Consider the following 72,089-nt stretch of genomic DNA (forward strand, 5'->3'; position numbering starts at 1 on the left):
CACTGCCCCTCTGTGGGCCTCGGTCTCCTCATCTGGGAAATGGAGGGAGATGATCTGTGGTGCAGGCCTCACAAGGGTGATGAGGTACAAGGGGGAGAGGAATGTGCAGGAGATTTGCGCTCCTCCTCCTTGAGGGGGGAGGGGAGAGTACTGGTGACAGTCAGATGACACTGAGTCCTCAGGGGACCCTGAGAGGCCTGGGAGTCCTCCTCACACTTTCCTGATAAGGAGAGAGGCTTAGGGGCCTGGGCAGGCCTGAGGGAGCAGAGGAGGGAGTGTTGGAAATGCGAGTGATCTAGAATCAGAGCACTCTGGAATGGGAGCAGCCATAGACACCAGATGTCCGAGGTCCAGGATCAGGGGCCTGGGAGACACGGGGAAGGGAGCATGGCCTCCCTGAGCCTGTCCTTGACCCTGCAGGACGTGACCTCTGTGTGGGCCACCATAGAGATGGATCCCCAGGGAGCCCAGGAGAGACAGCAGCAGCAGGTGAGGGGGCCTGAGGGGGAGGGTGTCAGAGGAGGAGGTCTCTCTCCTCACGGCTTGAGGCCTCCCTAAGAGAGGGGTCCCTCCTCCTCCAGCCCAGCTCCTGGAGCCCCAGAGCCTGCTATGCCTGCCCTGGAAGTGACCAGGAGGAGGCCTGGGAGGGCTGGGCCCAGGATGAAATAGAGAGGGGAGGGGCAGGGAGCACATACTCTGGGATTTGACAAAAGCCGCCCCTAGGAGGTGACTGGGGAATTTGGGTGGTCCTGGAGGGGGCAACTGAGGGGAGGCCGCTGAGGGTCCTAGGCTGCTCTCTGTGGGAGTCTGTGGTGGGCAGGAGGCTGGGGTGAAGGGATTTGGGGGAGGGTCAATGGGGACACCTGAGATGTGGGACTCATCTCACCACTCCCACCCTGATTTCACAGGGTGTCGTCCCCTTCCTGGGCACGTTCCTCTATCACCTGAAGCTGCTGGACATTGGGATGGAGGATGATCTGGAAGTGAGTGAGCCTGGAGGTGGGGCCAGGGAGAAGTATCCTGAGGTTTGGGAGGCGATAGCCCTGCACTGGGCCCTGAGCTCTCAGTACCTGGCAAACCTTCTCTCATGAGAGCCCCATGGCCACCCCTGGGAGCTGGAGAGTCAGGCCCATCTTAGCAATGCATGAATAGACGGCCCACGTAAGCCCCCCACCAGGCTCCCTGGGCTGGTGAAGCTCAGAGCTGCCTGTCTGCAGAGCTGCAGGAGGCTGTGTCTGAGCTGCACTCAGCCTCCCCCTCAGGTCCTGCCCCTGGGGGAGTGCCATCAGCCCCTGCAAGTGAGGAAGAACTTCTGTGGTCCAGCTGTCCCTTCCTCCCTGAGGCCCCAGTCTCCCCATCTGTCATCAGAGAGGGTGTGCTACATAAGGTCTCTGGCCTCAGCTCCCCTGTCCCTCCTGCTCTGGAGCCCAGAGCCTGGCCCAGTGTCAAGTTCTCTTTGTGGAAGGTCTGCCCTCTCCTGGGCCCTGACGTTCCTGCAGCCTGAGAAGGGGTGGGATGGGGGTTAGTTATGGGCTTAGGGGGCTGTTTCTGATGGACATTGGCTGTCTCCCTTCCAGGGAAATCAGGCCAACTTCCAGAAAGGATGTGAGGTGAGCAGGGGTGGGGAGGGTGGGGAAGTGGATATCACAGAGCTCCCCTAGCAAGACATTCTCTGGCCTCATCCCTTGGGTCAGATCCACAAAGCTGGGAATCCCATCACGTTGGTGAGTGTAGGGGGGGCTGGCATCAAGGACATCTTCCTGGATGAGGAACTAATTCAAGCCAACTGTGAGAACAGGCAAGTCCTGAATGGAGTGGGAAGGAAAGAGGGTTCCCGAGTGAGCACAGACCCCAGACCAGATCCTCACTCCCCACAAGTCCCTGGCAGGGTTCCCCACCCAAGCCCTGTCTGAATCCTGTCCTTCCTCCCAGAAATTCAAAGTCATCAGTAGGATCCAGCTGCTCCAGCAGGCTGCAAATGCGTATGACCTGGAGCGAGAAGAACGATTTGGGGCCTGGTTCCAGGCCATGGAGCCCATCAGTGTCCATGAGAGGTGGGGGGGACAGGAGGTGGGTGAGGGCAGGGTAGACTCTCTCTGATGGCCAGCTCCAGAGCCTGTGGCCTGGCTCGCTAATCAGCCTCAGAACTCGTAGCGTGGTGACCCATGGGGCACTGGGACTCAGCTGCTGGCAGGCTCTGGGAGGGGCACCTGAGGTGTGGCTCCTGGTAGCTCACAGGTCCACTCTGTCCTGTAGCTACTGGGTCTCCTGCCAGCTGGAGCCTGCACACCAGAAGGCGAGTAAAATGCGGCTCTTCAAGAGAAAGAGGAACCGGACATCATCCAGCTTAGGGCCGAGTGAGTGTTGGGACCAGCAGCGACTGAATCCAGGGGCTCAGTACAGCTTCAGGCTAAGCATGGGCCTGGATCCCAGCTCCACTGCTGACCAGGCCTGGGACGGGCCGCTCCCCTCTCCTCTCTGGGATTCAGTTGCATCCTCTGAAATGGGTGATGCTAAATGATGCCTCCTGCATCAGGGACAAACGGGATGCTGTTGATGGCCTCAGCACACGGCACAGGGTTTGGATCAGAGTGCAGGGGGGCAGGGAGGTGTGCCATGAATCTCGGGGAGGTACCCCAAAATAGTCTGTTTCTTCTCTTCAGCCGCCATGCATTTGGCGATGAGCCGTCACACTCTGGAGACCTCAAGTGCAGCTCCTCCTGACCAGCAGGGACACTGGCGCCCTCGGGGTGTACTGGGTCAGCTCTTCCCACCCTGAGTGAACGAGGACATCCTAAGACTTTCCCTGGTTTCCCCTAAAGCCCCAGAGGGAGGGCACCACCCCCTCCAACTCCCTGAAATCTGCACCCCAGCGACTGTTAACCCATTGGGGAGGAGTGATATTATTTCTTTACTAGTAAATGGTAGATTTGACTCTTACATTATATCCTGTTTCTGTCACAGCCTGGGTGTTGTGGTGTGGTTCTTTCACTTCTTATGCTCATGTAAATGAGACACAGAATCTCACTTTCCTCCTTGAATTAAGAACTTGTGTTTGGTCACAGCTTATTGTATGTGGCAGAAGGGATGAGGGCCAACCTCCTCCCTGGCTACTGAATGAAACCCTCAAGTCTCCCTTCCTCAGAGGACAGGTGCATTTCTGTGTGGGTCACCTGGGCCAGGAGCAGAGACAGCCCCTCAGATCTCCCTGGATTTAGAGGTTGGAGGGACTTTCCCAAGCAGAGCAATAACCACTGAAATGTGGGTGTCTTTCAAATAGCACCTACCAGGACCATGTCCTTCCCCAGGACAGTGGCTGTCTTTCTACAGCTTTCCAGGAAGAAGGAATGTTTTTTGCTTCTCTTGTTGAGGTTTCTTTGATCAGATATTGGAACTTGCCATTTTCTTACCAGTCTCTGGATTTGCATCAACACTAAATGAGAAAAAAAATGTAAAAAGATAAAAGTTTGCATGTGTAACGGACAAGGACAGAGGAAGACCATGTGCAGATGGACTAAGGCCCCACAGGACATCCCCATCAGGCCGTCTCTAGGGCTCCCTATTCACCCTTCGCCTAGATTGGAATCCTCCTGGGATCCTGGCCCATGCTCTTGGAAGTCCTTTTCCCACTTGTTTCATATCCAGAGGGAAAGATTCATGATGCACCTTTTAAATCTACAACAGGACTTTGTTCCATAAACCTAACTGCTCCCAGTGAACTAGGATTTCCAACATCCCTGCACTTCCTTGTATGAGTCTTTTTGGGCAGAAATTCCCTAGATGGCCCCCAGCCTCTCTGTCAGAAACATCATGGCCATTCCTCCCCGGCTGGGCCTGATAGATCAGGGGTAAGCTCTGGTTTGCCAGTACAGTAGACCTTAATCCTGTCCACTGAATGACCCACACTATCCCTTGCTGCCCTGGGTGACATCTGGGCGCATGTGGTTCTGAGGTCCCTGGTCTCAGACAATCACTAGTTTACACACTCACTCGTGTTGTTACTGACTTGTCCCAAAGGGGCTGCTGGGCCTGAGGGCATAGAGCACATAGCCCCTGGGACGGCTGTGTTCTTTTCCCCAGTCTGTGCTGTGGTTATGTGGATTTGTGTTACAGGGCTGTGAAACTTTCCTGTTGGGAGTTTTGAAAGATGAGGCAGGAGAGGGGCAGGTATAGAAGTTGGTCCAGCAGGGGAATGCCACCAATCTTAGACACAACCTTACCAATTAAAATTCTGAAATGCTTCCCAAGTGGGTGGTTAACAGACACTGCTCAGAGCTCATGCCGAGAACCCACCCGACGACCTGGAGCTAAAGGGTTACCACCCGGCATTTTGAACATCATGCCCTGGAAACACCCTGTAAGACAAGGGCCATTGTCTTGAATTCCTTAGTACTTCTTCTCCCTCCTTTCTGAAGGCTGCAAGTGTCACCCAGGGAGGCCTTTTCAGTTCAGCCAGAAGCAGAGTAGAAATCCTGGTTCCCACAATCCAGGTCCTTCCTTTCAGGGCACTGCTATCCAGGAAAGAAAGAATTCACACATCCGTGTATACAACACAAACACACACACTCATATCCCACCCAAATCCCAAGATGCATGAACTACTAGGAGATTAAAAGTGACTTCAGAAACAGATCAACCAATTGCAAAAGAAGGGTTTCATTAAGATCCTGACTCAAATAAAATGTAAAACCAAGAAATAACCTTGACAAAACTGGGAGACTTTGGATATTGACTAGATAGTTGATTATAAGAATGATATTTTTATTTTTGTATGTGATAACGTTATTGTGTTTGTGTTCCAAAAATTCCTCATCTGTAAGAGAAACTGAAATATTTACAGCTGAAATGATGTGCTCTCAACCATCTCCTCTGGTTAATTCTTGGGGTCTTGGTGTGAGGATAAACAAAGTCAGATGGTATAAGAGTTGACAATGTTCGAAGCAAGTAACAGGTTCACAGAGATTTATTTTTCTGTACTCTGAGTTTTAGAGATTTTTGAAAACCTTCAGAACACAAATTTGATAAAAACAGTATACTTGGTGTCCACATTACGCTGTTACAAATTAAAACATCACAAACATAAAGGAATGCGTCTCCTTCCTGACCTAAGGAAGCTCTCTCTCAGTCTGGCTTCTGTGAATGACCTGATGATGCCACCAATTATTCACTTATCACATGTTTGTTGAGTAATTCCTATGTGCTCTGTGCTGTGTGCAAGGCAAACACATTTCCACGACTCTGGATCTAGTGTGGGAAGGAAGGCAATGAGCCTGCTGCCAAGGTTCTCTAAGTGGAAAATAATGTCCACAGGGGGTATGCTCATTCTGGAGATTCCAAAATCAAAGCTACACAAGTTTGCCACGTAACAGATAAGAGATACTTAATTCATGATATAGAAATCACATATGTCTGAATTACCATGTGACCATGAAGAGAAAGACTGATGGATTTTATGTTATAATTAGATGCAAAATCATCGTGCTGGCCCCTGGCTGAATGGGTAAGTTTGGCATGTTCTGCTTTGGTGGCCCAGGTTCAGTTACTAGGCATGGACCTACAATACTCATTAGCAGCCATGTCGTGATGGTGACCCACACAAAAAGTAGAGGAAGATTGGCAACAAATGTTAGCTCAGGGTGAATCTTTCTCTGCAAAAAAAAAAAATTAGATGTAAAATCATAATAAAAATTTATGGAATCGGCTTTAATATACATTCAAAGACAAATCTCATTCTAGTAGGTATCATCACTTCATTGAGTGTAAGTTCTAGAAAAACCAAGTGTAAGTTCAAAACACTAATTCCTCAGCTTCAATTATCCTATCAATTTTAATATAAAAAGGAGAAAACTCATGGTAAAGAAAAATTGAGGTTTACCATGAAAGGTCAAGATCATGATGGACGTTACAAAGAGATGCTGTGAGAGTCAAGCCTGTCTCATGGGGAATTTCTCAACGGCACCACTCTCCTTTTCTTCAGCACTGATGTTGCTTTCCTCACTGTGCTTTCAGGATGCCTTTCTTGGCTCCTTGCTCTCTCTGCCTCCCCGGCAATCTCGTCTGTCCTCGAGACCACAGTCAGTCTCTCCCATGCTTTTCTTCACTTTCTGTGTCTGTCTCCTGATATCTCTAGATGATACCTGTTGCCTGCAGAGGGTCTGTGAGCGACCCAGACCCATTCCTGGACTCATCTCTGCCCAATATGGACAGTGAGCCAGGGTGGGCTCAGGGCTGGTGTGCAGATCCATCGGCCCCTGCATGGTCCACGGATTCACATGGACCAGCCTGTGTGACTATTTCGAAGGTATTTGCGACTCGAATGAACTTAAGAGTTCTCCTTTACTGCTGCAGGCCTGGAGTCCCTGCAGTCTACTGTATCCACAGACTTGCTGCGGCTTCTCCAGGGTCTGCTCCCACTGACTGCACCTGACCTCACCACCAGGATGGGAAGTTATTCCAGCAACTGGCCTCTGGAATATGCAGCTGCTTAGGCTTCAGGGTGCATAGATCTTCAGTTTTCTGAATGGGTTTAGTTTCATGATCTTACTGTTTCCACTATAAAGTCGGGGAATATTGTTGGAGCTTTCTCTTTCAAAACAAAATAAAATGTGAAATTTCAACAAAATGGAGGATGAAGACTACCATCCATGGAGAACGTTCTCTGTTCACATGGATATTCCACCCTCCTTCTCTCCCTGGACACATGTGTCTCAAATCACACTGTACATCACAATCATTGGAGGGTTTTTAAAACTCAGATTGCTGGAACTCAACCCAAGTAGGTCTGGGGAAGGAATAGAGAATTTTCATTTCTAAGAGGTGATGTTGAGCTGCTGGTACAGGGACCACACATGGAGAACAGGATTCAGTGACATCATCAAGCTGATGTGAGACAAGGACAGAAAGCTCAAGGTCATTATCCAGTGTCAAATCCAGACCAACTTCCCTCCGCCATCTTGCTTCAGGACGTTCCTCTCCGCCTCTCTCTGTCATGGTCAAGTACACACATGCTGGTGCCCCACAGCCCACTGTTATTGGGACACAGAGTTCCAAGCACTCCAGAGCTCCTTTCACTGCCTCATCTCTAATGACATTATTCACTACTTCATCCTTAGTCATTCACTTCCACACACCGATCCTATCTTCACCCAAAGTTCTCCTGCTCCCCAGTCAGTAATTCACAAACACCATATTCCCACCACAAATTTCCACATTTCCAGTTTTTACACAAAGAAATCCACTCGAAATAACCGTTCTTCAATAAACTAGATTATTCCAGTAGGAATATCTTAGCAAACTTCTTTCTTTTCTTCTCCTAATCTTTTCTAGTAATCTCAGATTCACAGTCCATCATTTCAATCATCCACTGACCATACTCCCAGATACTTTATTGCCATCATATCCACCCTGCACACTTCAGATGATTTCAAATATCTGCCATGTCATGTTGACACTTGCCCTGAACAGAGAATGCACCAGGAGCCTGTGGATCAGAGAATCAACAGCAACCAATGGACCTATATGCATTTCTCTAATGCTTCCTGAATGCTCTGCTCATTTTTTCCATTTCTTGAGTTCCATAAATCTCTACATTCCGACCTCCTCCATATTTCACAGATAAATTGTTAACCACCAGACAAGAACTATTTCACTCTCTAGTCATCAGATCTACATATATTTCTCATAAGGAATACATTTATCACACCTTTTCTGTTGTTATATCCAAAGAAATTGATTTTTTGGCTGAAACCACTCTGATTTTTATCTTATTCTTCCATTTTAATGACATTATGCCCTCAATATTTGTTGTGCTTTCCATAACTTCCCTACTGGAATCATCCCTCAAGTTTCAAATATGCACAAATCTCTACCATCTACAAACTAATCTCTCAGCCAGCGTTCCTAATAGTCCTCACCCTCCACGCCCCTCCTCTCCTCCTCCTGCCAGGGATCCATTGTGAAAAGTTCACATATATCCCAATGCCTCTGTTTCCAGGGTGCCCACCCAATCCCATCCCCATTCTGTGGATGCTTCTCTTGCTAACCTCACAAGCCATGTCTCTTACTAATCCACTGGGGACTTTTCATGATTTTTCTGACATGCTCTGCAGTAGCACGTGACATTGTGGACTCCAATGTCATTTTAAGAGACCATTTGTCCTTGGGATCCACTACCCTACACTGTCCTGCTCTTGCCTGTCTAAACTTCCTGAGTAAGTTCCAGGCTTCTCTTTTTACCACCCCACAATGACTGATGCTTCCAGAAGTCAGCCATGCTCTGACACCTCTTTCCCAATCTGCACCCTCCTTCTGGGACAACCCCATCCATTTCCCTGGTTTCAAATACCACTAATGAGCCAAACATGTCCAAAGAATCAGCAGAGACCTAATTCTGAACCCCAGACCCATTTATCTACCTGCACATTCACCACATAAGTGATAACTCACAATGATCATGTCCCAAGTCGAACAAGTCACTTACCCAAATAATTGGCTTATCTCTCAGTGTCCCCAAACTCACTTATTTTTGGTAATAAACTGTCTACCCCTGGGTGTCACTCTGGACACCTTGCCACCCCACACTCACATATTAATGAACCATCCATCCACCCTTCTGAATCTACCTACAGATTATCCACTTCTGATTTATTTCTAATCACCTTTCAGACCTCATACAAAATATCACTTCCACACAGTGAACACTCCTGCTCCAGTAACCTAAATTACAAAACTCCATTTTTCCTCTTTGTTAATTTTTTTTTATTTTAGTCATATGTGCATTATTATCTATTTCTTTCAAGATTTAGTTCTTTCTCACTAAATTAGATATCCCATGAAGACAAGACTAATGTGGATTTTCCAAATTTTCCCACAATAGTGTTCACATATGGCTTTGCACACAAAGAGAGCTCACATATATTATGTGTACAATATACAATTTATATTCATATACATATAAAATTCAAACACTAAATCATTGCTTCATGAAATATTTTAAATCCATCCACTTAACTATTCTCTTTTTTTTCCCCGAGGAAGATCATCCCTGAGCTAACATCCATGCTAATTCTCCTGTTTTTGCTGAGAAAGACTGGCTCTGAGCTAACATCTATTGCCAGACCTCCTCCTTTTTTTCCCCAAAGCCCCAGCAGATAGTTGTATGTCATAGTTGCACATCCTTCTAGTTCTTCTATGTGGGACTCGGCCTCAGCATGGCTGGAGAAGCCCACCTGGGGTTCCGAACGACAGTCGCCAGCAGCGGAGCACACACACTTAACCACTAAGCCACGGGACCGGCCACTCCACTTAACTACTCTTGTGCAAATATACCACCTTTAGGTGGTACACTGCAATAAATTAGCAGGAGTAGCTTAAGATTCTAAATCCTTTCTCCTGGTAATGCAATCATGAGATTCTAGTCACAATGATCTGTTTAAAATGCAAAAGTGATCAGTCCATCTTAACTTTTAAATCCTCCATTTCTGTCTTCAGCACATATTTCTCCTGTTGTCTTATCATAATTATTAATATTACCCTTTTCATTCCCTGATATGTTCCAGTTTGGAGGGAAAACTATTTGGTCATTCTATTTTTAGAGCACTTACTACATGCAAAGCTCTGGTGTAAAACCTGTGATCTACAAAATAACTAAACAGACTTACTGCCCCTGTTTGATTTAGTCTTAGTGGGAGGAAAAAGATCATAAATGGCAAAGGACGTATAACATGCCATGTAGAAATCACTGCTGTGATGAACAATAAGGCAGAGAGTGAGAGTTTGAGCTTGAGCGCATTTTCAAATTACTTGTGTGTGTGTGTGTGTGTGTGTGTGTGTGTGTGTGTGTGTGTGTTTGCACGTGCTCATGCCTGCTTCCTGGATGGGATGAGTTGCTTCCTCCTTGGGATTGGGGGAGCCTCCTATGCCTCGGGAATGTTCCTCCATGTGCACTTAGTACGCACTTTGTTTTCCATGTGTATTAGTCAGGATTCTCTAGAGAAATACAACCATAGAATATATATAAACATATAGAAGTGGAAATTTATTTTAAGAATTGGCTCACAAGGTTATGGAGGTTGAGAAGTCCCACAATATGCCATCTGCAAGCTGGAGAACCAGAAAAACCAGTGATATAATTCAGTCAAGTTCTGAAGGCCTGAGAACCAAGACCTCTGAGTTCCAAGTGGAGGAAAAGGTCGACATCCCAGCTCAGGAAGAGACAATGGATTCAGCCTTTCTTTGTTTTTTGTTCTATTGAGCCCTCAACAGATTAGATGATGCCCATCCACACCACTGTGGGTGGGTTTGTTTATGTAGACCATGGAATCAAATGACAATATCTTCCAGAAACATTCTCACAGACACATCCAGCAATAATGCATCACAGTCTATCTGGGCACCCGTGTGTCTAGTCAAGTTGACAGCTAAAATTAACCATCACATCATGGCTCTATCCAAACAAGATTAACAGAGATATCACAACGTGACCTATGTCATTTAAATTTTCCAGAACACATGTTAAAGTAAGTAAATACAAACAGATGAAAACGGATTTTATAACATTTTCTTTAACTCAAGAAATATAAATATTATCATTTCAAAATGCAGTCCACATCAGTACAAAGAAGAAGACACTCAGGTTTTCTGCCCCCTCTGTCTTGCTGGTGAATTTTAATGAATACTGGCTCCTCATATATCTTAATATAATCCAATGTATAATTTTCTCCCATCTATTTGAGCTTTATTGGATCAAAAGGAAATCATTTTCTCATTGTCAAAGTGCTCTGCTATCTCTTTTTTTATAAATTAAAACGATATATTGTGTTTATGTTAGAAGTGAAATTAAGAATTTAAGTTATTAAGAAGGAATTGATTCCAGCAAAGGCTGGTTTACTAAAATGGAAGACAGTTCAAGAGCAAATCTCCCAAGAAAATCATAGGGCCAATGGCATTGGAAATTTCAGGGTAGAATTAAAAGACACATGGGGTGTGATTAAAAGGAGAGTAGAGAGAATGTGGGGAGAAATTGATATCAGAAGTGAAAATACACAAGCACGTTCCAAGTTGATGAGAGACATCAATCCACAGATTCAATTAATTCAACATTCCCTAAGCAGAGTGACTACACAGGAAATATTAATGAACTAAACTATGATCTAAAAACCAAAGTTAATGTAAAGGATTTTAGGGACAAGAGAGGCCAAATAAGCAAGAAAAAGGCCAATTGGTGATTTCTAACCATAAAGAAAATAAGATAGACATCCACAGAGCAGCATTTTTAAAATGCTAAAAGAAATCTCATGTCAAACCAGAATTCTACACCCAGCAACAATAGTGTCCCAAATAAAGATGTCCTAGAAAAAGTTAAAGTGAAACTTTTCATTGTTAGCAGCCTGGAATTAGACAAAATACTGCAGTGAGTTATCACATTCAAAGGAAAATTAACCCAGCTTGAAAACCAGGAATGCAGGAAGGACTGAAGAGGAAAGGAAAGGATAATTTATAAATAAATATAAATGAATTTTATTTCGGGATATAATTCTAGAAATCTCTCATGCAGATTAAAATATATGTAGAATGAAATGCATGAAAACAGTAATACAAATGTCAGGAAGGTTAAAAATATAATTGAAAGTGTTGAAGGTATTAGTATTTGGGGGAGATGGTAAAAGTAATTATTCATATTAGACTGTATTAAGGATTCAGAATTTAACCATTAGTGCAATTAAAGATTTCTATATGATTCCAAGTAATAAGTTTATAGAGGAAATAACAGAATAACAAAAGAGTTAAATCAACCTCAGTGAAGTAAAGAAAGTAAAGGAATATTAATTATTCAGGTCAAAGGGAAGGAAAAGAGTAAGACGGTTGAAATAATTACAAGTTTACTGGTAATTACATGAGATGTAAATGCACAAAATACTAATTTCTTGTTAACGGCTGTGTGATATATTCTAGAGTATTGTTAATAAATATTTTGGACATTCTTTCATTGATAAACGTTTACACAGTCTCTATTTTTTCCTATGAAAACATAAGTGGTATGGACATTTTTGTACATATAAACTTCCATTCTTATTTTTAGTTAAGGTATCATTAGTGGAAGAAAAAGGAAACATTAAAATGTTGATAGAAACTGCAAATACCACCTCCCCACACAATTCTATCAAATGTTTTCATACCAACAGTATCTGACAGTATCAATAACCCAACTTTTTTTTTTTAGGTATAAATCTTTAGGAATCTCTCAAATCCCATTGATAAGAGACAGATGTCTCCCCTGGATTATCCACAGATTGGATTATCCACTCCCTTCCTCAATAAAAGGGGAATCAGAGGCAGAAGTCCTTGCATTTTCCAGCATTCCACGGGCTGTCTGCACATCAGGAGTTGTGTGAGCAGGACAACTCTGAAGCCATGGAGGAACCTGCATGGGCCTGTTTTCCAAGCCAGCCTATTCTGGTGAGCGTGGAATCCATATGGACAGCAAGAGTGTCCATTTGTACACTTTGTCCTTCTGTGAAACTTCTTTAAGTGAGTAGGCAGTAGCTCTTAAAACAAGAAGATGCCTTATTCAAAGTTTTTTCTTATGTGTTAATATTTGTTAAGTAATGATCAAGGTGTTGTACTTTTCTGTATAGGGAGCTTCCTTGGGATAATAAGCCAGACATTTGTTTAGTTTTGTTTTTAACCAAAAACATCACTAGGAAGTGGAAGTAGTATTCATCTCTACACTGTTGACATTGTTCTCATCTCTGGAAAATCTTTTACCCACAATGTGATTGGTCTTTTTAAAAAAAATTCAGTTCTCTGCTCAAATATCACCTCATCAGCTAGTCCTTCCCTAATCTCTGCATCATCTAATTATAGGTGGGCCGGCCCCCCTGGCGTAGCAGTTAAGTGCTCACGCTCTGCTGCCCGTGGCCCAGGTTCAGGTCCTGGGAAAGCATCAACGCACCACTTGTCAGCCCATGCTGTGTCGGCTTCTCATATGAAGTTGAGGAAGATGGGCACAGATGATAACACAGGGCAAGTCTTCCTCAGCAAAACAAAAAAGAGGAGGATTGGCATGGATGTTAGCTCAGGGCTAATCTTCCTCCCAAGATAAATAAATAAATGAAATAATTGTAGGTAATTTCTTTCCCCTTTATCCCTCCTTACTCTTCTTCCTCCATCCCTCCCTCTGTCTCTCTATCTCTGTGTAGCCCTTACTGTTTATTACAGGATCTAATTATACCTAACACTATATTAGACATTCATCCATCTCTTTATTAACTCATTCCTCTCACAAAGATTAAAATAAACAGGGGAAATGAATTTTTAAGTTAAATTCTGGATCATGGGTTTTAGTACATAACTTGGCTTATAATAGGTGCTCTATAAATGGGAGAATCAAATAATTTTCCCTCCAAACGGCGACATGTTGGAGAGTGAAAGGGATGGTATAAATGATTATGGCAGGACAACAGGGATGAAGTCAGATGTATGACTTCACTTTTAAAAAGGATCTGAAAACAGAAATGAGAGATTGTAAAGGAAAGGTGCACTGATTAAGTTTACATTTTAAATAGATTATTGTGGCTAGAGTCTTAAAATGAATTACAGACAGAAAGGATTTGCAATCTTAGTGATAATTTATTGCCGTATACCACCAAAGAGATTCTATCCTTGTATAACTGTAGTTGAGTGAATTTGTTTGAAAGCTTTAGAAAGTACTTTTTGGAGTTTGAATAATTTCTTTCAATAAATATGTTGTGCACCTTCTAAGGGCAAAGCAGTGAGTGAATACGGCAGTGTAAAACATTAAGTCCACATCAGTCTTCACTTCTTGGAGTATCGAATTTAGTGAGAAAAACACTATGAGAGAAATAGATGATAATACACACAATTAAGAGCTTTAAAGTTAACAGAGAAAATGACATTAATTTTGATGGCGGGATAAGGAAAGGTCACTCTGTGGAAATGGTATTTTGTAGGAAATCTGAAAGGTGCTCAACAATTATTCAAAAGTGGAGAATCTTTAGGTGGATTCAGGAGGGTAGATGGATGGTTAACTGATATATGAGTGTGGGGTGGCAGGGTGTCCAGAATGACACTCAGGTGAAGACAGGATATCAATACAAACAAGTGAGATTAGGGGACCCTGAGATATGGGTGATTATTTGGAAAACTGGTTGGTTCAATTGGGACCTGCTAACTGTGAGCTGAGTCATCGAGTTATCACTGATGTGGTGAGTGCGCAGATGAGTATTTGGATCTCAGGGTTGAAGCCAGGTCTGTGCTGATTCTATGAGCATTTCGAGTTCATTAATGGTATTTGAAGCCAGGGAAATGGATGGGATGGCCTAGAAGAGGGTGTGGATGTGGAACCAATGTGAGAGCAGGATTGATTTCTGAGAAGCGTCTATTGTGTTAAGTCAGATGGTGGAGCCCAGATTAACAGGGAGGAGTAGGAGGAGAGAGAAAGAGTCAGGAGAGAAAAAATGGTTTTTTACAGTGGCTAGAACTATGTGATGGGAATATGGTATGTGTGAGTTATTTATTTATGAACAGGAGAATATTTGAGTGAAGATGGGACTTGGGTGTGCAAGTGAAGTGAGCATCAAATTGCTAAGAGGAAGGTGATATCATTAGAGATGAGGCACTAAATTGCTATGCTCTGGGCACACAACCATCTAGTCTTCATAGTCCTTTCTGTCCTTGACTCATATCATCTTGATGTCCCAGGATCTAGTTCTCAGTGTATGGTGCCTGTGCCAGCAGCATCAGCAGCATCCGGGAAGACTTAGAAGTGCAAATTCTTGGCCCTCCCCAGGCCTACTTGGGTTGATGTCAAGCAAACGGTGTTTAAACAACCCTCCAAATGATTTTGATGCACAGGGCAGTTTGAGAGATACTTCTCCAGGATACAGGAGAGTGGAAGATCCAAATGATGTGAGAAAATTCTCCATGGCTAGCAGTCTGCATTCCACATTTTATTCAAATTTGACATTTCATTTTGTTTTCAAAGGGAAAGGTCAAAAGAAATATGATGCCCCAGACTTTAGAGAAGAAAAGATAGGTCCATTTAGCCAAGACCAAGTGGAAACATCGTGAAAGGTCTGCACTTCCTATAAGTGCATTTTAGGAGGTCAGTTTCCTGGCTGCATTTTCAAGAGGATAGTTACAAGGATAACTTCCCACCCTGGCAATGAGGTCAGGTACAGTCAACGGGAGGAGACCTTGCAGAAGCCCCAGCAAGTCTGTGCACACAGGAGACTGCAGGGACTCTAGGCCTGCAGCAGTGAAGGAGAACTTTTAAGTACTTTTGATAGCACAATTACCTTAAATATAATTGCACCAGGTGGTCCAGGTGAATGCCTGGGCTGTGTTGGTGCCGGGTCTCTAAACCCCAGCCTCAAGCCCACTGCCACACAGTCTGCAGACTGGGCAGAGATGATCCCAGGAGTGGGTCTCAGTCTCCCCCACCCACTCTACAGACAGCCTGTAACTTATGGAGAGATCCGCAGACAGAGTCAGAAAGTGAAAAAAGCAAGGGAGACTGGCTGAGGCCCTGAGGGCAGAGAGGTTTGCCAGGGAGGCAGAGAGCAAGGAGCCAAGAAGGATGTTCTGAGACCCGATGGAAAATAGGAGAAGGTCCTGCTGAAGAAGCCAAGAAGTGTGGCCCCAGAGCAGTGGTTCCCCATGAACAGCCCCCAGTTTCACTCGCCTGATTTAATATCACTCTCTCTACTTGCTCTGGACTGTGATGCTTTGTCATTTTATAATTGCACTTTATTAAACTCTTTTGAAAGACATAAATGTGAAGAGTAGACTGTTGGGTGGGTGAGAGATCACATTTCATGTGACAGGAAAGAAGATCTTTACGTGTCCTGGTATACTGCAATTTCTGCTTATCATGATTTTTCTTCACTTTTATATTAAAGGTAATTTGGCCTCAGGGATCATTTAGTATTTTTAGTTATATTTTTTTTAGAATACTTGCACTCAGGAAAAGATGATACCTATTGTAAAGAACTTATTTTTTAACCTTAAATTAATTTAATTCCATAAAAGTCTTACTTTACTAAGCTTGCCTTTATATCTCATTCTAACATAAGTTGTATCCTTTTTTTGCCGAATGCTAACTCAAATACAAGGAATTTTCTGGACTTTCTTGAAGACTTTTGATAGAGCAGTCTTAGCAGTCATGGGGAAGGAAGCCCATTTCAGAGGGTCAAAGAGTGACTGAGAAACAGAAAGGCAGAGAGTGAGTGGAGGTGGACAGCTGTGCCTTGTGCCTCCTGACAAAGACCTCTGGATTTAACACAGTCATGGCTCCCTCCCAGAGCCCACAGCTTTGGTGTGGGGCTGACTGCTCCCTAGGACTAGGGTGTTCTAATTCCTCATTGTGGGCTAATCTGCATATTCCAATCCCCAGGTGTCCTAGGACAAGGGGTGTCAAATGGCCCTCTCTGACCCTACAGGATCCAGGCACAGGCACCTTTATGGAACAGGAAGAGGATCTGGGTATACATGGCGTTATTACCTGGCAGACCTGGAGTTATGGGGAGTGGAGCTGAATGAGGTCACAATGTAGGAGCCGCTGACACGGTCTGAGGCCATCTGGGAGGACAGCAGAGTAAGGGTGACCATGTTAGATTGTCAGGACAAGACCTGCACCCTCATTTGTATGCTGCATCTGTGTGCTTCATCACAATCTACTCCTCAAGTCTCATTAACATGAGCTGATGTCTTCCCCCATTACATCTTTTCTTCCCTCGTATATTCTGTTAAATTGTTTTAGGTTAACATCAGTTGGGTTTTTGCTCCATACCTCTAAATTATTCCTGACGAATTTGTAGATGTAGACCATGATTTCAGTGAGTTACATTGAAAAATGAAATTGTTCACATGTGATAATTTCAGACCTGAGAAATTTAAATGATGGCATCGGAAGTGGTCCTTGATCTTCAGGACATCCATATAAGCCACGTGATAATCAGAATTTTTAAGATAAGGTACTATTAGGATTTGATGGTTTGAGTGAGAACAAAGGGGAGCCCTAAAATTGATTCACAGTTTATCAACAGCAGAGAATCTTCCCTCACCTCTTCCAGCTCCTGGTCGTACCTGCTTCCCTGTCTTGTGGCAGCAGATCTCCAATCTCTGCCTATGTCTTTCATGTGATCTTCTTCCCTCCATGTGTCTGTGTCGTCTATTCTTCTTATAAGGACACCAGTCATTGAATTTAGGGCCCACCCTAAATCCAGGACGAGTTCATCTGCGGATCTTTAATCACATCTGCAAAGACCCTGTTTCCAAATAAGATCACATTCTAAGGTTCCGGGTGAACTTGAATCTTTGGGAGACGTTATTCAACCGACTACATCCTCTACCCTCAAGTTGAGGTTGGGAGCGGGCTCAGGCAGACCAGAATTTTAACGATATCGGAGGTGTTGTTTTCACCAACAATATTGGAGTTGTTTTCCTCAAAAGTACTTGATTCAATGTAATAAACTTAAAAATCATAATTATTTGAAATCGTGATAGTGATTCTTAAATCACATGGAAGAGAAATTTTACAAAAAGAAAGAAGAATTTTTGAGAACCAACCACCAAACAAAATAAACATGAAAGAGAAAAAGGACAAAGGTACGTATCAAAACATCTCCCTAGTTCTCTTAACAAATCGGCAAATTAAGGTACTCACAGAACCAGTCTCTCCACCGAAGCAACCGTTCAGTTGGACAAAACTGACAGAATCAAGTGTTTCAGAACTGGGAAATATAATAAGGAACTTACGGCATCCAGAGGAGTGATTAATGAAGGAAAACGTGGCTGAATTTGGGTAAGAAAGCACTGTGGTGTTTTTGCTTAATGCCTACCCACTGCCATTCTCTGGTACAGCGGAGGATGTGAAGATGGGAGCCAAGAATCCTTGCATGGCTCCCTCGAGCCAGGAGACAAATACTAACCTGCTTCTTAAAATAGGGTGATTATGTGACTGGGTGGTAGTGATCTGACTTTTGGGTCCCTGAAGGACCAGCACAGAAGTTGACAGGTATTTCTTCCCCTCAGAGTGGAGGGACTTTCCAAGTGGTGTCATTGTCTGATGAAACATTTAAAGATCTATGCTACTGGTAGATGACTGGGCAATTGGCTGGGGCAGGAGAGAGACATAAAAATCCGGAAAGGAGGCATCTGAGGAGGAAGTTTTTGGGGAATGAAAGCTTAGAATGGCCACTGCATCTACCAGGGAAGCTGGAGAGCAATGTGCACGCCCAGGATTGGATGGGTGCTCAGACAAGACCTGAGAAGACCTGGGCTGGCACCTCTGGCAGATTTGTGGGCCCCATGCAGGTAGGGGGTGAAGTCTAAGGAAGAGCTACAGGGGACCAGCTGCAAAGACTGGAGAGATTTTAATTTTTTCTTTTTTTAAAATGTATTGTTTTGGATTCTTGCATTTAAAGAAATCTCTGTCAGGTCGCTTGCTCATTGTTAAGATAACTGAAAAGTGATTTCAGTGACCACACACATCAAAGAACATAGTCTTTGCAAAAATAGTTTGAAAAGTCGCTAAACAAAAGGATGATTGCAACTCATAAAAAACCACAACAGCAAAACCTGGAGAGCAGGAGAATCTGATTCTCACAACGACCACATTGTAATACGCAAAATGTCCAGTTACCACTGCAAAATTACAAATGATATGAAGGTACAGGGAAGTACAGCCAGTTCATATGGAATAGAATGGAAATTGACAGAAGTTTTTCCTGAGGAAGCCCAGGCATTGGACTCATGAGACAAAGACTTTAAAACAACTCTCTTATATATGCTCAAAGGGCTAATGGAAAGTAGGGACAAAGGACCCAGGAAAATAAAGAGAATAATGTCTCAATTCACAGAGAATATCAATAAAGAGATAGAAACTGTAAAAAGAACCAAAGAGAAATAATTGAGTATTACCCATGCACTTCTCCCACCTCCAACCTTAAACAACCACAAATTTACTTCCTGTCTGTACAGATTTGCCCATATTTGACATTCCATGTAAATGGAATCATGTAATACGTGGTCTTCTTTGACTACTTGCTTTCACTTAGCAGGTCTTCAAGGTGCATCCATGGTGTTGCACGTGTCCTTCATATCTTTATGGCTGAAGAATATACAATGTACAGAAATACGGAGCACCTTGTGTTTATACATTCATTAGATGATGGATATTGGGGCTACTCTGGTCCACCTTTTGCTTGTCCCACTCTCACCTTCAAAGCCCAACATCAATGTCTACCATCACCCTTCAGTATTCACTGCCATCCAGTCAGCTCAGGTCTGCTTATGCACTAGGTCTTCTCAATGGAAACACTGTTGGATCCCTTAGCAAGGGCCCTAAAAGGCAGAGGTTGGGACAGATAGTGGCCACCTCGCTGAAGACTGTCAAGTCCAACACATGCTTTCTAGAGCTGCAACTTTAACATAAAAAATGAGAGCGGAAACTCCCAACGTTGCTAACACAAGTGGTGTCCAGTGGTTACTCTTAAAACACTTAAAGTACAGGGCCTCCTAGTAGACATCTGTCATCCTTCTTGGTTTCTCAGCCACTGAACCCCTATCCTATGTTTGAGGGCTTCCCTCACTTTATGATCCTGGGGGGTAGACAACACCAGCTTCCAGATTTAAAAGCAGAAAATACCAGACACGTTCATTTGCATCCTCCCCACTGCAACCAGGGCAGAGTTCTGTGGATCAGATGTACCCACGAAGACTGACCCAGGAGGTGTGACCGATGCACTGATGAGGATGGATTTGGACAACAGTTAATAGAAGCAGCCTCAGCGGTGCTCCAGCCCATCCCCATCCTCCCAGAGGATCCGTGAGCCATCACCGTATCAATCCTTCTGTTGCACACAATCAAGAGCCCTGAAAGAGAGCCTGGCGCTGGTGTTGGAAGTGGGGAGATGGTCAGGAGGGGCCCACTGTTCGCATTCCAGCCTTGATCTAGGCTGGGGCCCTCTTCCCAGACCCCCGGTCAGCCGGCGTCGTCACTGGCCCCCAGCGGCCTTCCCCACGGGCTGGGTCCGCGGGCTCAGCGGGGGTTAGAGACTACACCCCCGGGGTCAGTCCCCGCAGCGGACATCGGCGCCAGACTCCACGGAGCCATCACGTCCGGAGGATGCAGCCGTGGGGACACGCGCGTCCTCGTCGTGGGCGGAGGACACGCAGCTGTCAAGCCAGACTGCCCCGTGCCGTGGGTAGCGGTGGGGCCGGACGAGCGGGGAGGAGGGCAGCGGGGACCGGTTCCACGACCCTCCGGGGGGACGCTCGGGGCAGCTCGGACGCGTGGAAGGCTCCGGGTTCCGCGTCCACGCCCCCATCCAGTGCGGTCGCCTTCATTCTCTGCCGTCCTTGACTCCGCTTCCTTCTGCAGCGCGGCCAACAATCTCTCTTCTCTGGGCAGCCCGCGAACTCTCAGCTCTTCCCAGCGGCCCCTTGGCTCTGCTCTCTCCGCCGCCTCTCGCCGGTTTTCGGCTGGGCACGGCTCCTCCAAACAGGCGTCGGGCCCTTCCTCCTGTCCTCCGCTGTGTCTTCACATCTTCGGCTCTTTCTGTTTATCTTCATCTCTCTCCGCCTGGTTTCGGCTCCCGCCGCCTCTTCCCGCGATTCCTTGGCTCAGCGGTTTGGGTTCGTCTCTCTCCATCTGGTTTCGGCTTTCTACGATTTCACTGCCACAGTTCGGCTCTTTCCGTCTCTCCCCGCCAAGTCCCGGGCTCCGCTGGGCTCTCTCTGTCTGCCAAGGCCCTCGTGTACGTGGGTGGAGGTGGTTCAAATTCCCCCCTCTTCACTGTGGTATGGGAGTGTCACTTTCTCTACATCCTAATACATCAACATATTAAGCAAAGAGTAAATGTTCCTAATCTGATAAATAAAAACAAGAATCTTGGTGTTTTACTTATTTTTCCTTTGGTGGACGAAGTTGAGAATCATCTCTTATACTGAGAGCATTCTGTATTTTCTGTGAACTGTTCTTCGCCATTTGTCCATTTCTCCAACGGATTCTTGGTCTTTTTTGGTTGGTAAGAGTTCCTTAATATTAATAAATTAGCTTTTTGTGATGAGTTGTCAACGTTCTCCTCTTTTCCTTTTTTTGTCTTTGCCACTAGTTGTTGCTGCCATGCAGATTTTTTGAAAGGAAATCAAACGTGTTGATTTCGTTTCTTGTTTTATGTTATACTTTTAAAAGAACATCTTTTCTCTGAGATTATATATAAAATACTTATCCTTTGTTTTTTTCTAGAACTTTCACAGCTTTAATATTTACATTTAAATCTATGATAATCCCTATTCCACAGAACAACTGGGGGTTCCAACATGATTTTGTTAACCATTCGTTTTTTCTTTCCTGCCTTAACACACCACCCGCACCCACTTTATTGGGAAAAATGTTCAGGCATGGAGATAATTTGAAAGAGTTGTACAGTGAAAAGTATCGTTATGGACAGAATTCTGTCCCCTCAACAGTCATGTGTTGAACCCCTAATCCCTAGTACCTCTTATTGTAACTTTATTTGGAGGTTGTGACTTAAAAGAAAGTAACTGAGATAAAATAGGGCAATTAGGGTGGACCCTAATCCAATGTCATCAGTGTCCTTATGAGATTAGGACACTCACACCAAGAGACGCCAGGGGCACGCATGCACAGAGGGATGACCACGTGAAGCAACAGCAAGAGCATTGTCATCTGGAAGCCAAGGAGAGAGGACTCAGGAGAAACCAATCCTGCAGGCACCTTGGTCTTGGACTTCCAGCCTCCAGAATTATGAGAAAGTAAATTTCTGCTGTTTAAGCCACCCCGTTTGTGGTACTTTACTAGGGCAGCCCTAATGAAGACAGTCCACACCTATATTCCATCAGTTACAATTTACTATGTTTACTTTGCCACCTCCATCCATTTATCACCCAAGAATCCATCTCTGTTTAATGCATTTTGAAATAGGTTGCAGACAACAGTAGACTTCACTCCTAAACATGTTAGCATACATAGTCATTAAAGTTCAAAATTTGACTGAGGCTGGAAGAGCTTCCCAAGTGGCTCACTGAATGGTGAGCACTTGGTGCTGACAAGTTGGTTCCTCTCGACATGGATCTCTCCACAGGGCTACTTGAGCGTCCTCATGGCATGGTGGATGGCTTCCCCTAGAGAGGGCGCAATCTAAGAGACCAAGGAGGAACCTTCAGTGTGTTTTATGATATAGCCTCAGATGTGAGACACTGTCATTTCTGCAGCACTGTATTGATCACTTGAGTTCATGACAATTCACTGCTAATCGAATGTGGGAGGAGACTGTACAGGGCATAAACACAGGTGGAAATTAGCATTAGTGGCTATCTTGGCTGCTAGCCTACACACCCACCTTTCCTCCAGGCCAACTCTCCTCATCAGCCCAGAATTCCTTTTCTTCTGCTCCAGCTCACCCATGAGAACCTGGTTTGATTGAAGCTGTTTTGGGCCTCTGGAGTTCATTGCTGTGTTTCGGACAACGTGGAAGGTCTCATCTTTCCCTTTACTCTTGCTCCTCTCCCCTCTCTATCCTTCTCAGTCTCTTCCCCAGCTCCAGCCTTCCTTGGCTCCTAGTGATTCTTTTAGCAGTAGAGGATATTCTGAAGGTCAGCAGGATGTGCAACAGATAAGAGGGGTTTGCTGGAGCAGGAAATGTGGGGGGAAAGTTTGTTTCCTGGGCTCCTGTCACCTTCTGTAGAAGGGTAGCTTGTGGGTTGTTGGTGGCTTGTCAGGACGACTTCTGTATTCCTTATTCTGAGACTGGGTCCTTCACATTCCCCAGGGCAGGGGATATTAGATGGGGCTCCATCTATCCACTACAGTTGAGGACAGAGACACCTACACAGCAAGAGGAAGCTGAGGAGCTGCCAGCTGTGGCTCAGAATGTTCCTTGTGTTTGGGATTAGGGAGGAATCACCACAGGGGCCATCGTCTCCTGTTGGGAGGGACTTGAGGGACTTGCATTGTGGGATCCTCTCATTTGTGTTGAGTGCTGCTTGCTGATGCTTCTATAGACTCTTATCTTTTGATAATGGGAAGAGAGGGAGTTTTCTTTTTCTGTACCCTAATAATTTAATAAGGATCTAGCCATTTCTTTTATTTTAAAAAATAGAATTTATTATATGAACTCTATGTAAAGCAAACTGACAAGACTGCCCTAATAATACCTGTGACTTAATGAGTTCAGTAATAACTTTTACAGTCTCCCAGTTGACAATTCACATCATTCTTGTTATATGATGTACACTGTTTCATTCTTTTTTCTGAATTCCTTCTCTTTCCAGCTGACTTTGTAGAAGTATATGTTTCCTGTTGTTGCAGATTGTGTTCTTCAGGAAGCAAATGCTGAGATGGAGTTAGGATTGCAAAAGGTTTAAGAAACCTTTTGGCAACCCAAGGGCCCATCAAGGGGAGAGTAGATAAAGAAGATGTGGTATATATACACAATGGGATATTACTCAGCCATAAGAAACAATGAAATCCAGCCATTTGTGACAACATTGATGGACATTGATGATATTATGCAAAGTGAAATAAGTCAGAAGGAGGTCAAATACTGTATGATCTCACTCATTATGTAGTAGATAATAACAACAACAAACAAACACATAGAGACATTGATTGGATTGGTGATTACCAGAGGGGGCAGGGGGAGGGAAGAGGGTGAAAGGGATGATTCGGCACATGTGTGTGGTGATGGGTTGTAATTAGTATTTGGGTGGTGAACATGATATAATCTATGCAGAAAAAGAAGTATAATGATGTACACCTGAAATTTATACAATGTTATAAACTAAAATATTCTGCAATAAACAAAAAATTAAAAAAACAACAAAAGAAACCTTTTGCACTCCTAACTCCTGTGAAAATAACGAGCTGCAGGATTGGGCCAGGGGAACAGCAGAACGTTATACACACTTACCAAAGTCTCCACCAGTCTTATGGGGACCTGCAAAACAAAACCTGCCCTCTAGAGGAGTCCATGTTGGGCAGAAATGCTAGGCCCTTGTACCGCCACCTTGCTCAGTCATTGCGTGTGGGCAACCTCAAGAAGAGAAAAACCCAAGGAAAGAGTGACCTGGGCTTGAAAGCCAAAGCAGAGCCTGAAAAGATGATAGCAGGACACCATCAGCTAATCACACGCCCAGCAATTGGGCAAGTCCTTTCTTGAATACTGCGTGTCCATGTCAGCCACATGTGTGTCTGAACCTCCCTCACAGACTGGCATGGCACCTTGCATATAGCCCTTGCACTAGTAAAGATTGGTTGGTTGCTAAGAGTATGAAATTCACTATTTACTACAACCAACCCTGCTGTGTCAACGCGTCACTGCCCAAACACACCTGGTATTACCTCCTGATGTGGTCAGATCTGAGTGTGGGAAGAAAAATTAACAAATCCACCTGGCCCCATGATCCACATGCTGAAATCTCACAGCAAAATCACAGATGAAATACCTTTACCAATACCATATGTTGTATAGTTGAGTTGAGGAATTTCTTTCCCTAATTCCAGAATATCGATTTTCCTCTTATATTGCTGTAGACGTAATAAGATCAACTCCCCCACCTCCACTGGCCACTAAAGGAATAAAGAGAGATCATGAAGACAGAGAATTAGAGACAGCAGCATAGGAGAGATCAACCATTTTAGAAAACAGAAAGTGGATAGAGACGTGGCAATTAATATGGCAGAACATAGAAAGCTGAAGCCCAAGTTCTAGAGTGGAGAAAGCCAGCAAGAAACAAGCTGATTCCTATTGCAGAACTCTCATCAGCTCAGAAATGAGGACCCTGATCCTCTGAACCGGGAGAGACTGAAAACGCAAAACAGCTGTGAGTCTTTAAAAGACGCATTTGAGTCCAGTGATCTGCCTCACTCCACGAGCCCAGGTCACAACCCACTGACACCTTGAAAGAAGACCAGAGTGAAAGGTTACTCCTGAGGTTAAACTTGACCTCAGGGACACCAAAAAACATAAAGGCAAAGAGTAGAGCTGGAAGAAAGCTGAGGAATCACCCAAAAAGATAAATGAGAAGCAGTTGAGCAAAGAAAATTAGAATATCAACCTGGAGGTCAAATATCTAATTAGGTGTTTCAAGACAAACAAAAACAACGGCAATGGTGGGAAGAAATGATCAAATAATCTAGCAAACATTCCACAAGCCAAGACTACACATTTCCAGGTCTAAAAGACCACAAATATCCAGAACAATGAATGAAAAAAGACACATCACCATTAAAGAAACAACGATTTAAAAACCTTCCTATAGAAGCACCAGGCCAGACAGGTTTACCATCAAATTCTACCAAACATTTCAGGAACCCGAGAGGTAATTTTCTGAGGATCTGTTTGACACTTACATTGGAGAACCTGATGTGTTGCCTAGTGAGACTCTGGTGACTGCTTTTCTGGGGGTGTGGAGACTGGGTTACTCTTTGCTGGAGATACTCATATCTAGTCTGAGGAGTCAAGAGACAAGCTGGGGTTTGTGTTGGTGAAAATGGTGTGGTATTTGTTGGCGCTCCTTTCTTCTTGGTGTATAGGGGCTTGTAAGTTGCTTTTTGGGGTTTCCAACATCTCTAATCTGGCAGGAATATGGGGGATCAATTGCTGAAGCTTCCATCATTTGATGGAGCCCTCATGATGTTGGGGATAACTAGGAGGCATGAGACTGAGGTTCCTGTTGTCTCTGGTGCTTGGAGGCTGGAGGACCACTGCTTGTATGGGGCTCCCACTTTTCAAGCGTTGGGGTGACAGGGAGGGGTCACTGGATGGAGGGCCATTGTCTCTAATTCAGGGAGAGGATTGGGATAACTGCATGAGATTCCACTTATCTTTAGTCAGGGAGCTCTGGAGGGGTCTTTATAGATCTCCTTTTTTCTGGTGCTGCAGGAGAGTAGAAGTCTCACTTTCTGGGTCTGCCTTTGTCTGTATTGTTGGCATAGACAAGGTGGGTCACTGGGCTGGGGCTTCCCGTTCTCTAGTGTTGAGGAGCAGCTAAAGGTGTGACTTATGGGGCTGCTGTCATTTCTAGAATTGGAAGTGACTAGGGAGTGCTTGCTGGAGTCCCATAATTTCTAGTTTTGGGGGAATGGAGGTCTTGATGCTCAGACCCCAGCATTTGTTTTTGTGGATGACAGTTGTTATCTGGGGTCTGGTTGCCTCTAGTTTGGGAAGGAACAGGTGGTGTGTCGCTAGAGCTTCTGTCACATCTGCTGTTGGATGCAGATTGTGAGCACCATTTGCTGGGGCTCCATAATCTCTAGTCTTGGGGGGTGGAGTAAGATTCCCTTGGAGGAGCTTCCATCATCTCTAGTTTTCAGGTACCAGTTCAACGTGTTTTTAAAAGCATTTTATTTTGAAAATATTTAGACTTACATAAAAGTTGTAAAAGTATACAGGATTGTTTTATTCAGTCAATATTCATTATATTTATGTACATTTTGTTTCCTGCTAATGATCATTCCAGCATTATGTGTCTTTGTGTGGAATTCTTTTCCTTCAGCTTGAAAATTCTCTTTTGAGTTTCTTGAAGTTCAGTTCTGCTGTTGTTTAATTGTTCTAGCTAGGTTTTTTTAAATGCCCTTTGGAAAATATCTTGAATTTGTCTGCATTTTTGAAGAATATTTTTCTTAAGTCAGAGAATTTTAAATGGGCAATTTTTTCCCCCTCCCATTCAACCCTTTAGCTGTCAGATGTCATTCATGTCTTCTGCTTCCAAAGTTTCTTTTGAAAAGTTTCCAGACTTACTATTGCTCTTATGAAAGAAACGTGTCCTTTTCCTTTGGTTGCTTTAAAGATTTCTAGTTTGTCTTTCATTTTCTACAATTCACCATGTTTCTTTGCTTTGATTCATAGTTATTTTGAAGTCTTTGTCTGCTACCTCCGGTATCTGGATTGTCTCTGGGTCTGCTTCTACTGATTTATATATTCATAATTCAGAGCATTTTCCTGCTGCTCTGCAAGTCTATTAATCTTTTATTGTGTGCTGGATCTTATGAACAATACCTCGTAGAAGGTCTTAGTCATGTTTCCTTCCTCTAACAATTAGGTTTCTAGTATGAATGGATCACCCTGAGCCTCTGAAGGCTAGGTTTTAGACCCTAAAAGGACATATATATTTCAGTTTTGCACTGACTCCCAAGATGTAATCCTTACTCTTAGTGTGTGGGACTGACTCTTAGGCTGTGACACTTCTAGGGTCATAATTGAAAGCCAGGGCTTTTTTATTTTATGAAGGTCATTCCACTTCAGAAGAGTCCAAAAGCCAACCTCCCACTCTTGGCATGTGTAATTTCTGACATTTCGGCACAACATTCAGTTTTCAGTGGCTTTTCTCTTCTAAGTCTCCTAGTTTCTTTCCCTGCACATGCACAAGTGAGGTGTTATTCAAGGACCTGAGGGGGGATTTCTAGGCAGATTTTGGGGGCTTCTTTTTGTGAATCTTTATTTTTCACTAAAATATCCTTCAGAGATATTTCAGGGTCAGGTTGTATTTCCTCTACCATAGCCCTGGAATCCAGTATTCTTCCAGAGATCCCTGGTCCCTTCCTTTTTCTTTAGAATAGTATCTTAGAAACCAATTTCTGGGTGGTTGATAAGTATTCTCATTATTACTGGCGTGTCGTTCTTCTAGGCATTCTGACCTGACAGGCTTTGGAAAGATATGAAGCTATACTATCCTCTACATACTCACATTATCTATCTATCTATGTATCTATCTATCTATCTACCCATCCATCCGTGAAAAGCGTGAATTGATAATGGTAGCTCTTATTCCAATCAAATGCCTCAGTTGGATTGGAACAAGAGCTAGTCTTCTCTCTTTCCTTGTTTATAACATCTTTCTTTGACTGAGATACACTGGCTCTCATCATCTACAATATATTTACTTAGTTGTTCAGATCTGGTATACGCATAAAATAGTTTCAGAATTGCTAACCCATACCCGTCCGAGAAACATTTTTCATGAACTAGAGTACAGGATTTCTGATCAGTTCTTTTGATCCAGGCTTACAGGATCTGGTAAAACATATTTTTCCAAAGTAAATTTGCTTTCATTTTCATATGCTTCATTGTGACAATGTTATTCATTTGTAATACATTTAGATTCATTTGTTATAGCTTGTTTTCCGTTTTCCGTTCCATTCACTACCAGGTGGATTAATTTTTTGAACTTACAGTAATATCCACTCTGGGGTGTACAGTTCTATGGGCCTTGGCTAATGCATAAAGTTGTGTATCCATCAACACAGTCATGATCGAACATGACACACACATGAACTGCCTTGATAGGAAAATTCCATCACTCCCAAATTCCTTTGTGCAGTCCCTTTGTAATCATCCCCTCTCTTACTCTTTGCCCCTGGAAACTATTGATTTGTTGTCCTTCTGTACAGTTTTACCTTTCCCCAAATGGCGTACAATGGGATTTACAATAAATGGCTTTTTGTCTCTGGCTTCTTTCACTTAGGAAAATAAATCTGATTTAAATTGAGGCATATGTTACACATAGCACAATGCATAGATCTTAGGTGTAGAACTCAATGCGTTTTGACAAATGCATGCACCTATGTAACTTATACTCCTTTCAAGATATAGAACGTTCTCCTGACCCCATAAAGTTCCTCTATGTCTGTACTTGGTCAATCCTTACTCCTGCCTCACCCCTTCTCCACAATATGAGGTTAGATGCAACCACTGTTCTGATTATTTTTCCTATCACAGATTATTTTTTGACTGTTCTTGGAATTCATACAAATAGAATCATACAATATTTACTCTTTTTTGTATGTGGCTGATTTGCTCAGTATAATCCTACAATGGATTTTAATTAATTCACAATAAAAGATGAAGTATATAATGTTTCCTATATACTGGGAGTCTCATAAATGTTTTACATATATTAGCTGATTGAATCCTTAATACAAATCTGTGAAGTAGGCACTCTCATTGTTCTCATTATACAGATGAAGAAACTTTGGCATAAAATGTTTGTTACTTGCTTGAGGTAACCATCTCTGAAGAAGAGAACTGAGATTAGGCAGAAGAGATTGAACTGTGATAAGTTAAAAATGGAGACCCCAGTTGATCCCAATGGGAGCACTGGAGCTGAGGTGGCCCTTCAGTGGTATCTCAAATGAGGCAAAGGAATTGGGCCTTTGTATCCTCCCCCCATGAATCAGTCATTGGAAGTGGGCTGCCATTGGGAGTGGTCACAATCTTAGGTGTGGCACTTTCCTTTGGCCCAAGGAAATTCCCTGAGAGGTTGGCCGGATGAGCCCTTAGAAGACTTTCTGCAGTTACAAGAGCGAGCGACTTAGTCCTTAAAGAATAATCTAGAAAATATATCACTGTCTCCATTGTGGTCCACCACTTATGCCACTCAGATGCACTTGCTTCTTACACTCAGTGCACTAGGATTCTGGTTGGTCATGTTGACTGGGGAAACTTAGAAGAGGAAGATCAGTGGGACAAATTACAGACAACTCTTGACTGCACCTTTTCTTCGTGCTCCAATTGATACTTACCATCCCACTACTCCTACTGTCCCATTTAGATTCCCTTGACCCTTGGCAAGCACCTCTGGTGGTCTGGGTGGCTTATCAGGAGGGAGGATCCACTTCCTCATCCCTGAGTAATCTGAACACCTGGTCACCACTCCCTTCACAGGATACAGCTGCTAAACTTAATTATTGGGGAAATAATATTAAAAGACATCCCAATGGATTACCTGAAGGCCAAATGTCTTCTTTGCCCTCACTCTATAACAGAAGTCCCGTGTCCTCTGGATGAATTACTTGTGCCAGAGGCCATAGTGACTTCTTTCCTTCTGTTGGTCTCATAAGCAGTTGTAAAGTTCAATGGGACTCTGACTTTGTTTCCTGGTAGAAGTATCCACCTCTGGGAACTAGGACCTGTTGGTTAATTATTGTTTGCAATTCTTCCCAAGAACCCCATAACCCATCATACGTGAAGAACACCTGCAATGGCAACTATTTTATACTACACCTGGGAGTATCCATGCTTGGATTGCACCTAGGACAGTGCAGTAGCTGATGGGAATCCTGGGCAGGGCTATGAACTTTCCACCCAGGTGATTGACAAGAGTAGATTCTCAGGCTAAAAAGGGCTGCACAGTTCAGAATATCTTCCAATGCCCCAGTAGATCCGCCTTCTCTATCTTGATTCACCCAGGAAGGTTAGGGAAGATGAACTACATCAGCGAGCTTTCTTGCCTTAAGGATTTGGCTGGGTTTAGTCAATGGAGAGCCTAGACATGATATCAGAAGGATGAAAGAGAGTGACATCTGGTCCTGGATATTTCTTGCAGGAGAACTTGGGGCTGGATGCTACTTCTGACCTCCTTTCAGCTCCTGGAATGCAATTCCCTCCTCTCTTGTTGCTAGAATTGGATAATTGCTCACTCTCCTTACCCCTTCAGGCTCATGGGTGTTAATAGAGCCCTACACTTACCAGCTTACTGGGTACCAACCACCTTTTGTGGATTTCTTACATCCTGTCGACAACTCCGAGAAGCCCTTGTATGAAAACTCTACTTGAATCATCCTAGTCTCAATGTGTCCTCTGTTTCCTGCTGAGATTCCTAGTGATATGCCAACTCATTGATAGAATAAGGAAAAGACCTAATAGTGAACCATAAAACCCAACAAGATCAAGACCCATGAAGTCTCTGACCACATCATCTTCTACCACTCCTTCCCTGTCCCCACCATGATGTACTCCAGTCACACTGGCTTCCGTTTTGTGGACCTTTGCATGAATAAACTGCTTTAGCCGCACAAATTCATATGACTCACTGTCCCAACTCGTGAAGGTCTCTGTTCAAGTGCCCCTTAACTAAGACTTTTTCCCTTCTTATTCCATGTAAAATAGCAAGATCCCAATCCCTATTAACTGTCTTAAAATACTTTCATTTTCTACATAACACTTATAGTAACATATTTTCTTGATTTTTCTATAATCTGTCTTTCCCCTATTAGAACTTAAGTGCTCCAATAGCAGAAGTGGAGTTTTATTCATTGCTGCAGACACCAGTGTCTCCAGCAGTGCTTGGCATATAGAATACACTCAACAAATAGGCTGGTGATTAAAGGTATCGACTGTCTGGGCTCAAATCTGGGCTCTACCATTTTCTAACCAGAGAGCTCAGGCAAGTGACATGCCAGTTTTCTCATTATTATCAATTATCAAGCATTTAACGGTGAATAAAACAAAGAGGTTACAGTACAGGAGATCAGGAGAGAGATACACACGAGGTAGGAGAATATGGAGAACTTAGAAAAAGTAAAACACTTAGAAAGTAGTGTCCTAAGGATAGAGCAGTCAGCTGGGTCAAATGATGCTGCGTGGTGAAGTAAAATGAGAGTGAAAAATGACCACTGATTTGGGCCTCATAGAAGCTGCTGATGTCCTTGACAAGAGCAGATTGAGTGACATACTTGGACAAATCTTATTGAAGTGCATTAAAAAGAATGGGAATTGAGGAAGAGGATTATTTGAACACGAACAACCCTTGCAAATGTTTGCCTTGAAGATTAGCAGAGAAATGGCAAAAGAGCTGTTGAGAGAGACTTTGGGTTTAGGAGAGACAGACTTTAAATGGAAGATACTGGAACATGTAGTAAGCAAGTGCTGGAGTCCTGGAACAGGACATAGGTCTAAGGAATAAGTTAGGTGTAACTATATGTGAACTTAGACTTTATCCCATGCCAAACTGGTACGAACTGGATAATGGATATCTATTCTCTGAACTGTGCATGAGACCAGTTCTTCAGATAATGGTCAAAAATACCTAAGGGTCAGGTTGGCGATATAGGTTGTAAAGTACCCTTGAGGGTTACCTAAGGCATGGTCAATGACCTCCTCCTTGGGTATCACAGGAATCGTGCTGGGCTGTTTATGCTGATTGTAATATCAGTTCTTTGTGATATTGTGTTTTGTTGGATGCAACACCTCTCAGTCAATTGCAAGAAACAGAATGTTTGCCTGGGAAAGAAAAAATCCAACCTCCTTATGGGGTTGTTCCCAGAGCCTTGCTGACCCCCAGCCCTGATGACATCTCTGGCACCTGCAGTGGAAGATGTTGACCAAACATATTTTTCACCTTTGTCTTTACCAGGTCACAGGGTCCCAGGAGCGGAGCCCCAGGGCAGGGAGGACCCCAGAGCTCACTACTGAAAACAGTGACCAGTTAGGACTGGACTAGGGGAATGACAGCAAGAGGGGACCAGAAGCAACTCTGATCCACAGTGACATTGAGGGAAGATCTGAGCCAGTATATATCGCTTCTGAAAATGCCCTAGTTCTGATCACTAACTAATCTTCTTTCCATGGTCTTGAATGGCAGAGCACTTTTAGACACGTGTACCCTGCACAGGAGTAAAATTTCCCTACAGAGGGCTACACTGTAGTTCTCCTTCCAGCTCTGCTCCCCCAGTCACAACTGACTAGAGGCCTTGCCACAAGCTGGTGAGTCAGCTGAGATATTCTTTCTGCTTCTTCTACCCCTCCTTGGGAAATTTCCACATTCCATGTGCATGATGAGTTATTATGATGGCTTTGATTACATAAGGCCCAGTGTCTACAAGGAAGGGGATTTGGTGGTCAGTGGGTTTTCCCCCTTCTATACATTGACCCAGGATTCAGAAATGCAGCAGAAATTTCTTTGTGATTCGTCCAAGCAAAGATGTCACATTTTACCTGTAAGTTCATGTGTGTGTGTGAATCCCTCTGACAGTTATGAAAGTTGAATATAAAAGCTGTGTTGAGAATCTCCCATAAACTGTGAATCATCAGTTCCTTTTTTTCCTTTAATAATTATTTGTGGCTTCCTTTCTTTTTCCCTTCAGGAATATTTTCCTTCCAAACTGAAGACAGAAATAAGCATCTTTTATTTTCTCCTGCCTTGGAATAATCTCCATTAGTGATTAATTTCTGAAAGCCTAAAGGATGCAAGTTGCAGGCAAAAAAAACCAAGATCCCACTGCGGTGATCCTCATGCCATCTTGCTCCTGACCCACGAAGTGGGAGGGGAGAGAACCCTTGCGCACACCATATCTTGGCTAGAAGTTAGTGCTAAGAGCATATCTCATCAAATTATATAGATTATTCAAAAATGAACTTTTTATTGAGATGACATTCATTTTTCTTCAAAATGCATTTACTGAGTATCCTTTATGGCCTAAAATAATTTGGAGTATTCTCTGAAAAAGATGTGTTGTTTTCCAGTTTAATGAGATATAATTGAAGTTCATCATTGTATAAATTTAAGGTGTACAGCATAATGGCTTGACTTAGATATTTGGTAAAATGATGACCACAATAAGTTTAGTTAGCATCTATCATCTCATATAAATATAATAAAAAGCAAAAAAATAAAAGATATTTCTTTCCTTGTGATGAGAACTCAGGTTTTATCTCTTAACAACTTTATTTGTACTATACAGCAGTGTTAACTATAGTCATGGTGTACATTATTTCCCTAGTATTTATCAAAGATCAAGTGTTTAACATATATATGAGATGAAATTTTCTAGATGTCTTTTTATTAATTGCTAAGCTAATGATACTGTGGTCAGAGAATGCACTGTGTATAATTTCAATGTTCAAAGGCTTACTTGATGACCCAGTGCATGGTTAAATGTATGTATATGCTTTGGTGTTCATAGAATACCATTCTTTTATGACATTTTTATGTAAATATCTGTTAAGCTTAAGTCTTCCATAACTTTGCATATTTTCTTCATCTTTAATTTGACCAGAGGTTGTGTTAAATCTCCAAATCTGGTTGTTCATATATGTACTTATGCACATGGATCTATAAATAATAGCTTTTTTTCACTTTGGGGGTTATGTATATTGACTGTTAGCACTCGATCTTCTCTTCCTTTCACCACATATGGTCACCACATATGTCACAAATGACATATGGTCACCACCTTTGATATTTCACATGTTTTTTGCTTTGAACTCGGATTTTATCAGATATTAACGAGGATACCCATGCTTTCTTTTTGTTCATATATAAATGGAATATCATTTCTATCTACTTTAATCTCTTCTGTGTTTCGCTTCAAGTATTGGAAAGTATGTAGTTGGATCCTGTGGTAGGTGGAATGTGCCCCCAAATGTGACCAAGTCCTAATCCTTCGAATCTGTGAATATGTTACCTCACATAGAAAGGAGACTTTGCAAGTGTGATGAAGTCAAGGATCTTCAGATGAGGAGATAATCCTGCATTATCTGGATGGGTCCAATATAATCACAAGGGTGATTTCACAAGTGAAAGAATAAGTCAAGAATGTCAGAGTCAGAGAAGGAGTTATGACAACGGAAACAGAGATTGAAGTGATATGAGGCTGTTACCTAGGAATGGGAGCAGCCTCTAGAAGCTAGAAAATGCAAAGAAATGGACTCTTGTCTAGAGCCTCCAGAAGGAATGCAGTCCTGCTGACACCTTGATTTTCACCAGTGAGACTCATTTTAGATTTCTGACCTCCCAAAGTATGAGATAATAAATTTGTCTTGTTTTAGGCCTCTAAATCGGTGGTAGTTTCTCAGAGTAGCAATAGGAAATTAATAAAAGTCCTATTTGTAATCCAATCTGAGTGTTTCTGTGTGACTCAGAATTACAGCATCCCAACGTTTTGGTTTTTAAAGCTGTATTCACCAATGAAAATAATATTTTAATATTAGAGCAACAAACGCCTATGTTCTACTCTGCAATCTTCTGGAATTGCATGCTGTACCTTGTCAATTAATTTGTTTGAAAATTAAAGTTGGACTGAACTTAGATGTGCAAGAGAGGAATCAACCCAAAGATAAGCTCTAAAGCTCACTGCCTATGATGGTTTTCTAATCTGTAAAGAAATAGATGAAAAGCTGCAAGTTTGCCTTGTTCCTTGGACTCTGAATTGTTTTTACTCTTTAGGAAAAACATAGAGTCATAAATTGCTTCTTCCTCTTTATTTTCTCCCTAAGACTATCTCCTTATTTATGATGGTGCATTTCCCTGCTTCTGCTAGTATGTGTTTCCTAAGTCTGTGAGGCAGGCAGTTTTAGAAAGATATATTGCAAGAGTTTTGATGACACCATTCTATATTCGACTTGCCCTTCCTCCAAGCTTTTCTTATGCACTTCCCTGACCTAGCTAGTTTCTTTGTATGGATCATGAACTTTTGCTTCATCTCATTATACCGGCACTTGACCATGACCAACCTCATGTTGCTGGCCTGCATGAAGTAGTGCTTGACTCGTAAACAAATATGTAAATTGTCCTTTCCACTTAAGCACCCTTACAACTAACTCATTTTAGGACATTGGTCTATGTCTTTTGAGTGCAGAGCGGTAGTGCTGGATCTTCCAAGGTTTTGGGAACACCATGTGCATGTGCTTTCTATTCCAAAGTCATGAAGAGACAGTAATTGCTCTGGAATGGACAAGTTGCTTGAGTCAAAATGCCATGCTTTTCCTCCTTTTTTTCCCACAGGAGTTACTCCTAAAGTGCATGACTTGATCATTATTTCTAATACTATGGCTTTGGTACAGGCTGAACTACAAAAATTATCGTTATGTCCTGGTCTTTGTTTTTGCCTTCAAGGAGATCAACAGGAGCCCCCAGCTGCTCTCCAACCTGTCTCTGGGTTTCCATGTCTACAATTCCTTTCACAGTGATGTCAGCACCTTGGAGAACACCATGAGGTAGTCATTGGGTGGGGCCAGAAGATCCCTAATTACACCTGCCAGGTACAGAACAAGGATGTGGCTGTCACTGTAGGAACCACACCAGCATTCTCTGCCCAGATTGGGAGACTGCTGGAGCTCTACACATACCACAGGTATGAGCATGTTGGGGGCATGGATCTGCAGGGACTGAAGTTTTCCTCCTTGATGAAATTCTGTGGCCACTCAAGTGGAAAAGAAGAAAGTGCGTTTGCATATCTCCCTAATAGGAAAATACCTACCACAGATAGTTCTTGATATGGTGGATTCATTATTTTGGTGTGTGAAGCTGAGAAGGTATGAAGTAGTCTGAGGCTAGCATCATTGGCTAAAGCAGACCACAGTAGCTTCTGGAAATGTAGTTGCCCAAATTCCCTCAAAGGAGTGGAAGCTGAATATTTTGAAATAACCACACCTTACTTTTTTATCTTCTCGTTAGTAAAATTTTATTACATGTAAAAATTTTAAGTACATGTAAACATGTACTTAAAAACCATGTTAGTTGGGAAAAAGACCTGAACAGACATTTATCCAAAGAAGATATACAGATGGCCAACAGACACATGAAAAAATGTTCAAAATCATTAACTATCAAGGAAATGCAAATCAAAATTTGCATGAGATATCACCTCCTGCCCGTCAGAATGGTTATAATAACAGGACAGGAAACAACATGTATTGGAGAGGATGTGGAGAGAAGGGAACTCTCATACACTGTTGGTGGGAGTGCAAACTGGTGCAGCCACTATGGAAAACAGTATGGAGATTCCTCAAAAAAATCAAGGATAGAACTAACATATGATCCAGCTATTCCACTGCTGGGTATTTATCCAAAGAACTTGAAAACACCAATGCATAAAGATACATGCACCCCTGTGTTCATTGCAGGTTTATTCACAATAGCCAAGACTTGGAAGCAACCTAAGTGCCCATCAAGGGACGAATGGATAAAGAAGATGTGGTATATATACACAATGGAATACCACTCAGCCATAAGAAATGATGAAATCCAGCCATTTGTGACAACATGGATGGACATTGAGGGTATTATGCAAAGTAAAATAAGTCAGAAGGAGAAGGTCAAACACCGTATGATCTCACTCATTAAGTAGTAGATATTAACAACACCAAAAAAACACATAGAGGCAGAGTTTGGATTGGTGGTTACCAGAGGGGAAGGTGGAAGGGAGGCGGGCGAAAGGGATAATTCGGCACAAGTGTGTGGTGATGGGTTGTAATTAGTATTTTGGTGGTGAACATGATGTAATCTATGCAGAAATAGAAATATAATGATGTACACCTGAAAATTATGCCATGTTGTAAACCAATGTTACTGCAATAAAAATTTTTTTTAACAATGACAAATAAAAAAATTTTACACTCTTCAAATGCTTTACGAATAGTCACAAATTTAATCCTAATAAAAGGCAATGAAAAGGTACCATTATTATGGGAATTTTTAGAGATATAGAAACTAAGATGGATAGAGGTTATGTAACCTTCTCAAGATCGTGAAGCTAGTCATACTAGAGTCAGGGTTTGAATCCAGGCAGTCTGGCTTCAAAGCCAAGCTTACACTCAATCACTTCTACCATCAGATAATATTGCTTCACATTCACAGTGTTATGGCCAAGAATATAAGTTTACCTACCTGATCATATGAATTTTCTGAAAATCTGCTTATGTTGCTTCCAGAGAACTCAATACAGAACCTTTTAACTCTTTTGATTCAGATAACCTATGGAGATATTGATCCTGTACTGAAAGGTAAGGACTAGATTTCCTCTCTATCAGATGGCTTCCAAGGACATATTTTTAGTCTTCAGAAGGGTCTCGCTGTTGATACATTTTGGCTGGACCTGGGTGGGAAATTTAGTGTCAGTTGATATAAAAAGTGAACAGTTCCTCTGGGTACTTAGAAGAGAGGTGACTATGAACGGTGCCTGCCTGTTACTAAGATACCTGTGACCAAGAGGACGTACACTTCAAAAGATTGGACCTTCATTGCCAGAATCATAGGCTCATCAGCCAATACGTTTATCATGTATGCTGACACAAGTATATTAATAAGTGTGAGCATTGCAGGAAACTATTATTTAACCACTCAGAAGGTGTGGATCACTACATGCACAATGGGATTCTATTTTTATTCCACTTCACCACTTTTTAGATACTTACCATGGGAGTCTTTCCTTTGCACACCAGAACTTTGAGATATCTGGATTTAAACACTCTCTATGGACAGTTAGCCCCTCTAAATACCAAGAAGACTTTTTCTTTACCAAATTATGGCTTGAAATTTTTAACTGCTCATTTGCAGAACCTGAATGTGGAAAATTTTGGAGTGTCTGCTCAATGCCTCCCTGGATTCTCTGCCAAAGGACAAATTAGACACGACCATGTCTGGATCCAGCTACTACATCTATCATGCTGTGGATGTGGTGGCCTGAGCCCTCCATGAAATGCTTTTGATAAAAGCAGAAATGGTGTCCATAGTGGATGCAGGCCAGCTCATGTTTCTCCCTTAGCAGGTAAAATTTCTCCCTTAAATGTGATCCCATTATTGTTTTTTTAGGAGCCGAGAGTTATTTTATTTGGGTATAGAATTATGATTGTGACATTGTGACAGATCAGCAGTGACTTGAGCATAATGAATTTCTGTTCTTTCTTTACGGGTTGCAAGTAAATCTCTAATAATTGTAGGGGCTAATTAGCAACAGTGTCAACTCTTTTAACTAGAAATAATCAATTAAAAACTTTCTCTGTGAGAGGTAAGTTTGTAAGATAAAACTTGATGACAATTCATCCCAGGGAATTTAAAAATTCAGGGATTTGCAAAATCTACTTCTGGCCCTATCCCATGATATCTTAAATGCCACTGGGGATAGGACAATTTATTTGAACTTCCTGCATTTTTCTAGAAAGTGTACTGATAGCTAAATGAGTATTTCCTCATTGAAATTTAAAATGACTTTTGGAAGCAAGGAGATTGATCCCCTTTTTACAGATGAGAACCCCAATACGTTGAAATATATTTTAATTTCCCCAAGACCTTTTCAATTCTACTTAGATGAACCTAGACTTTTATAAATCCAAAACCTATGCATAATGTGTCTTGAAATACTTGCTCTTATGTACAAGGAAGTGAATGTGATGTCAGATCTAAATATACACATTTTATTGTGAATATACATTTATTTATGAATATAGAACTTTATATATATTTATGTAGTATATAAATATTAGTTATACATTTATATATAAATTATATCAATTAATGTATGCATATTATTTACTAGTAGCTTTTATATCTTCTCTCTCATTTAATAAATTATTTTTTTCAACGTTAGTAAGGAGCAAACTTTCTTTCTTTGTCTCTTCTTGAGTTCAAGGAAACTCCCTAGCACCCCTAAAGCAAACCTCATTGCTCAAGGTGCTCAGGTTTAGCTCTACAGCACTCCCTGGACATGGAAACTTCAGGAATGGTTTAAACAAATCATGATGTGCTCTCTGAGGGCAGACAAGAACGCCTTCTTCCTTAAGCATGCAGAATAGTAAACACTCCCAAATTGAACTTAGTCAGAAGATGACTAATATAGAGGGGAAAAATCTAATTGCTGGGCAACTGAGTAGCCCCACCAGTTCGTATCTGAGTTTTCTGTCCTCACTTTCCATGCTCATTTCATTTCAGAACTATGTCTCCCTTTCAGCTCCACCCATTCCTAAAAAACACCCAATTTAAAAACATCACTGGAGCTCATGTGACACTGGATGAGAAAATAAACTCTGTGTCATAGCATGAAATTCTGAACTATGTCATTTTCCTAAAGGTCTTGGACTTCAGGTGAAAGTAAGGGAGTTTGTTCCCCAGGATATACGTGGTCAAGATTTCATCATACATGAGGAGTTGATAGACTGGGCCGTCGGATTCAAAAAGGTTGCAGAAAACTCAGTCTTGGATTAATTCTTCCTCTACATCACAAGATAGAGACCATATATGAGAATAATGGTGAAATTATTTAACTCATAACAAAATTCTCATTTATTGATATAATTTTTCTTACTGTTCAAGAGATATTGAAAGTACACTTTTAATTAAGGAGAAATTCCCAAATATTGAAATGCTTTCTATGCTACAGCAGGACAGTGAGGCGACCAATTTAGTAGGAGGAGCTCATAAAAAATTGATGATTTAAATTCCCATTTAAGCTGAAAAAGTGTCAATCTCATTGTTTGCAAATTCATTGCTGTCCATGCATTGTGCCTTGAAGACATAACAGATGCTGACCATCTAGACTTTTGATGACTTGTATATACAATTCAAATTGTCTTTGGCCATTTGGTTTTCTTCCAGAAAACAGATTTTATTCTCTTTAACTAGAATCGAAAGAATTGACATTAAGGTTTTTTTTAATATTTAAATATTTTATTAATATTCCTTATATTTCCATCTCTTCATCCCACCTTTATACATTCTTGTAGAAAAATTCACCATCAGAAAAAAAGATTCCTTTTGCTCTTCCAGGAACTACATTCTTCCTCTTCATCAGATTTCCCTTTAAAACTCAGTCCTGTAAGTCATCCTTCAAGATGCTATATTTATTATATCATTCAAGCCCGTCCCTGTGTCTTTGGTGTAGAATCTACCTGACATTAAATATATTACTAAATAAATTCAATAATTGCAATTTGTACTAATCAAACAATTCTCATGTTAATGTATTGTATGAATTTAAATATTATTTATTATTAAGGTAAAATATGCTTATAGTTCAAAAAAGTAATCCAGAAATACCATATTCAGAATCACATTTGGCAATAACAAATATGATTCATGATCAGATGTCCCATTGGCTTAAAACAAACAAGCGTCCTAGTCATTGAGATGGAAAATGTTTTAAATCATTATGTATCTTCATGTTGGGAATTGTTTTCTGCAGATTGACCTTGATTTTATTTTGCTTTCCCTGGGTGCATCAATCATGTCACATCTTAGAGGTGATCTTTAAGAGAGTTTTTGAGATAATTTAAATAATATTATCAATTATTCAATATTATAAAATAATAAAATATTATCCAATTATATAGTATTGTTCAGTATTATCAATAATTCTCTTCTTTCAAACTCCCCCCTATGGGTGTAAGATGTTCTGTCAGCCAGGATTAAGGAAAATCCCTCAGGAAGAGAGCTACCTGCTGCTTTGACTGTGTATTGTGCCGAGAGAGACAAAAATGTAATCAGACAGGTATGAACTGGCAAAACTACACAATCACTTTCTCTCAGCTCTTCTTTGTCTCCAAATAAAATGTAAAGGGTCTGGGATTAACCAATAGCATCGCACTTCTTCTTTATTTTCTATTATTTCATTCACTCATTCAATACATTCATTTAGGTAATCAATACATCATTTCCATGTTGGGAGTTACCTTGATCTGGCTTCTTTATACTCACATTGTTAGGTTATGCTGAAGCAGCTCTTCTCAAGGGAATACAGCTCTTAAACTACATGTTGTGTTAGGCAAACACTTAGAGATTTCGTAGCACCATATACTAATCTTGATTACAGAATAACACACATGGTATTAAGATGGAAGTAAGTGTGGGTGTCTTTAGGACATGCTTCCTATTAATATCTTTACACCCAAGGTGACGAGCACTGTGTCTTACAAATAGTAGGTGTGCAAAAACCGGAACTAAAGATTCAATAAATGAATGGATATATTATATTATTATTACTCTGGTAGAAGACATAAACAATGAACCGAGCATGCAAACTTGATAAGATAAAGGCCCTGCTTTCCAAGAAATCATAGTGAGGTACATGTGAAAAAAGAATAGCAGGGCAATTTGAAAAGTGCCATAATAAATGTAGTTAGAAGTTAGCAGAGTCAACAAGAATAGTCTTACTTGGATGAATCAGATAATCCTTCATGGAAAGCTAATGTTTGAGTTGAGTTTTTAAAAACATGTGGGGATTTGTCAGTTCAAGATGAAGAGGGATTCTTGGCAATAGAAGTTTGGACAACAAAAGTTATGCAAGATGAATAAGTTCTGGCAACCTACGGTCCAACATGGGCCTATAGTTAACAATAATGTATTGTAGACTTAAAAATTTACTAGGAGGGTAGATTAATGTTAACTGTTCCTACCTCAAAAGAAAAAAAGTATTTTCAAAAAGGAGGTTAAAATAAAAAAATAAAGAGGACAGGAGGAAGCATTTGGAGGTAATGAATAGGTTTAAGGGCTTGATTATAGTGATAGATTCACGGGTGTATATTATCTCCAAAAACATTAAGTTGTACACATTAAGTATGTACAGCTTTTTGTATGTCAGTCATACCTCAATAAAGTGTTTTTAAAATGTTTTTATGTGGTATATGCAGAAATATGGAATAAGACTAGTATGGCTGGAATGAGATGATAAAAGACTGATCGTGGATGATGATGGAATAAGTAAATAATGAAAAAAAAAAAGCCCATCATATGTAAAGTACAATATTCCAGTCTTAACAAACAAACCAGCAAGGAATTCATACGTACTAATTACCAAAGTTATCTCTTGCGATTGCTAAATGTTCTGTCCAGTAAAATAATGCATGAAATAACATATTACAGAAATAAATAAGGGCTGGGGGAGAGAGCATGTTTACAAATTATGTTTGTTGTTAGAATGCATCTATCTATAAATTAAAAATAAAACAAACTAAATGTGTCTTTTAAAAAATATTTATTATATCCCATAAAAAAGTCCAGAGTAATTTACTACGATGATTCTTTGTGCCAGAAAAAATAAAAGCACAGTGTTGTATTATAAAGATGGAGAGGGAAATATGTTTCGTTCCATTTGTTATTTACTTAATGAATATTGTCATAAATATCACTTTTCAAAAATAAAAAAAAGTGAAACAATTAAAAAAAATGGCCAGAGAGAGAATGACTCCAGGATTAGAGAATTCAGCAGCTCAAAACTATAATCAAGCACAGATAATATTCTCATATTTTGTTCTATCATCTTCTGGTTCCCAGCATTCTCTTCAGGCTGGGCTTTTTGTGGTCTCAAAGGCTGAGCTGTTTAAAGTATTATACCATAGTAATCGAACAGAAAGATGAAAAAGAGTGGGCATCTACTCCCCCTGATTTTGTAAGAGTAACTAAAAAACACATCCTCCAAGTGGGGCCAATTATAATTGATTTAGGGCTGTCAGCCTCCCCTCAATAACACGGCCTCATGGAAGAAGTTCAATGTCAAAGCATAACTGAGCTGCTGGTAGAAAGGTGATCGATGGGTCATGAAAAGGCAACCAGTGGAATCTGCTTCAATGTTTACTTACATAATGCAAAAAATATTTTAAATTAGAATGCAAAATTGTCTAGTCAATTAGTGGGATCCAAAATAATGTATCAGGCCGGCCCTGTGGTGCAGTGGTTAAAATTCAGCATGCACCACTTTGGTGGCCCGGGTTCATGGGTTCAAATGACAGGCATAGACCTACACCACATATCAGCCATGCTGTGGTGGCCACTCACATACAAAATAGAGGAAGACTGGCACAGATGTTAGCTCAAGGCTAATCTTCCTCAATCAAAAGATAAATAAATAAATGAATAACTAATTAACTAAATAAAAGATGAAATTAATGTATCAATAGTAATTATTTTCCCGCTTATCAATAGTAAAGTGATAGATAATGCAGTATTAAAGTCTCATTTCTCACTCTCAAAAACACAAAAACGTAACGCACAAAATACGTTAGAATGTGTTCAGCTCAAAGTGATAGAGAACCTCATAGCGGCCTTAAATCATGACATTTGTTATTTATGTCACAAGAATTTCAGAAATAGACAGATGCAAAGGTTTTTTTTTTCTATCAACAGTTTGATAACAAAGACTCAGGCTCCATATAACTTTTGCTTCAACATGCTCAGTGTGTTGGATTTTATTTTTACGCGTGTCTGCCACTGCTCATCATCCACAGGGGAAAGAAAGAGGAAGAGTGAGCTATAGCATCCTATTAGATGCAGGTTTTATTTAGTGCAAGAAAGAGACCACACAATCAGATTGTCATTGATTTAGGCCCATGGCGCATAGCTGACAAGTTAGGTGGAGCACACTCTGGCAAAAATTAGCTCAGATCTGCCACAATCGGCTTAGGTCTCTCAAAATTGGGATTCTAATAGCTAGGTATAATGGAGGAAGTGTACTTGTAGGTAGTTGCTGTATAGTTTTAATTTTTGCTAAAAATGTGTTTGGGAAATGCAAAAGAAAATGAATACATTTAGCGCCATTAAATTTCCCAAATGGAATGTCTGAATATTACAAGTCTGTATCCTTTTCTAAATAATTTTTAGCTATAACGCAATTCAAACCACTTTATCAAAGGAATTTACTTTGAAAGTTAAGAATTTTACTACGTTTTTTATCAAACAAAAATCGAGTTAGAAAAATCGAGAGACAAGATTTATATAGAAAAGTGAGTCAAAAAGAAAAGCTGTAATTACAGTAATTGCATTGTTCTAATATTATTTGTAGAAATAGGGACGAGAAAAGAATGGCCACTTTCAACAATAAGAATGGCTGCTTCATGCCCTGAGGTCAGAGATGAGCAGTTGTGGCAGAGACCCTATGGCCCACAAAGCCTAAAATATTTGTTCTCTGTCACTTTACAATAAAAGTTTGCCAAAACAAATTCATAGGCCAGGGCGTAGCCCTTGAATGATGGCCGATGGGCATGCCTGCATATGTGTTGCAGCTGCCTCATCCTCAGCTGAGATGACTTGTTCCCATGTGTTCTTCTTGCCTCACAGTGCTCTCCAGAGCGATTGAGATCTAGGTGAGCACAGTGGTAAAGCACTTGATGTCCCTGATGCCCTGCCTTCCTTTCCCTGCCTCACTTTCCCAGTACCTCACTGGTGTGTTGCAAAATCCCCACCACCTAAAATACTCGTCCTTAAACCCTTAAGTTTATGGAAACATCCAACTAACACAAGACCCAAACTTGGAGCTTCTGGAGGTGGATTCTCACCTACTTGAAGCTAAAAGCATTCTGGCATAGAACGGAACTGTTTAATGTGAATATTATTAACGTAAGTCTCTGCAACTTTGTGTCTCACAACCAAATAAGGTGTGGGCTGTGGGCCCTATAATGCCAATGAGACTTTTTTGTTTTTTGTCTTGGGAATGTGGAATAGCGGCTGACTGAAACACCAAGACTTTCCTTTCCTTTTCAAATAGAGATCAATGTACAGGGCATCCAGGAAGCCAGTATGCAAACAATGAGAGAAATTGCAGCCTGCTGAAAGTTGTGACATTTCTGGCATTTGAAGATTCTTTAGGGAAGATTCTGGCTTGCACAGCTCCTTGCTTCTCTGTTGTCACAGCAGTGGTCCTTGGGGGTCTTTGTGAAGCACCGAGACACTCCTGTAATCAAAGCCAAGAGTTGGACTCTCAGCTACATCCTGCTCATCTGCCTCACCCTCTGCTTTCTCTGCTCCTTACTCTTCATCGGCTGACCCAACACAACCACCTACATTATTCAACAAATCACATTTAGAATTGTTTTTACTGTGGCTGTTTCCACTGTCTTGGCCACAACCATTACTGTTGTGGTGGCATCCAAGGTCACTGCACCAGGGATAGGGATGTGGCAGTGGTTGGTGTCAGGGGCACTTATCTTCATCATTCCCATCTGCTCCTTTATCCAGGTGAGTCTCTGTGCGATCTGGCTGGAACCTCTCCTTCTTCATTGACACAGACGCACACTCTAAACACGGCCACATCCTCATCGTGTGCAACAAGGGCTCAGTCACTGCCTTCTACTGTGTCCTGGGATACCTGTGATCCTTGGCCCTGGGCAGCTTCACTGTGGCTTTCCTGGCCTGGAACCTGCCTGACACCTTTAATGAAGCCAAGTTCCTGACGTTCAGCATGCTGGTGTTCTGCAGTGTCTGGGACACTTTCCTCCCTGCCTGCCACTGCACCAAGGGCAAGGTCATGGTGGCCGTGGAGAGCCTCTCCATCTTGGCCTCAAGTGTGGGGCTATTAGGCTGCATTTTTGCCCCCCTGTGCTACATTATCTTCCTAAGGCCAGAGAGAAACCCATCAAGAGGGTTAAGGAATACAACTGGTTCAGGTGAAAATAATCAATATATATATTTTTTTCACTAGAATTTGCATACACCTGAAAAATAAACTACCAAATTTTTGCAAGCAGACTTTAAGTACCACGTAAAGGGCCGGTCCCGTGGCTTAGCTGTTAAGTGTGCGGGCTCTGCTACTGGCGGCCCGGGTTCGAATCCCGGGCGTGCACCGACGCACCGCCTGTCAGGCCATGCTGAGGCCACGTCCCACATACAGCAACCAGAAGCATGTGAAACTATGACATACAACTATCTACTGGGGCTTTGGGGAAAAAAAAAGGAGGAGGATTTGCAATAGATGCTAGCTCAGAGCCGGTCTTCCTCAACAAACAGAGGAGGATTAGCATGGATGTTAGCTCAGGGTTGATCTTCTTCACACACACACACACACAAAAATAGTACAAAGTAAATTTACCTTACATCTCCAATTAATTTATTGCTTTACGTTCTTTTGGCTTTGTACAATGACCCTCGGAATTCAAATGCACAAATACACAAATATGAATATCAGCTCAGATTAATTTTCCTCTAAAATTATCTGTGGTAGATTGCATAAATGTCCACACATGAGTTCTCTCCCTCCATCTGTGTGTTTTGGTAGAACCCTCCCACATTGACTCTGTGTGGACTTGGCCTTTTAACTTGCTTTGGTCAATTGGACACTAGTAAATGACAACAACACATCTTTAAGAATATATATTAAGAATAACTTTACTAATTTTACGATCACGGATATTCTCCTGTATTGTCATCCACCACTGTTATGCACTGAGTATTTCTACTTTTAATTTTAGCCCTATAATCCATTTGGAGTGATTTACTTGTGAATAATGTTAGTCGATGGTCCAGTGTTTTATTTTGCAAAAGGATATCTTATTGTCTATAAAACAATTACTGTATCATTTTAAAAGTTGATTTTAAATACAGTGAATCTGAATGATGTTTGAAAAATGGATATTATTTTCATTCATAATTGTAGTATATCTCTCCATTTCTTCAGAGCTTTTATGTCCTTTGGTATATCTTTATAATCTTTTTCATTTATCTTACATAACTTATAAATTATATAACTACATATGGCATCATGTTTCATAAATCCAATTATTTCAAATATTTTATTTCTCCTAAGACTAGAATAATTATTTATATGTTTAAAATATTTCCTGCTAATAAAATGATATTTTTATATGGTTATCTAGTATCTTTTCACATCAGTCAACTTATTTAAAATTCTAAATTTTATAAGTTATTTCCCACTAAAATAATAGATTTTCTCTTCTTCTTTAATATTATTTACCTTATTCTTTCTATTCTCATTTTTAAATGACTGGGCTCTCTGGTGCCACACTGAATCACAATAATGTTTACCAGGAACATTTTCCTCTTCTGAAGTGTAGCATAAACACCAGATAAATTCTTTGTCAGGGAAAAGCAGTCATCTAAGAGAGAGAAAACAAAAACGTGAAAGGGAACCATTTCTACCTGGAAGTCAACAGACTTCCCTCTCTTGGTTATTTAATGCTAGATATGTTATGACAATGTACCCACTGAGAATTAGAGGATCTCACTCTAGTTCCAGGAATTAACCTTGGTCAAATAGTTTAACTTCTTTAGACTTTCTTCATCTTTATTATGAAGAGCTTGAAAAGTGTTTTTGAGTTTTAATGTCCTATGATTCCAAGGTATCCTTTACCCAGATGCACCTGACAAAGAGCAGAGTGAATTTTCAGTTATCTACTTTTCCATCAACATTATCACTTAGGGAAGAAGAATGCCCCTGAGCTAACATCTGAGCCAATTCTTCTCTAATTTTTCTCTGTGGGATGCACCACTCCTCAAGAATGGCTTGAGGAGTGGTGCATAAAGTGTCTGGTGGTGCATAGGCCTGTGCCCGGAATCAGAACTAGTGAACCCCGGGCCACGAAAGCAGAACACAGGAACTTGACCACTACTCAACTTGGCCAGGCCCCAATATTATTTTTGTCTGAGGAAATGGATGTATGGAAACACTTAACTATGGTTTGTAAATAGATAGTTCATAGGGGAGTTTTGTCTGCAAGAATGCAAAGAGAGGGTACATAGTTGCAATATGTCTTTGTATGTAAATATCTAGATGGAAACTTAACGTGGCTGCACCAACGAAGGACATGACAACATGATACATCTAGAACTAATACATCTACACATACAAAGAAGAAAAAAACCCACTATGTATTCGATCGGGATACATAGCATTAGGCTAGACTTGTTCAAAGACTTTGAAACACTGACCCCAAAATCTCACTTCCTCCACCCTACAAGGTATCCAGCTTTGGGTCATTCTGGCGACCCAGAAGTCCCAGGTCCAGCTGTTGCCCAACCTAGAGGGTTTCCACAAAGTCCCTTGACTTGTCATCATGCGGTTAAGGGTACGAGTGTGCTAGACTTCAGACTAGGGGGATAGGTATGGAGAAAATGGATCTCAAAAAGTTAGCAGTTGTCCTAGCATCTTTTCGATGGACTAGATGCTGGACTTCCTGGTGGTTCAGAGTCAGGCCATCAATGGAGCACTTGTGGCTGCACCAGAAGTGAACCAAAATGTGCACCGGAAGTGGACCAAAATCAGCAACAGAAAGTGAACACAGGCTTGCAAGTGGGAAGTGGAACATGGCTCCCACCAGGATGAATTGTGTGGCAAGTGGTACCATCTTAATGTAGAATGTGTGTGTGCCAGCAGTTGGCAGGAAACTGGAGTGGTGGGTTTGATGTAAGCGCTGAGTGGAGGGGATTTTTGAGGCCTGGGGGGACCAAATCAACCCATAACAGTAGCCTTGTCTCAAGCCAGAGGAGGTGGGTTTCAGTGTGGTAAGTCATAATTTGATGTGGTGGTTGCAAAACCTAGAAGCCCTTGCCTCTGCCAGAGTCTCATGTCTGTGTGTATTGGATGCATTTTGCAATTCCCAACTCAGTAGTCATGTATACTTTAATATTTTTATCTTAAGAATATATTTTACTTGACCCAGTATGTCAAGAAATATTATGGTCTAAATGTATAATCAGTATAAACATTATTATTGAGATGTTCTATATTCACTTTTGTCGTACAAATTTTTTTTTAATCCATGCATATTTTACACTCATAACATATCTGAATTTAGACTAACCATATTTTAAATGCTCAATAATGACATATGGCCAGTGGCTACCAGATTGGCTAACAAAATAATTAATAAATATTATGTTTTTGGAGCTGTTTTAGATTTATGGAAAAATTCAGATGAGAGTATAGAGTCCCCGTATACTCTTCCTCCCTGCACACACGTACGGTTTCCATTATTATTAACATCTTGCATTAGCGTGGTATATTAGCTATAATTCAGGAACCAAGATTAATACATTATTATTAACCAAGAACTATAGTTTACATTAGGGTTCACTCTTTGTCTTGTACATTCTGTGGGTTTGGGGAAATGTATCCTGTGCCCACCGTTACAGTATCATACAGAATAATCATTTTCCTGCCATAAAAATGCACTGTGCTCCAGGGCCAGATAGATGTATAGATGTGGCCCTTGTCATTGATGTTTGGGGTGATTGGAACATAGGTGTTTTCCAGCATGTATCCTCCACTTTAGGATGAAAAAATAAAGGAATTTCCCACACAGTCCCATGTTCTCACAACAGCATAAATAGTGGAGGAAACTAATCCTGAAGGTGTGGAAGTGGATCATCACACCATATTGATTCCTGGGATTAACAAGGTTAAAAGAACTGAGGAAGAGGAAAGGAGGAAGATTTTTAAGAATAAAAAATGTAGCTTTATTTCTGCATTGATCTCGAGCTATGGATATGGAATTTTCTGAATTCAGCATGACTATTGCTTCCCCAGGCAGGGACTCACGTGCTTATGGTGTTTCTGCACTCATGATTGGTGTGCAGTCCTGCATGGGTCACACATGGAATGTTCAGTGGCTGCCCTGGGCCCTGGGTGTATGAAGCTGTCCCTCCCTATCTTGGACTTTGGAGGGAGAGATGCTGGAACGTTCTTGGCTAAGGCTTGACTGACATGGATACTTTCTGAACCTTTCACCTTACACTTGATATCACATCCTCTGATGCAGTTATTTTGCAGCATCACAAATGGCATTCATGTGGATGGCTTGTTGACAAAGGTTTGGGACCCCATCTGCCCAAGAAGATGTGGTCCCTGAAGCCTTGTTATCCATGGACCTGGATGAAATCATAGTGCCTAAGGCTGGAGAGGATGTTCCTCAAACATGTTTTCCAAGTGGTGTTTTTCATCTGGACACAAGACCTCAGATGCAGAGCCCCTGGGCAGAGAGGGGTCTGGATCTCAACAGAGGAGAGGAAGAGACTGCTGAAAGGAGTCAGAGAGCATTAGAATTGCTTTTCCAGTCCACAAAAACCACATATACACATGTATGTGTGTGTGTGTTTGTGTGTGTATGTGTTACTATACTTGACATGTGTAGATATCGCCTTAGGCTGCATGTTCCACGTCTGCTTCTGCTGCCTCACACCTCACACAGAAACAGGGCTTTGCAGAGATTTCTAAGATGTTCCTTTTGATTTTCTTCTTCCTGTTCCTGCAATTTCCTCTCTTTGTCTGTCATTTGGCTTATCCTGACTGCTTTTTGTGAATTGAACCCAGTGCATACAAGGCTGGAGATGTGGTTATTGGTGGGTTTTTCCCCTTGTATACGTATTTCTTACACAGAGGGATCAAGAAGCCTAGCAAGGATGTCACTTTGCAGTGGTAAGTGCCTATTTATTTATATTCTGCTTGATTATTATGATGAATGATGCCTATGGGATCTGTGGATGGATAGACCAAGGTGCTGTGCATCACCTGTCCTGTCTTTCCCCGGCATCCCCACCTTCCCAGAATTGTCCATTATTATCTCTATCACTTCCCGCTGACTTGTTGCTTCCTTCAAAGGAGAGAACAGTGCTTTTATATTTTCCAGTTTTCTTCCTTTTAGTGTCCAATTTTCAGGGCTAGAAGCTTAGTGAGACAGCGCTCTCCACCAACATACTCCACGAACTCTGCACTTCCTCCTGCCTCAGCTGCCGCTGCATAGTGCTCTACCTTCTGCTCTTTTGGGGGGAGAATCCCAGCCTGTACAAAGGAGCCCTTGGGTGGGTGTGATCCTGTGTGCCTTCCCTTCACACGTCTTTAGTTGTGACTTATTGTCTTTGTTTTAAGCAAGGGCTCGAGAGCGCTTTTCTGTGGCGTTTGTTAGTTATTTTAACAAAAGCATGTTAAGGAAGTGCCCTCCAAAAAGAATGTGTTTTAGAGAAGTGGATCCTGAATTTTATCAAATGCTTTATACCCTTCATGAGCATATTGTGGTTTTTTCCTGGCAGAACGGTGAGGACATTAAATGTGAAAATATTAAAAGATTATCTAATTTTCTAATAGTCTGTTTAAGATGATTCCTTGTTCACATTTTCTTTTTGGTCCTGGTAACAGGCTCATGTTAATTTCATAATTAATAGAGATATACCTTCTTATTCTATATTCTGGAAGAGTTTCCTGGTAGAGTAAATATCTATTCTTAAGTTTTAGAAACTATTCATCTGAAAATACATCTAATCCACCATATATTTGGAATTTTCTTTCTTAAAAACTCTCTTGAAACCATAAAGAACATTTGTAAAATTTTCTATTTTCTATTTGAACCAGTTTGAGTAATTCCAGTTTCATTTAAAAAGCACCTTTATCACTGAGATCCCAAAAGGCATCTCCATATGCAGATGCACAACATTCTCTCTGATTTCGCTCCTTGTCCGATTTTCTCACCTAATGTTGTTGATGTTTGCCTTCCCCAAATACTTTTTCTTTATCAGAATTGTCTGTATGATGCCTATTTTATTGAGCTTCCCAAAGAATCAGAGTGACTGATTACTTTTCTTCTGGACTTATTTTATACTTGTTTTATACTCTTATTTCTGCTTCTATCTCTCTTTCTAAATTATTTTTTTTTATGTTTTCTTTCTCCGCTCTCCTAGTTTTGAGTTGAGAGTTTAATTCACTCGTTTTCATTTTTATTTACTATTCAAGATATTTAATGCTCAGATATTTTTTTTCAGAACAGACAGTTTTATTCTCTTCTTCCTTTCTCTCTCCTCTCTCTCCAGGGCTCCATGCTAATCAATGGTTTGATTTCCTGTTTCACCAAAGAGTTATTCATGAGAGTGATTAGTGGCTTATAAATTGTCTGATTTGTTTAAGATATGTTGGCAGTTAATGAGCATTTTTGCGTGCAAGTTGGTTAAGGAACTGGATTTCAAATCTGCCTGTTCCTCTGATGAGCTACTGAGTCAGAATTTCTGTGGTTGGCCATGTATCTCTCTTCTGGTGGCTTTAGGAATTGATTACTATGTAGAAATTGCTTGCTGGACGAGGATAGGACCTAATTTTATAATAATATTATTTCTTTGCTTCAGAGTAGAAAGTTTGAGATTTATATGCAGGCATGTGTGTGTGTATGCTCCAAAAATAATTAATGATAAATCAAGATTAACAATATATACGATTCCTATATTGACTTTTTTTTTGGACAAAGTCTGAGTAGTGAGTTGAATACTCTTACTATGGTTGTAGTTAGGTTCACTTTACTTCATATTTTTAAAATCCTTTTTTTAATATATGATTGAACAAATACTTTTTGACTGCTAACCACCTTTTAGTCCCTAAATATTTTGCCTTCAGATATGTGTACCGTTATACACATTCATATATAAAAGTTTCATATTAGTTGTGGCTTTACTTTTGTGAGCACGTGTATGGACTATTACTGACAATCCCTTTTCTTTCAGCATCTACGTTCAGTGTTAGTTTCCTATGTCTTCGTGGAATGTAGAGTAACATTCAATATTGAAACAGTGATTTAAGTAATTTCAGTATAGTATAACTGATATATGTAACATTATCTCTGTGGTTCTATTTTTTTGTACTTTGCTTTTTTTCTTTTTTCCTAGTTTTGTTCTGTTTAAAGTAATTTTCCTTATTCAATTTTTCTCCACTGTGTTGGATATACAGATCATTCTCACATTCTATTTTAGATTATTATTATTATTTTTTTTTTTTGCTGAGGAAAATTGGCCCTGGCCTAACATCCATGCCCATCTTCCTCTACCTTATATGGGACACCGCCACAGTATGGCTTGATGAGTGGTGCATAGGTCTGCACCAGGGATCCGGACTCATGAACCTTAGGCCACCAAAGCAGAGTGTGCAAACTTAACCACTACACCACCAGGATGGCCCCTATTTTACAATATTTTTAATTTGAGAAATAAGAAGAACCCAGAATCTGAAGTCTTGCCTCACTGACTCCTCAATGTTAGATGAAAAATTAATTAGTATTTTACTTCTTTTCTTTTTCTCCAAATCCAATGTCTCTAGGTATAGATTAAGCACTTGGTTCAAGATGGTTTTAAATTTTATGCACATTCTTTAAAGTTGTTTGTATTTTGCATTTTTTATAAATCACATTAACACAAAGTACTTAGACAATTGTTTTACTTTTTCAGTGTTCACTTCTTTGGTGTGGTGCTTTTTTTTGAAACCCGTCCTCCTCAAGCTTGATTAATGATCTGAATGATCTGCAGGGCTTGTTAAAACGCAGAAGGAATGCTGGACCCCACCGCAGATATTCTGATTCAGTAGGTTTTGGGTGGGGCTGAAGGACTGGCATCTCCATATTGTGATTGGAAGCTCCCCTGCCTAATATTCCTTATTTTTTTTCATTTCACAGGCAGTGAAATCCGTGTCTCAGTGTAGGGCTGTCCCTCCCCAATCCTTTGATTCTTCACAGGTGTTATGTCACAATAAACTTCTTGTACTCCTAACTCCACCTCAGCATTTGGATGCCCCAACTGATGCTCAAAAGTTCTTCATTTTTCCTCAGAAAGAGGTACTTTATTTTCAGAAAAGTCACACAATCTGCAATAAGTTTAATATGGATGCTACTCTCTGCTCTTTAGAGATTGCAATGTATTTTTACAACACCTGCACCATTCTTCCTTGTTCTCAGCATTTAACGCTCTAATATTGGAAACACATGGGGCTTCTGGACATTCTGGAAATTCTCCCTTCTTCAAGTTTAATTGATCATATCACATCTGAACTAAGTTGTACTACATTTGGCCATATCATGGCTTGTCACATGACCATCAGTTATATGTATAGAATGTGAGCATCTCACAGAAACAGAATGTTCCTGGAGTGTGTCTCTCAATGATTCTTCTCCTAAAATTTGATTAAATATGTTCTAAATAGAGGTTTTCAGTTAAATGTACCTAATCCATCCATACATTGTTGGTCTGTAAAATGTTCTATATCATAAACTTATTTTGCTGAATAGCATGTAAATTATTTCTATGCCCCCAAGCTCACACATTTGATTGTAACATTTATTTTCTTTTCAACTTAAAGAAAGAATTTCTATTAAAAGAAAGAAAGCCAAAGGAGTATCCAAAAGAATGAAATACTATGAGTATAGAGGACTAGATAACTTGAAGTGGTTTCCCTCCACATAACAATATCTTCCGTAAAATATAATTTTATTGCATTCTTGAGTTCACATGAAGTAAGCCAAATCTCAAAGGACAGAAGAAGGAAACTGTAAGCACTAGACAAATTTGGATTCACCCAGTGGTCAAAGGTCAGTACGATCCTCTAATGAAAGGATTTGTCTTTGTGTCACAAGTGACCTGAGGGAATGAATCTGGGAGTCACAGATTAGTTGTGAATCACACAAAAATGTCACTTAGCTTGGTGTCAACGCACGTGATTGTGAGCCGAAACAAGTGACATTCTTCTCTGGAGGAAAGGATCTAAACTAAAGCCTTACATTCTGTACACATTAAAATCATACAAAAATGAGCTCATAATCAAAGTTCACCAAACAAATAAGGAATACATGTCATTGTCGATAAGTGTCATCAACAGATGAGAAAATTAAAAATAAAACAATAGATTTAAACAGTAAAACCTCAAATATGAGATTTACCAACTTCAAGATATAAAATAACTGTGTATAAACTGTTTATAAAAAATGGAACCAGAAAAATGGGAATAACAAAATCAAACAGGAGACTCTAGAAATTATCTGAAATATTTGCCAAAGGGCCTTATAGAACTTTAAGAGATGAAAAAGACTTAACTGTTCAGTTTCAAAACTCCACAGATAGGTTCTACAACAGAAGAGAGAATACAAAACTAATTTTGAATTCTGAAGGAAACAGAATGCATCATAGAAAGACAAGGAAGTAGAAAACATGAAAGATAAGGTAGATATGGAGATGATGAGACAGAGTAAAGAAAAAGGAGAAATATAATACTGTACAACAAAAACAAGTGAGTCATGAGGGAAAAACTGAAAGTTAAAGGGTCTATAAATTTCTCAGGAGATGAGAAATTATATCCACTTCAGGCAATGTGGGCTGGTGGTAAAATAGAAGCAGAGAATATAACTCTGACCCAAATAGAGGAGATACAATAGAATATGGAAAACAAGTATAAATCAATAAATTTTAAAGGGAAATAACATAATAAATCTTGTGGAAAAAATAGAAGGACAACATATAGATAATGGGGGCAAAACAAGGATATAAATGATCACAACAAATGTAAATGGAATAAATTCTGTAGTTAAATACAGATTGTTAAATTTGATGGGACAATGACAAACGTAACTGTATCTTGTTTACAAGACTTGTGAAAACTAAAAAACATGGAAAACTAGAAATTCAAAATAGAATAGAACATATAAACATATGCTAGTAAAATACCAATCAAAAATCAACACAGGGTAGCTGTAATAATATGAGATAAAACAGATGAGGAAAAAACCATCATTAGGAAGTAAGTGGTTAATTCACAATGGTATATAAGTTCAACTGATCATGAAGATATAGTCGTTGTTATACTACACACGATGTCATGTGAAGATAATATAGCCTCAACTAGGAAAGGAAGGAGGAGAAGGAGAAGACAAGAAGAAACAAAAGGAGGAGGAGGAGGAGGAAGTATAGGAGAAGGAGGCAGAGGAAGAGGAGAGGTAGAAATAATATACCTTCATAGTGAAGAAATTCAACATTCCTCTGAGACAAAGAATAACACATATCTATTAATAGAGTATTTGAAAAACCAATTAGCAAGTTTGATTTAGTGGATACATATCGAACCCCATACCCAACAAGCGAAGAAAACTTATTCTTCACAAGGACACGGGGAGCATTAACAAGCAGTGAGCATGAACTAGGGTACTAATCAATCCTCAAATAATAGAACACTTGAAATAAGTACAAGTGACTGCTCTATTTTATTCTTGATGATCTTACAAATCCCAGGCAATAGAAATACAAAGAATTTTCTTTGGCTTAGGAGTTATTTGTGTAGAAAGTCTGTAGAAAAGATGAATATAATATGGGCTATCAGGAATAGGTACTGTTAAAGATGTTAAGGATTAATTTTAATTTAATATTTTTTTAAATAAGAAATGGATGAGAAGCTTTTTAAACTTTACAATGCAGTCTTTCTTAGATTCCAAAGTGTTTCTAGTCCTTTCAGTTCTTCTTGATTCTTTCAATTGTTCCTGCCTGTTGATGATTCCTCGTTCATTGGATCTCTGAAGTTCACCTTAGTTTCCTGGTTTTTGATGGTGGCAGATGCACAGGTTTGAGGGGGCAGAGGCTTAGGCAATTTGAGTGACAGCTTTCTGTTGCACCATTCTCAACCTGCACATGTCATGAGTCTATGCTTGTCACTCACATGTCAGTTGCGATTATTCTTCCTCCCCAGGGCTATCCCCAATCTCATGCTAATATTGTTGCTCTTCTAGGAAGGATTTAATGGTGTGCTCAAATAAACAAGCATTTTGCCTCCTGAACCAAAGAGCCATTTACAAATCTAATCTGAATGTGATCTGATTTTCCATTCATTGTACTTTCTTTTGTGTACTTAACCAGTTACCTTCATGAGTGTGGAATTCACTAAGGACCTTCCACAGCTGGAGTCATGTTATTTTCTTTAGTTATAAATTATAAGGCTTCAGGAGTGCCATATGTTGCCACAGACGTTCGAGTCAATAGCAAATTCATTTTAATGGAGTTATTGTATTGTATTTGAAGGAAATCATTTTGAGTATTTTCCCTAAGGATTCCTATCCATCTATGCAGGTTTCAGTACAAGATCTACCAGTATGCTCTGGCCTTGGTTTTTGCCATTGAGGAAATCAACGGAAACCCTCATATTTTGCCCAACATTTCTCTGGGATTTGATCTCTATAATGCCCTGCCCAGTGAACTGAGGTCATTGGAGAGTTCCCTGATTTGACTCTCGATGTTGGGCAAGGACATCCCTAATTACAACTGCAGGAGAGAGAGCAAGTCTCTAGCGGTCCTTACAGGAACCACATGGGCAATTTCTGCCCAGATTGGAACACTGCTGGATCTGTACAAATTTCCACAGGTACGACTGGGTGGGATGGGGAGAGATGAAACCATGTCTCCTTTGGTGTCATTCTCAGGTGCCTAAATAGGAGGAGAGGAGAAGACTGGGTTTGTGCATCTCTCAAAAGATATGATCTCAAAGGGCACGTGTACAGGACCTTGGTGGAGTATGATATTTCCTTTCTTTGGAGTAGAGAGAAGGCTGAGGGGGAAGGAGATAAAGCAGTTTCTTGGAAGTCTACTGATCTTATTTTCTAGAAAACTTTCAGGGAGTGGAAAATGATTAGAAAATGAAATGAGCTATTGTCCCCTTCTACCACCTTCAAGTGTTGTTGAACAGCCTTCAGGACTGAGAGTGTGGTTTTTGCCAATCCTCATCCTCATATTGCTTCCAATTGTCTTTTCCTTTTAGCTTACATATGGTCCTTGTGATCTTACCCTGAATGATGAAAAGTACTTTCCATTTCTCTATCAGATGGCCCCCAGGGACACATCTCTAGCCATTGGCATGGTCTCTTTGCTGCTTCATTTCAGTTGGAGCTGGGTGGGGCTGGTCATCTCAGAAGACAAGCAAGATGTTGAGTTTCTCTCAGACTTGAGAGGAGAGATGGACAAGAATGGAATCCGTGCAGCCTTTGTGGAAATGATACCTGTTTCTGAAATGTAATATTCCTCAATGACCTTGCCATATGATTTACAAGGAGAGGAAGCAGAAGGGAGTGTGGTTATCATTTATGGTGATGCCAGCTCTCTCGTAAGCTTGAGCTTTTCTACTTGGGAATATTTAGTAATATGGAAAGTCTGGGTCACGACATTACAGTGGGATTTTATCCACAGTGAGAGAGATTTCATCCTTGACTCATTACATGGGACTCTCATTTTTTGACACCACCCTAGTGAGGTCTATGACTTTGAAAATTTTATTCAGACAGTTAACCCTACCAAATATCCAGAAGACATTTGTCTCACTAGATTGTGGTACCCTTTTATTCCTTGCACCGTTTCTGAGCCTGATTGTAAAACACTGGAGAATTGTTCACCCAATGCCTCCTTGGGATGGTTGCCTTGGCAGATTTTTGACACGACCATGACTGAATGGAGTTACAATGTGTACAATGCTGTGTATGCTGTGGCCTGGAGCCTTCATGAGATGCTTCTTCAACGTGCAGAAATTCAGCTAATGGGAAGTGGGGAAGATCTGGTGTTTTTTCCCTAGCAGGTAAAGTCTCTTCCACTTAACAGCATGTACCCTTGTAAAAGTGACTTTCTTATGGGTTTCCACAGGTGTTCAAACCAAGAAGTTAGGATTCTTTCTCCATGAAAAGCAGAGGAGTTTCTGTACTTGTTTCACTCTCTAGGAGGTAAGTGTAGTCCTGGGTAGTAAGTCATCAACAAGAAGGTTCTAGTGGCAACGAGGATGTGAGCTATGAGTCAAAATCAATGTTTTGTGTTACAAAGGATCCCAACATCCTGCTTGCCTAATGTTTCAATAGGGATTATCCAGCCTTCTCCCATGCAGCTCCTCAATGATAAGAAGAAGAGAACTTGTCCTTTATGTGACTATCTGGTGCTGAACATCATGGTGAATACTTTGCATAAATGATCTCATTTAATTCTGCAACCACTTTAGGTATTGCTAAAATCATTTTGCAGATTGATGGTCTGGGAAAATTCAGAGAGTGCATGGGGGTGGCTAGATTAGACTTTGTACTTGAGATTTGTCTGAATCCTATCACCACTGGTCATGTTGATATTCTTGTCTTTAGGCATTTTCTCTTGAAACTACCTGATATTTTAGAAACATTATGATATTGTAGTTCTCCATATGATTTCATTTGCTTTACTTCATTGGATACTTCTAATAAAGTTACATTATGAAGCAAGGATTACAGACAATGAAAGGCTGTCCCCAATTCAAGGTTTTTCTCTTTAACACCTGGGCCTACTTCACCGCAGGATGATGTGTCTCTTCTAGCTGTACCCCTTTTGGAGGAACATAGAATTTAACAATCCTGCTGGTGACTCAGGTAATTTGGCTGAAGGAGGAAAATCAGATTAAGAGTACACCATTCTCAACTTTTGGAATTTTCAGAAGGTCTTAGACTTATGGTGAAAGTAGGAGAATATTCCCAACATGCTCCACGTGGTAAAGATGTGTCTTTATCTGAGGAGGTGATTGAGTGTGCCAAAGAAATTACTGAGATGTGTTGATCCCAATCACAATTACTTACACCATACATGAATAACCATAATCTTGTTGGGGTTTTGTACTCCCTCAAAGCTTCATAAAAGGCCACATATGGGAATTTAACAATTCACTTCCAACTGAAGTAATTTTTTCTTTTACCAATAATGCAAGATCGAAGCAAGACCTTCACAGCCAAAAAGATTGCAAGTTGATGAATGTTCAGAAGGTGGTTAGTAATTTTTAGGAATTATTAAAAAAAATTATTATGTACATGTTTTTAAGAGATAATGTTTTTGCACACTTAGTACACTACAGTATAGTGTAAACATAGCTTCTTTATGCACTAGGAGATCAAAAAATTCGTGTGACTCACTTTATTGCAATATTTGATTTGTTGCGGTGCTCTGGAAACAAACCCATCATACATCTGAGGCGTACCAGTCTTTTATATCATACAATAAGCATGGCATCCAACCAATGAACTGGATTTAGATATTTCAAGCTTCAGTTTGTTAAGGCCCAATACTCTAAAGCACGCTAGTTACTTGAAAATTAGGTAAAAGTCACAGCTGTTACCAAGTGTTATCTGATTTTCTCCAGACTCCACACTCTGTATGCAGTGAGAGTTGCAGTCCGGGATTCAGGAAGAGCCCTCAGGAGAGCAAGGCTGCCTGTTGTTTTGATTGCATTTTTTGCCCACAGAATGAGATTTCCAATGAGATAGGTGAGGATATGCCTTGCAGTGACATTCTCCACTTCTATTTTGTTTTTGTAGGGAAACATTTGTCCTGAGCTAACATCTGTTGCCAATCTTCCACTTTTATTATTGTCCCCAAAACCCTAGTACATAGTTGTATATCCTAGTTGTAAATCATTCTAGTTCTTCTATGTGAGCCATCATTACAGCATGGCAATTCACAGAGAGATGGTGTGGTTCCATGACCAGGAAACCAACCGGAGCCACCAAAGTGGTCAGCACTGAACTTTCATCACTAGGCCATCAGGGCTGGCTCTCCACCTCTCTTTTGTATGCACCGTTCTCCCAAAGAAACGGACAAGCTCTGGATGAGGACTGCAGGGTCCAAATATGTCTTTCCTCCATTTAGTAATTTAACTTTTATAGCCAAAAAAGCCAACTTTTTTTATCATTTCCATCCAAAAAGATACACTCTGTCTCTACCTTGAACTAGCTTGCTTGACTCATTTTAGCATCATTGCAGGCATTATCATCTCAAGGAAACCCTTTTTGACCACTCCAGAGGAACCTAACTTAAATCTCTCTCATGGAATCTAACACATGGTATCGTAAGTCCTTACTTTTCATCTTCTTTAAATCTACATTTAGATCACATTGAACAAATCCTTATTTTTCCAAAGTCTGGTGCTGTTCTTAGCACAGAGCAGGAGCTCAGAAACGTTGTGTTTGATTTAAGGGGTAAGTATTTACATGGTATGCAAAGTGCTTAGGGTACAGCTTCCTTCAATGAGTACATACATCTTTTTTCTGATGTCCTAGAGTTCGCAGGTGAGTAAAGGAGACAACATGCAGTGAAGTGAATTCAAGGTGGTGACAAAGGGCTGCAATATAGGTACGCAGAGACCCATGGGGTGCAATAAGTGATAGTATAAATATTTGTGGGGAGGGAACTGTAATGGACTTCTTCATAGAGGCAGTAGCATTAGTATTATGTCAGACTAATGAAGGCGGATTAAATTCTTGGTGGAATTCTTATAAATGGCAGAAACTGGCAAAATAACCCTGCATTTAATATTCTAGGGAGCTGAGAAAAGGTTCAACATGACTAGAACCCAGACAATGTGGGTTTGGGAGTTGGGTCATGAAGTAGAAGAGGGACAGAAAACCAACACTGAAGATTTTTCATACCATAATTAACATCTTGGAATTACTCAGATTTATGATATTAAATGGTGCAATGCTGGAATCCCCTCAATGGTGGCATTATCTAATTTTATTTTTGTGATTGATATGAAGCTTAATTTCACAACATCTTTTGTATAATTTCAATTTTTTTGAAATGTACTGAGATTGATGATAGAGTCTGGCATATCGTCAATTTGGATAAAGCTTCCACGTGCATATTTGCCGTGTGGTAAGTTTTGGTATATGTTCCCTATGCACATCTAAAGAACACTACGTCCACTAACTTCAATTCCTACATGCTTGGAGATTAATAAATACACTTGTAAACAACTGATGATTAATGTGTAAACTATCATGGAAATTAGAATGTATTTCCAATGAAAAATACTTTTCATCAAATCTTATGGGTTGGAGTTAAAACTATCCTTAGAGAGACATATATAATCCTAGATTATATATATTTATTTATTATTTTGTATATTTAAATAAAGAAAGGTTTAATTTCTAAGTTGTAAGCATTCATCACAAGCTAGAAAAAGAGCAGAAAATTAAACACTAGGAAAATAGAAAACACAAAATGATAAATATTAGAGGAAGTGTTAACAAAATAAAAGACAAACATCAAAAGTATAAATAAAACTAAATTAGATTCTAATAAATGACAAATATACTCAATAAAATCCTAGTCCTAGTGTTCAACAAAACAGAAAAATTGCAACAAAAACATACCAAGGCTGAAAAAGAGAAATCTGTGCAGATCATATGGAAAATTTTTAAAATGAAGAAAACATAAATAACATCATGTTGATACAATGAAAATTAAGAAGAAACTCACAAATTTCCAGGCAAATAAAAGTTACCAAACCGTCTCACGAAAAAATGAAAAATCTGAATATTGCCATACCTATTAGAGAAATTGAGACCATCTTTTAAAACTTTTCTATAAAATTTTATTGTAGGCTATTTATTTGGTACAAAGCTGATGAATCTTCCCAAATATTCAAGAAAGAAATAATATACATCTACTCAAACTCTTCCAGAGGATAGGAAAAACAGAAAACTTTTTGACTCACTATGAGAGACTAGCTTAACATTGGTACGAAAATATAACAAATTCATTGCAGGAAAGGAAATTACAGGCCACTCTCTTTCTTGGATTAAATTAATTTATCCTAAAAAAAAAATTAAATCAAATCAATGTTCCAAATCTAGCTATATTTTATAAGAAGGACATATCATGACCAAATAAGGTTCATGCAATGTAATTCAGTACACTAATCTCTGAAAAAAGAGAAATAATAATCGCAATAACTGTAAGAAAAACTAGTAAAATTAAACACCTATTCATATTTTAAAACAAACAACAACAACAGAACAACCCTTACCAAATCAGGAACAGAAGGAAACTCTCTTACTCCCATACACAGTAGTCACAGAATGGAACTTTAAGGTGCACTGTTGAAAGCAAGGATAAGAGAAGAATGTTCAACATCACTGCCTCTATTAGCAGGAAAAGAAATAAAAGGAATAATTTACTTCAAAGGAAGAAGTAAAATTGAAGTTATCTTCAGATGATATTATTGTATAAATGTAAAATCCATGTAAATTAATGTATTAATTGAGTTTAGTGTTGGCTGAATACAAGGTTAATATAGAAAATTTTGCTTCCATCTACCCGTCATAAGGCATCCAAAATTTGAATTTTAAAAAATGACATTTACAACATCTTAAAGTATGAAGTACCTAGAAATAAATTTAATGAGACTTTCAAAAGATTTCTGTCCATAAATTTGTAGAACAGCATTTAGAAAAATAGAGGAAGACTGAAAGAAGTGGAGGGATAAACCAAGTTCGTGATTGAACAGACTCAAAAGTCAACAGATATCAAAACTGTCCAAATTAATCTACAACTTCCACAAAATTGCAGAGAAAATACTGACCGTTCTGTGGAAATTACAATTGATACAATTCTTATGGAAATGATAAAGGAAAAACTTAACTAAGAAAATCTTGAAGAATATAATAGAGTGGGAGTACTTACTCTACCTGACATCAAGTATTATAGCATCACAATAGAGGAGGTTCATCAAGAGGATAAACAAGAAAATCAACGGAACCAAATGGTAAGTTCAGATACAAGATGCTCATATAGGGACTCATGTATAGACGACTGATTTACAAGGAAACACTGAGGAGGAGTGGGAAAATGAAAGACTTTTCAATAAAGCATGTTGGGTAAATTGGCTGTCTTCATGGAGAAGACAATGACTCGCCAACCCGAACTCACACCATCCACAGAAATCATTATCAGGCAGATTGTAGTTCTAAACATGAAAAGTGAGAAAATTTAAAGGCACGTAAAGAGGAAGGAGCAATGCCCCTGTAGAAGTAAAAACATGTATTTATGCCTGCAGGGATGAATGGGCACGGAACACTTTCAGAACCACAGGAAGATTTGGGAATCTTAAAAATCAGAGCAGAGGTATTAGAGGTAGGCAAGACCAAGTTTATACAGTCTTTTTGGTCTTCCTAAGAGTTTTCGGATTTTTTAATGGAGGCTAAACATGATTCCACTTACATGTAGAAGTATCACTTGTGATGCAGGACAAGGGCAGGGAACCAGAGTAAAAAGATCTTATGATAACATAGGAGAGAAGTGACTAAAATCTTAACAGAAGTGGTGGAAGTGAAATCAAGGTGAAATGTACTGGAGATCATTTTAGATGGTAGAAAGGGTCTCATTTTGAAACTCCCTAGGAGTGAGGTCTATGACTTGGTCATTTCTGCTTCCCTAGAATGTAGCATATTATCTGCCTCATGGATGTTTTCCAATAACTGCTTGCTCCTTTAATGAGTAAACCTAGGCCAAAGCTTACAGGGGTATAGCTCAGAGAGACAGGGAGCACTTTTGGTTTTCTGCTGAGAAAAAAAGTGCTTTCATGATTACGCAAGATAAAAACCGAGAAGCATAATAGCTTTGTTTACTTAACCATAAAGAAGATGGACACTATTAACTGGGAGCAGATCTCTGCAGTGTATTCTGTTATTTGGTGCATGGAGCAACAAAGGAAGACAATTTTCTAAACTGACCCAATGCCTTCTTTGGGGGCATGCGAATAAGAGAGAGTGACTGAACCTGGGCTGAGAACACTTTGCATCTCTCCCCAGACATGGATCAGAGTGTGAAGTGTCCAGATCATCAGTAGGCCAAGAGAGAGCAAGATCGCTGCCTCCAAAATGCTGTGATATTTCTGGCTCATGAGGACCCCTTGGGGATGGCCCTGGCTTGCACAACTCTGTGTTTCTCTGTCCTCACAGCTGTGGTCCTGGGTGTCTTTGTGAAGCACCAAGACATTCCCATAGTCAAGGCCAATAATCAGACTCTCAGCTACATCCTGCTCATCTCCCTCACCCTCCGATTCCTATGCTCCTTACTCTTCATTAGTCGTCCCAACACAGCCACCTGCCTTCTTCAACAAATCACATTTGGAGTTGTTTTTACTGTGGCTGTTTGCAGTGTCTTGGTCAAAAATATGATTGTCGTTGTGGTCTTCAAGGTCACTGCACCAGGGAGAAGGATGAGGCAGTGGTTGGTGTCAGAGGCACCTAAATTCATCATTCCCATCTGCTCCTTTATCCAGCTGAGTCTCTGTGGAATCTGGCTGGGAAACTCTCCTCCCTTCATTGACACAGATGCACACTCTGAACACCGCCACATCTTCGTCGTGTGCAACAAGGGCTCGGTCACTGCTTTCTACTGTGTCCTGGGACACCTGTGCTCCTTGGCCCTGGGCAGCTTCACTGTGGCTTTCCTGGCACGGAACCTGCCTGACACCTTTAATGAAGCCAAGTTCCTGAAGTTCAGCATGCTGGTGTTCTGCAGTGTCTGGGTCACTTTCCTCCCCATCTACCAAAGCACAAAGGGCAAGAGCATGGTGGCCGTGGTGGTCTTCTCCATCTTGGCCTCAAGTGTTGGGCTATTAGGCTGCATCTTTGCTACCAAGTGCTACGTTATTTTCCTAAGGCCAGAGAGAAACACATCAAAAGTGTTAACGAATAAAACACATTCATGGAGAAAATAATCGAAATGTAAGTTATTTTCATAGGTCACAAGAACTCGCATACACTTGACAACAAAACTACCACATTTTTCCAAACCCACTTTAAGTATCAACTAAACTTACCTTACATCTCCAGTTAACTATTTGCTTTATGTTTTTTTGGCTTTATACAATCTTCCTCGGGCATTCAAATGAACAAATACAAAAACATTCATACTAATTCTCCTCTAAAATTATGTGGGAGAGATTGCGAAAATGGCCACACATTAGTCCTCTCCCTCTGTCTGTTTGGTCATAGCATCCCACGTTGACTCTGGGTAGACTTGGCCTTGTAACTTGCTTTGGCCAATGGGACATTAGCAAATGACATGAGCAAAGGCTTGAAAAACTCTTGTTCATTGTTGGTACTTGTCCTTCTCTGGCTGCCCTTGGGAAACCTGAGGCCATCAATATGTGAATGAGTCTAGATAGACTGCACATCTCCATCACTCCAGGTGACTTCAAGTCAACAATCAGGTATGTGAATAAGGCCATCCTAGACTATCCAATCCCAGCTGAGCCATCAATTGGTCCTGATAAAAATAACTGCCCAGTTAACCCACATAATCTTGAGAAAAAATAAACTATTCTTATTTGAAGCCACCAAATTTTAGGATGGTTTTTTATACAGCAGAAGCTAACTGATACCTTATGCTACCATTTATATATGTCCTCTCATTATTTGTGTAATTATCACAGATTTCTATTTCTTTATCCAATATCGTAGACTGGAATATCCTTCTCCAGATTAAGTCTCTGAAAGAAAATCAGAGACCATATCACGTTCCATTTTACTTTTTCTCCTTCCTCTTTTCAACCAGACATCTTTAAGCATATATATTAAGAGTATCTTCACTAATTTTAAGATTATGGATATTCTTCTATATTGTCAACCACCACTGTTATACAGGGAGGATTTTTACTTTTAATTGTAGCCCTATAATCCATTTGGAATGATTTACTTGTGAATAATGTTAGTTGATGGTCCAGTGTTTTATTTTACAAATGGATATCATTTAGTCTATAAAATAAATACAGCATCATTTTAAAAGTTGATTTGAAGCATATGGAATCTATATAATGTTTGGAAAACTGATATCTTTGAAACACTTTCAGTCACAAGTATAGCATATCTCTCCATTTAATCAGAGCTTTTACACGCTTTGTATCTCTTTATAATCTTCTTCATATAACTAATGTGCAGTTCCAATTATTTTAACTACTTATCTTAAAGAATTCATTGCTCTTGTGAATGGAATGATTATTTACATGGTTAAACGAATTCTTGCTCATGTAACAGTATTTTTGATGTTTCATATAGGAATCTAGCTTCCTTGCACATTACTCCACTTATTTACCAGTTCTAAACTTTTAAGTTATGTTCCACTAAAATAATAGATTTTCTCTTCTTCTCTAGTATTATTTACCTCTTATTCTTTTGATTCTCGTTTTTTCATGACTGTGCTCTCCAGTGCCACACTGAATCACACTAGTGTTTGCCAGGAATATTTTCCTCTTCTTAAGTGTAGTGTAAATATCAGGTAATTTCTTTGTCAGGGCAGAGCAGGCATCGAAGAGAGAGAAAGTGAAAACGTGAAGGGGAATCATTGCTAGTTGGAAATCAACAGACTTGCTTCTCTTGGCTGTTTGGAGCTGGAGATGTTATTACAATGAGGCCAGCTGAGAATCAGAGGATCTCACTCTAGTCCCAGGAATTAGTCTTGGTCAAATCTCTCAACCTCTTTAGACCTCATTTTCTTCACCTGTGACATGAAGAGTTCGACGACTCTTTTTGAGTTCTGAAATCCAGTGACAACAAGATACCCTTCACCCACATTCACTTGACAAAGACCAGAGAGAATTATTAGTTGTCTTCCTCTGCATCAACATTATTATCCATATCACCACGTAAAGACATATCAAATGTCTACTTTTGCATGACACTGATAAAACAGGTTCCATACCAAATCGCTGTTCATTGGCATAACAAATCTATAGTTAATTGTTTAGAGGTAAGTATAGAGATGGGCCCTGCTGGAAACAGCAATCAATGGGCCAAAAAGTCTTGCTTTATTTTACAGTGATGCTGTGGAAACATTCCTTAATACACCAGAATTCATTTGTACTTACATGTAGGAAACAAATGGGAGCCTTGAATCCATGATTACGAGCTAATAAGGATATGATTTTTAAAATTGTGTTAATGATCCCATTTGCCTGGTATGGGTCTGTTCTCTGGTGAGTAAAGAGCAGATGTATTCAAGGCCACTTTCATTCCTTTAATAAATATTTACTCAGCGCCTACCCCTTGCTTCAAGATAGCAGTGATCTACCGTAAGAGCATTTGTATTCTAGTAGGGTGACACAGACCATAAACAAAAAGAGAACCTTGAGGTGATCAATAAAGTTACATATACGTCAAACTTTTTTCATTCTGGACTATTTTTCACCCCTTCCCTTCTTTGACTGTTTCCCAGAACTCTAAGCATGGACTTGAAAACACAGAAAGCATGGGTCCCAAGTTTCTTCTCGCAACACCCCTGTTTCAAAGACGTAGTGTTTATCATCTGAGAATATGTCTCTTTAAGACTAAGTTACTATGAATCAGCATTATTTCATCACTTTCTTGAGAGGATGGATGATATTATGAAGGGGAAACCAAATATCCTATGGGATTTATACTCGAAATGATCTTTCCACTCTAATTGTGCTATTTAATGTGGTGTGATTTGGGACAAGTCAGTTACTCCTTCAAAGACAGTGGTAATAATACACTGAAAAGTATTCTATAGAGATTAAATGAAACAAAGTATGAGAAACTGCTTTGTAAATTGCAAAGCAATCTATTTCAGCTTATTTTTTCTAATAATATTTTCATTTATCCAATCCTTTTCGACTCTACGCAACCTACCTAGACTGAGTTTTATCATTTATTCAATAAAATGGGTCAAAATGGTTGAATATTAGAAATTTCATATGGTTCAACTTAATTAATAGGCCATTACAATATTTAATTTGGTTATAATTACAGTTAAATTTTTCATGTTGCCTTACCATGTGCCAGGCACTCTAAGCATCTGACATGTATTCCCTCATTTAATCCTCACAACGATGCTATGGAGACAATACTATTAACCCCTATTGTATGGATGAGGACTATTAGAGGTTATATAATTGACCAAGGTCACACAGCTGGTACCCAGGCAGTCTACCTCCAAAATCTCTTTTAGGGATCCATTAGAGGTCATGGTGCTTACAAAGTAAAAGGATCACCCTGGTTCCTGGGTGGTGAATGGACCAGAGGGTACAAAGCAAAAAAACAAATGGCTACTGAAATGATCCGGTCAAGCAATTCTAAATACAGGATTTCCTCCCTTTTTAAGGCTGAATAATATTCCATTGTATGGATGCCCCAGATTCTCTTCATCCTTTCACCCACGGATTCACAATTAGGTAGTTTCCATCTCTTTGCTATTGTGAATAATATTGCAGTGCATTTTGTCAAACGATTTCCTGGCACTTAGTGAGTTTGAAAAAATTCTTCTTATACACATTAGTTACTGTAATGAACTACCTTTCCAAATGTCTAAAGTTTACATATTTGTCATTCTACAGAAATACCTTGCCTAATCATGATTTGTGTTGTTATCAGTTCATGATCTAAGATTTTTGTACAAAAATTTGCTATAATGCCTTTTTTTCATGTATTCAGGAACTTTGCGTAATATGGGAATTCCCTGATTCTTGATTTTTAGTAGAGTTTTCTAGTAAGCCTTTAGGATAGGAAGTATCTTCCTAGATGTGAGGCAGAGAGCAGAAAAATAATAAAGTGATTGCTATATTTAATTATATCAAAAGAAAACTGTCGCTTTGCTAAATTGTTTTTACACATCCTTTGCTTATTTGTAAGAATGGCAAATATCATTTTATTAATGAAAAGAAAATTCAATAAACAATTTTAACATAAAACAAGATCTATTGAGAACTTATATGAAAATTTTAGCAATATGCTGTCACCAATTTCCTCATCTGCATAATGGAGATAGATAATACCATCTTCCTTATGGGTTGCCGTGAAAATACTCAAGAGTAATGTATGTAAAAGGCTTATCACCATGTCGGTGGGAAAGTGATGTCCCATTCATTTTTCCACCGGGATGATGGCAGCTTTTTTTATGCTTGATGTCTGTAGTTTTCAAAATACGTTCTACGGTTGTAAAGTGAATCCTTTTTACAAATTCTTTGTAGAGTTCAATGATCCCTTTGGAATACAAATTCAGGCTCCCGTGTGTGTGCGTGTATGTGTGTCTATACGCACATCTCTCAAATAATACTTTAAGCCTTATAACGAAAAGCTACCTTCCCCACTGCTGGCTCTGGTTACAAAAACAACTTCTTTAATGTTCTGGTTGAAAATCTATATTTCTAAATTAGCTACTCATACAGCTTTTTCATTTTTCAGCTTTTGACTATTTATAGTTTCTTCCTTTTCTGAAAAATCCAGCATAAAGTGTTCTTACATATGTTAAAAACATAATTCCCCTTGCCCAATATAACTATTTAATGAATTAGGATAAATCAAAATTCAATGTCTACTGTTTTATGACATAAGTGTTTACCATTTTATAGTATACGAATCTTATCCAAAGATGTGCTACATCAGATATTACGAATACATTTTCTTTCTCACTTTTTCCTTTGACCGTTTAAATGGTAAAATTATCTTGTTTCTTTGTTGTCTCCCTCTGGATTCATCACTGGTTCATCTCCTTCCACCAGAAACTTAAATCTCTTCTCAGTAACTTCTGATGCATGAGACAATTCATGGGCTTCAGGTTTTGCTTGGGGACATCCCTCTTGGTGTTGAACATATACACAGGCACACATATACGCAGTACGTCTGGAAGGATAGAGGATAAAAGGATGTTTATCTCTGTGGAAAAGGACTGGGAGACCGTGGTAGAGTTTTCTTATACGTGCATCTTCCACGTATTGGCCTCCCTCCCCCCAGATTTTTAAAATTAAAATAGCGTTATATCCTTATCTACTGGCTTGGGATTGCAAGTTGTAGAGAAATGTGAATATATGATCCAATTTTTAAACGAAATTAAGAACCAGAAACACGCACAAAAATTTAGAATTCTAAATATGGGCACATCATTCTATTAGGCTGTTAAACGTGGGGAAAGGATTGAAGAGCAGCTGTTAAACATCCAGCTACCTATACAGTTTAGGAGTCCACGGAAAGCCCCGCCTCCAGCCCCGCCCCTGGAGCTGATTTCCTACCCCTGTGGAGTCTGCCTGACTTATTCCAGCCCAACCCCCGCCTCTTCCCGCCCCTGGATCTGATCTCCACCCACAACGTTGGGGCCTGGCTCCGCCCACAGCCTGGTCCTGGTTCATTGCCCCGCCTGTACCCTTGTTCCCGCCCACAGAACCGCCGCCCCGGGCCTGGTGTCACTCACACCCTTGTCCCCGCCCACAGCCCACCCTTAGTACTGGTTACCGCACACAGCTCCTCCCCTAGATTTTGTCCCTGTCCCTGGTGCTCACCCAGCCCGCTTTCCAGCTTCTCACTCACTCTAGAAACTAGACACCTCCCACGAGGCTGGGATGCCCGGCCCGACCCGCCCGCCGCCTCAACTCGCAGCCCCCAAACTTCCATCCTCCGCGAATGCCTGCCCGAGACCAGAAGTGGAAGCGCTGGCAGCGCCTGAGATGGATGGGGCGTTTTTGCGCGGTGTGTCCCATCTTCTGGGCTGGAACCAGATTCCAGTGGACATTAGCCCTCAGGGGCGGGGCGCGGTGAGCGGCGGGCGGTCCCGGCTGGGTAGGGGTCCAGGGAGGAGTCTGGGCCATCGGCAGCCCCGTCAGGGCCCAGCGTAACTCCATCCCCCCACAGCCCCCTTTCCCCCGGGCTGTTTGCTCAGGGCGCCCGAGGCTGCTGTTTCTCCTGGCTCCGGGTGCCGCCGTCCCCTCCTCAGAGTCCCCGTCACCGTTCTCCTTGTGATTTTGTCCCCAGGGAGCTTTAGCTGCTTCTGGAGGCGGTGTTTGCGTTGTTACTAATGGGGGCGCTCCTGGCCTCTAGAGGGGGAGGCAGGAATGCTGATCAGCGTCCTCCAGGGCCAAGGACGGCCCCACAGAGAATTATCCGTCCCCAAATGTCAGTTATGCCAAGGTTGGGAAATCTGCTCCAGGGCCTGAAAATCTCCTGAGGCCTGAATGAAGTGTGGAAAATGTTGACAAGTCAGCGAGTCACTTACAGGGTCCCTAAATGACAAGCTTGTTTAAAGGGTCCAGAGTCACCAAAAAGTCTCTGTCCAGCCAAGTGAGTTGAGCGACTCAAGTGCACACAGCACGAAGCTGCTTTCTCCCATCTTGGGCAGCAGGTGGCTGGATAGGAATCGGGAAAATCCAGTCACAGCCAAGAGTTACAATTAAATCAGTAAATACAAAAAAAGAAAAGTGAATGGGGTGGCCTTTCCATCCAACACCCTATAAAAGGCCTCAAAAGTTTGTATGCACTTCCCCCCCC

General features: G+C 40.6%; 1 long non-coding RNA gene across 1 annotated transcript in view; it reads left to right on the forward strand.

Moving 5' to 3' along the window:
• The window catches only part of LOC131402852 (uncharacterized), a 3,208-nt gene extending 1,766 nt beyond the window's left edge, over window positions 1-1,442 (forward strand). Inside the window, exon 3 of the long non-coding RNA XR_009219013.1 lies at window positions 909-1,442. This is a non-coding gene — a long non-coding RNA (uncharacterized LOC131402852). The remainder of the gene's footprint in view (window positions 1-908) is intronic.
• Window positions 1,443-72,089: the final 70,647 nt, after the last annotated feature.

This window comes from Diceros bicornis, unplaced genomic scaffold (assembly GCF_020826845.1).
Source record: "Diceros bicornis minor isolate mBicDic1 unplaced genomic scaffold, mDicBic1.mat.cur scaffold_317_ctg1, whole genome shotgun sequence".
Taxonomy (NCBI): domain Eukaryota; kingdom Metazoa; phylum Chordata; class Mammalia; order Perissodactyla; family Rhinocerotidae; genus Diceros; species Diceros bicornis.